The sequence below is a fragment of the Meriones unguiculatus genome, chromosome 4 (assembly GCF_030254825.1).
Source record: "Meriones unguiculatus strain TT.TT164.6M chromosome 4, Bangor_MerUng_6.1, whole genome shotgun sequence".
Lineage (NCBI taxonomy): Eukaryota > Metazoa > Chordata > Mammalia > Rodentia > Muridae > Meriones > Meriones unguiculatus.
In genome coordinates this window covers 99,409,861-99,480,295 of record NC_083352.1, presented here as the reverse complement: position 1 = coordinate 99,480,295, position 70,435 = coordinate 99,409,861, and the positions used below count along the sequence as shown (strand labels likewise).

Below are 70,435 nucleotides of genomic sequence, written 5' to 3'. Positions count from 1 at the left end.
GAAGATGGGCTCTATGACAAAGGAACATAGGAAAACAACGCTTTGTTTGTGCCTGGTTGAACTCTTAGCTAGAGTCACCAGCCAGTCCACTTTACACATGACAAAAAATTCCTGGGAGGCCACATCTTGCTGCTAAAACCAGAACAGTCCCAGACAAACAGGCCATTGGTCACCCTGTTACAAGACCCAAACACCAGCATTCTTGAATACAACAGCTTTCATTTGAAGGCAGACTTAGACACTGAGCCAACATTGCACAGGAGACAAGCAGTGCTATAACCTGACTGGCCCCCAGCTCCACCAGGGCACAGGTTACAGAGCTGCAAGTAGGACCAGGGGACTATGAAGCCAGCCGCACAGGAGGGAGAGCGCGGTGTTCTTTCCATACAGTGTGCTGTTCTCCCCAGGCTGTCCCGGACAGTTAGCATGAGCACACCAAGCACACTGAGCTTCCGAAGCCAAGGACCCCTTCCCAAAGGAGTGCTGGGGCCCTCTGGGCAGCGGCCTGTTCATTCTTGCCACTCATCCCCAGGCTCCACCCACAATAGCCTCATTTCAGATTCTGAGACTGAAGAGCCCACAGGTCTGTTTTGAATGAATGGAACAGAGAAGCCCAGAATTTAACCCATTCCTTGCTAGCTTGCCTCCCACCATTAACCATTTCCTGCCCCCTCCCCACCCCCGGCCTGTGGCATGACCCAACAACAGCCGCTAAGCTCTCTCCCATTTTTGCAAAAAAACATTTCTGCTTTATGACTGCATGTACTCTCGTTTCTCTCCCGTTATCTTAATGAATTAACTGGGTGCCCATTGCTCCCCGGCCCCCCACAGTTTATGAGCTGTACAGCAATCACTGCGATCTTAGTCAGCCCCACACAGTTGTTGTACCGGTTCCTATTACAGTAATTGGCATGAACTTTATTCTTTTGCAGAGAGATTCTTTGGCCCGCTGAGACTGCATAACCATCTGCCATAAATTGAGACTAGTACGGCTTATTTTGGTGAATGCAAAATTGGATCCCATTCTTTACTCTGTGGCTTGATTCAACTTCCAGATGGTTAATCCACATGAAGTAATGGGAATGCACCACGGCTCTGCTTAGCTGAAGATGGAGACGTAATATTTATTTGCTGATGTGGAGGCCTCCAAACGCTGCCCTGTTGGGATGTCAATATATAACACAGCAGCACAGAAATGTCAGCTTGTTCTGCAGGAACGACAGGCTCCCCTGAGTTGCCATGGGGGACCCCTGGGTGTACCACCCCCCCTCCTGTCCTTGACCTAATCTCAAGAGGTTTCGTTCTCTCCTGGGCTGTTTCTTATCAGCTAGGTCTGCCCACGTAGTTGGCTTCACATCTGCTTTGACTTTAGTGCCTGTGACATTTTCATTAATACTTCTCCAAGGTTGAGCCTTTATTCCAAATACCCTGCAGCTCACAGAAGCCGAAGCTCAGCTGTGCCCAGCTGGGGGCTGCTGGAAAACTTGGCCCTGAAATACCAGCAAGTCTGTTGTCCCCACCCAGACGAGCTGATCAACACTTTTTAATTGTTACTGATCACGCTCAGCTGCTATGCTGGAGGATGCAGAGGCAGATCTTGGGGTGGAGGGGAATTGCTTTCACTCTGGGGAATATTGACTACCTCTGGGCCTAGAGGTATCCTGTCCCCTAGACTCCTCCTGCGCCTCAGCATGTGGTGCAAGGACGTCCAAAGCCTGCCCCTCACCAGCTGGGAGTGCTAACGCTGCAGGGCCTGCACCAGGTAGGCCCACCAGCCCAGTTTACCTAGGGCTGATCTAGTTTAGCCCCACCTCAGAGCTGGACAAACAGTTGCCTCCCCTATGGCATCTGCAGAGCTCTGGGGCCCGCTGTGGAGGCCCTGTGTTGGGGTATATTCTCTGGGTGATCCTTACCGGCCCTTGAGTTTGGGAACGACAGCAGTAAGTCTCCATCGTCTGCCACCTCACTGTGTGCCTTTGGGTGTAGAGAATATTGTGCGTGGATCTAGCCCAGGAGGCCATCAGCTAAGTCTGTATTTCCTCCTGCCTCGGTTCTCATCCCTGCCTGCCTACCTTCTGTCAAAAGACTGGTGGAAGAACTGGACGCAAGCAGGTAAGTACTCATGATTAGGAATGAGGCCTTCACCCACTCTCCATCTTCACTCTCAAAGTGCTTGGGTAGATGTGACTAGAAATTAGATCAAGGAGATTCTATTCACATGGGAACGAGGTGTGACTTAAAGGAGCTAGTAAAAGCCAACAGTGGTGGCGCACACCTATAATCCACTGGGTGCAGAGACAGGTTGATCTCTGAGTTCCAGGCCAGCCTTGTCTATAGAGTGAGTTCCAGGCCAGCCAGATCAACATAGTGAGGCCCTTTCTCAAATAACCAAAAGAAGAAGCGGGGGGTCGGCGGGGGGGTTAAAAAAAAAAACTTGAAAGTTTCCAGATGGAACAAATAAGTTCGCTGATCTCAGAGGCTCCACAGCAATGGATCCTGGTGGGCAAGAAAGCAAGAGGCCGGCCCCTGTACCCGTCACACATGAAGCTGTGTGCAGTCTGCAGTCACTTCAGGCTGCAGCCTTTGCCATGCCTGCTCAGGCTGCCTGTATCGTGCAGATGGAAAGACTTTAAAGTGAGTCCCTGAAATGCAGTGTTGGCAAGAGAATGGCAACCAATGAGGAGCTGCCAAAAGGAACCCAGGGTGCATCCAGCAGGATCAGAGCCCCTGGCTGGAGTGTACTGGCTCCAGTGGCAGGCGGCGTGTTTGTTCAGGTGGGCTTACTAAAGCTCCAGGGATGCGGTAGAGGGAGGTAAAGGTGCAGCCAAGTCGGACAGACTCTGGCTCAATCCGGCTCCCTGGCTGAGACACACCTTTTGCACTAGCATTGGATGCAGCAGGGCATTCTGTGGTCTCTCCACCCTCAGAAAACTCTGAAGACCCTGCCATTTCTCATTGCCTGGCCAGGGTTCCTTCCTTCCCTGAGAGGAACCTCCTGACTCTAAAGTAGACAGGTCACATGCCTTTGCTCAATGCTGTTCCCAAAAACAGGGCCATTAGCAGATTCCTTGGTACCTCCCCAGGCTGATCTGCTCATCCTGCCCCATTCTATTTGAGCTATAGTGCCTCCTGCCAGCTACTTTGTGACCTGCCATGCAGGTCCCTTTAGCAATGGCTGATCCTGTTCTCTAGAATGAGCACATCCCCTCAAGACTCCCTCCATTGACTAATTGGGTCCAATGGCCCCTCTTCATGGGTCTTCCTGAATCACCTTTTGGGCTCTCTTGCAACTAGTCATAGCTCTTCTCATCACTTCCTACAGGGTGGGTGTACAGAAAGGGAGAGGGAGTCATTTCCCACCAGACCAGAAGTTCCAGTAGGTCCCTGCCTTCCTGTCTGTGAAGTATGGGATGAGCAGCCACTGTCTTCAGTCTTAGGATGGACTGGCAGCTCTCAGGTATATGCAGTAGTGCTGGGATTGCATATAACGGAGCTGGGCTGTCCAAATGTAATAATGGCCATCCGTGTTGCTCTGCCCAGAGCAGCCATTCTGGAGCATTCTGTGTAATTGGAGCACAATTAAGCATCTGGCAGTGTTTCCCTGGGCCGAGATCCGATTCTGAGCTTACTCGACATGGGCTCTGGTTTCTTTTTGCTAGAACAACAAGTCTGGATGCCCCCTCCCCCACCCCAAGGCAGACCTTGTGGTCTGGACTGCAGGGGAATACTGGAAAATGAGAATGAGGCTCACACTAAAGGAATTTAATCTCCAGACAGTGGGCTGAATATTCAGGGACAATTTCTTGGACTTTGCATATATGTCTCTCTCTCTAATACATGTATATACATATATACAGGAAGCTGCCCAGCCTGGGCTGCTAGAACAGAACAAGACAGTGTACCATCCAAGGTGCACCTCATCTCCCTTTCTTCCCAGCCAGCACCTACTGGCCTCACTTGTTCTTCCAGAAGTACTAGGCCCTGTGTAGAGCTTTTTCCACGGCCATGATCTCCATCTTCCCCCAAATAAAAGCAAGTGGGCAGTCACCTACGTGCAAGAATGAAGCTCGAAGTTAGAAGGTGAGCTGCAGGAGATGATGTCATTCCTGTTCTTGAGAGCCATATACCAAGGGGGTGGTGCCTGTCACCCTGGACTACATGTGTACATAGAGCATGGCAGTGGTGTGGAAGGATGAGTCCTCGGTGTGTGGCAGGGAGGGAACAGGCTAGAGTAGAGAGCTGTCACGTGATGAGGACTCTGACCCATAGACGAGGGTCCTTGAGGAAATCAGTTCAGGTGTGGTTCCTGATGGCAGAAACATCGAGGGTCCTGTTAGCCATAGCCTGCCTCCCAATGGATCCTAAAAACTATATGGCAGGAGCCACATAGAGAGGTGGTCGAAGAGTTAAGAGAGCTACCCTCCCATAGGACCCAAGTTCCAAAGGACCTGAGTTCAGTTTTCAAACCAGGCAGCTCATAACTGCCTGGAACTCCAGCTGGCCTCCAAGGGCACCCACATACACAGACAAACATATAAAATAAAATCTTAAACCCCCTCCACACACAACAAAAAGCAACACTTGGATTCTCAGGACTTCTGCACTCAGTAAACAGGCATACAGGTATATGTAGTGTTCCATACTGGAAGTATATGGGGCCAAAGGTGCATCTGGATTCAGATTTTTCAATGCTGGGATGTTTGCATAGCCAACATCCTTAATCTGGAAATCTCAAGTCCAAAACACTGTGAACCTACAACTCTTTCTATCCAGAGCAATGTTGTTTGTGTCTCCTAGATACCTAAGTATTTGCAGAGTTTGGATCAACATAAGTATGTTCAGCGAGTGGGTTTTCAAATTAAAGGTATTTGGCCAAGAAAAGATGAAATATGCGTTCTAGCATATTTTCCTCTCTCCCGAGACTGTAGAACATCCTCTAGTTTGTGTGGAGCTCCCTGTACTGGGTTTTTTGTGTTCTCCAGTTCTGGCATTCCTCTCCCAGGCTCTCTCCATCCACGGGCAGCCCCTTTGAGTCCTTCCTGATCTCTCCGCCAGTGCTGCTGCATGAGGTGGAGATGCTGAGTGGCTCCTCTATGAGGCTTAAGAGGAGCCATTGTTGTCCCTACAGAAGCAGATCATCAGGGAAGAAGCAGGGCCAGTGTAGGGGCACAGGGGTCCCCAAAGAAAGAGATGCTTTGTAGCAGGAACTTCACAAACATCTTGAACCCCACAGGTTTCTGTGCAGAGGGAGGCCTGCAGAAGGAGGGACAGAAGCAGGCTTGGAAGAGCCTAGAGAAGCCCGGAAGGCAGCATTCCATTGCAGAGGAGCTCCCTGCCTGTCTGTAGCCCTGCAGGATCCAGTCAAGAGGGCTGGGGGAGGAGAGCCCCAGCTGGGCGTCCACAGGCTGAGACAATTAGAGGATAATTGGGGCTGAATCATCTTGGTGGAGGCCCAGGAGGGTGCTGGGTGGGTGTGGGCCCTGTGGTGACTGCACCAGACCAGCACTGGCTGAGTTCATTCTGTGCCTCACTCTCCTGTACCCTGGCACTCACAGCACAAGTTAAGTACCTGGCCTTGGCACCAGGGTGACCTGCTAAAGATAGCACAGGCCTCAAGGAATGCCCTCATCTAGGATTGGGGGGCGGGCCTCAGAGGTAAGCACTGGCCCGGCATATGTGAGCCACTGGTTCCATCCCCAGTGGTGTGGAGGTAAGGAAAACAGTGTCTTAACTCAGGGCAGTGTCATGGCCTATCAGGGAACAGTCCCACAGCACAGCCTATCTGCTTAAAGACATGCTCTCAGTATCTCTGAAGTCGAGACTGATAATGTCTTGGCTGTGGTGTGCTGTCATGGTAAGAGAAAAATAGTAGACAACCGTTTATGCAAAGCTTAACACAAGTCATCTATCTTCAACAACCACATGTGGTTGGATGGAGAACACAGTTGTTTCAGGAGTGAGGCCTATGCCCAGCAGGTGGGAACTCCTGGTGCCGCTTTCTGACACAGGCACACAGAGTTTGAAGCGGCAGCATTACACTTTAAGTTTGGTACCTGAAGCATACAAAGTGCCCCTTCGCTGTGGGAGTTTGGGTGGGTAGAAGGAATCCGTGAGTAGGCAGACAAACACCCAGTCATCATTGCCCCACCCACATCCCTGCCACTCCGGCAGCCACCTAGACACAGCTCGTATGCTCTCCAGCTGTCTAACAGCAACCACCCTACCCCATTCCAGGAGCTACCATCGAACACAGAGAGATGGACGTTGCTGGACAAATGACCCAGCTCCCTGGTCCTCCATTAGAGTATCTGGGTGTAACCCTCAAATCTCCCAGGGTCCCTAGCACTCCTGCCCCTGAGGACCTGGGCAGCCTCTCTACACAGCTTTCCTGTCACTTCTAGGGGCTTCCTGGTATGATGATGATCCTGCCCCTAATCTCGGCCAGAGGATCTGATGTGATGGAACAGTGAAACCGTCCTCTACACCAAAGAAGTGGGTGATGACAGAGACGGGCAGGATCATGAGAGACTGTTCCCACTCCAAACAACCCCATGCAGTCTTTCCATGCCAGTTGGCAGCCTGGCATCAGGGGCTGGTGGATCAGTTGAGCCTATGGTTCTGTTGAAGCCATAAATCCGAGTGATGGTGCAAACACACCACGCACATTGTGTGACAGCCATGAGCCAGGGTACGGGCTCAGAGAAGCTGCAGGACGCAACAAGGCTTTGAGTCGGTCTACAGGAGCCCTGGTTCGAGTCCAAGTCTCCAGGGTTGTTGGTCACATTGCTTTTCTGAGCCTCATCTTTCTCCCTGAATGGAACCCTATGTCACAGGTCACAGAGGACTAACTAGCACAGTGAGTTCATCACGCAAAGCTGGGCCCAGAATAACCCCCTGCAGTGGCCTGGTAGGCTCAGACTCTACAGTCTCACACTCGGTTCCCTTTTACTGCAAGTGGAGGGGATACCCTCCTCCAAAAGGCCACATGCACAAGCTCTCCTGGGTAGGAACTCAGCCTCAGTGTGCAAGCGGTCTCCTGGCCAACCTTAGCAGCCCCCAAAAGAGACAGGTTCTTATTCAGATTCTGGGTCCTGGCCCCTTCCCACCTTAGCTTGTAGGATGGCTGAGATTAGGTGCACACTGCTGTACCTGATTCTGTCAAAAATTGTTTTATTCCCAAAACCCTTTGAGGGCTATCCTGCTGCACAGGCTGCCTGGACTGTGTTCCCTTGTCTAGCCTTTTCCCTACCAGTGAGCATCCACGAAGGCCCTCTCAGCCTTGTTCTCTGAGGCCACCATGCCACCAAGGACTCCATCAGGTGGGTCCCGCCTCTCTCTTTCCAAGGGTAGAAGTTTCCCTGTTTTCGTTAAGACATTCTTCCTGGTCATGGGCAGTTTGACATACAGTCAGAGCTCTATCCCCAATCCATGTTTGCTGAGAAAATTCTAGATGGGGCTTCTGAAGCAGAGATTGAGACTGTTTCAGCCTCATCTGAAGGGCAGGGCATATGGTGAGAGCCTTGGTGCTCAGCCCAGCCCTGCCTCAGTTGTGCAGTTCCCAGCCTATGCAGAACGGTGAGGACAGTACCCCAAAGCAGTCAGGAATGGTAACAATGTCCTTGCCCATTAAAAGCTGCCACTTCTGCTTTGCTCAGAGGGTACTCTATCTGGTAAGAAAGCAGCTGGGTTCCCTGGAGCCCAGAGCCTGCGGATATGTTGTTACAAGACCTTTGCCTTTTGCAAAGTTGTTACTGTAATGTATGTGTAGGAGTGCTGTGCTCCTACAGGTACGGGTATCCCATGCTTGCTAATATGTATATATGTGTACCATGTGATTGCCTGCTGCCTAAGGAGATCAGAAGAGGGCATGTCATTCCTGGAACTGGAATTATGGATAGTTGGAGGGTGCTATGTGGGTGCTGGGAACTGAACCCTGTCCTCTGCAAGAGAAGGCAGCCCTCTTAACCACTGGGCATCTCCGCATCCCTGGTTTCTATTTCCTATCAGCTGGTGGAAGTGTTTGTCTCTAGCTTCTTCCAAAGCCACAGTCACCTTGCAAGTGCTACATAAACATGCCTGTGCCTCCCCAGTTCTCTCAGGATGAAGTTCCCATTTCTTCATTTCGATTGATTGATTTATTATGTATACAGTGTTCTGCCTGCATATATACCTGAACGCCAGAAAAGGGCACCAGATCTCACTATAGATGGTTATGAGCCACCATGTGGTTGCTGGGAATTGAACTCAGGTCCCCTGGAAGAGCAAGCAGTGCTCTTAGCCTCTGAGCCATTTCTCCAGCCTCTGAAGTTCCCACTTCTAATCTGGCGTCCAAACCCTCTAGGCTCTTAACTAATGATAAGGGTATTTAATTTCACTACCATACTCCTGCCATACTTTGGTGTCCTTTCTGCCCAGCCTACATTTGAGACTCTGTTCCCATTGGAATAGGCCATCCCCAACAATTTAAGTCTGGGTTTGTGACACTGAAGTCACTTGTTCAGAGAACCCTCAGGAATGTGTCCTACACTCAAGCACTTCAGAGGAAGAGCCTCATTCTCTGGGATGCAGCTAAAGAAGCTCAGATTTGAACAAGGTACACACCTGTTATGCAAGTGCTTATGAGGCTGAAGCAGGAAGGTCATGAGTTTGAGAGTAGCCTGGACTATGTAAAAAGGCCTATGCAAAACACACAAAAATACAGTAGAAGGCAACATATCTTCCTTCTCTCCTGTCCCCACACATCATCAAACCTGTTGCCCACTGTGTACAATGGGCATGTAAAGCCTACTTGGAGAAGCAGCAGGGACCCCATGGTCATAAGCCAATCAGACACTGCTCACTACTACCATGACAGAGCATTGTTCTTCTCTTATAGATTAACCTTCTCCATTTGCCCTGGGCTAAAGGGTTTCTGGAAGGTAAGGCCCAAGGCTGGGACTGTCAGGCCCAGCAGGATGAGTTGGCAGCCCTCCAGCTATTTGCAGTGCATCATCCTGCACTATTTGTTCTGGAACAAGTATCTTACCAGACCAGAAGTTGGAAAATGCCAAGTGTGTCCAAAGTCCTTCCCAGGGGCTGCCGGCTCTGCACAGCGGCACAAGCTGGCGTTGACTACCTGAGGGTTTGGCTGTTCTCTTTTCGGGGAGTGAGAACGATGGCAGTCCTCACCCCTTCAAAGGCCACACCGGGCCGCTCTTCTGACCACCCCTCTCTTGGCACGTGATGGCCAGGCTCTGTCTTAGACCTTCCAGACTGCATGTCACTCTGCTTTCCCCCCTCCTGCATTACGTTTCTAGTTTTGTTTTGAGCCAAGCAGCTCCTTACCCCAACTCTCTGCCTCCTTTCAAAACCCAAGGCTGTGTTCAACCTCCAATTCCAAACCACACTTATATAACCCATGGTGGTGCTGAGGGAGTGAGGTTGGCCGAGAGGTGGGCCCCTTGAGCTCCCAGCACAGGGGACATTCTGTGCTATAGAAATGGTTCTGGTGTGTGTGTGTGTGCTCATGAGCATTTTGCCTCTTGAAAAAAAAAAAACCAAAAAACAAAAACAAAAACAAAAAAATCCCAAAAAGCAGCTCCTTCTGCTCAAGATGTTAAAAAGAAGGGAAAAGGCCTGGAATAATTTCAGCATTGGGCCCAGATCAAGAATGGCAAAGGCTGGGAATATTTTCCGAAGTCAGGCTGTGAGAGGAGTCACCCTTACGGGAAACTGCAGCCTGACCCTATGTAGCTTCAGGGGTGTGTGCTGGCCACGTCCTCCACCATAGGGACAACCAGCTCTGATGCTTCTCACTCACTGAACTCTTGTTCTTACTCCATGCCCGAGCCACTTCTCTCCCATCTTGGCTCCATCTTGCAAATGTGTTATGTTATGATGAAAATTCATTTTCTTAAGAGGCAAGTCTGGTTCCAAGAAGCAATGATGTCTGAGGTGTCTTGCTGGTTCTGGGAGATCAGGGACTGAGCTAACTCCACGTGTCCATTGCCACATGGTGCTGTGTGCAAGTGTAGACTCTGTGTGGCTCATCCTGCTGCACAGCCAGCCAAGACTCTGCTTTCAGTTTCTCACCAGCCGACTGAAAACAGGAGGGTAGCACCTTTAGTAATACAGTGTCTGGGTGTTTGGGCCTGGGACAACTATTCCTAGAACCGAGTTTTTATTGAGGATCCTTAAAGACCTTGATCAACTCCCAAGGGTAGCATAATTCAGAACTGGCCTTCACCAGACAGCCCAAAGTCCCCAAAGGACTGTCAGCACCTATTATGTATTTGAGGGACTTTGACCTCCCTCTTAGAACAATTTCCAAAGTGGCTTCTGAGGCAGATCTGGGTGGAGCCCAGGCTCATCCATTCAGTTTGCTCAGCTGGAGCTCTAGTCCAGAGAAATGACTTCATAACAGGGCTGTACACATTACAGGGAGCTATAAGGAGGGTTTTTTGGCAGCCTCCCAACCAGAGGTCCAGGATGGCAGAGGCTGGGTGTGTCCTGGTCACTACAGGGTCCACAGCATGGTAGCTGGGACTGAGTAGACCCCCAAATGTATCTCTTGAATCACCAAATGAGCGGAGCTAGTCAAGTTTACAGTGGACAAGATAAAGGCCCCCAGATGTCACACCTTTATCCATAAAGCCTACAAGCTTTTCTCCCTGTGGCAAGAGACAATTTTGCAGCTAGAGTGAGAGCTAAGGGGCCTGAGATGGTGAGGTTGTCCTGCACTGTCCTGGAGATCCAATATAGATAACATCTTAACATGAAGAAACTAGAAACCAGGCTTGGTGAGGCACATGGATAATCCCAGCCCCAGACAGGCTGAGGCAGGAGAGTCATACATGTCAGGTCAGCCTGGGCAAGAGGGAAAGATCCCATCTTAAAAACAAACAAACAAACAAACAAACAAAGGGAATGATTAGTCAAGAGAACATTCCAATGTAAAAGAAGACAGCTTTTGCAAGACATGAGGCTGGTGGCCGTCTGGGAGCTACCCCAGCCAAGGAACATGGCGGCCTCTGGAAGCTGGAAGAGGCAGGAGGCAGCTTCTTCCCTGAGTCTAGGAAGAAATGCAGTCCTACTGCCCCCTTTGGTCACCAGTGTTCACATCTGACTTCTGACCCCTAGCACTGTGGAAAAAAAAAATCTAGTCTGTGTTGTTTAAAGTTAAAAGTCTGTGGCTGTTTGTTATAGCAGCAGTGAGTATTGAAGGTTGCAGAAGGGATTTCTAGAACAGCACCCAAAAAGGCCTGGCATGAGAAAGGACACGGCCTTGCCTTGGTGTGCTGACGGGCTGCTGCTGTCTCTGCTCCTGTCCTTCTGATCCAGATCTGGGGCAAACACAGCTTGGAAAGCTCCCGTCTTCCTGACTAGACTTTCACAAGGTCAGGCAAGGACGAGGCCCATCACGTGTGAAGCTTGTCTTTTTCCAGAGGATTTGTAAAAACCACCAGAGGAAGGGTTCTTGTCGGGGGGGGGGGGGGAAATTAGCTGTCAGAGCTCGGCTGCCTGCTGTCCTCCAAGCCTCACACAGAGCTCGCCGGCAGAGCTTGCCCCTCTAGAACTGTAACCTCACTGACCTGTCACACCACACTCCGTGACAGCCTTACCCCTCAGAGCTGTGAGAATGGCCAAACCGGGGGCAAATGTCTCTTGGGGTGAACCAGTACAAGGGTTGGGCCGTGGCTGGAACCTGTGTCTTCTGGTGGCCTTTCCAGACACCTCTCGGTGAAATTTTCTCCTTTGTGATACATAGAAAGGAAAGCTGTGTTAACGCTGAGCTCCCAGCTGCTGAGCCACCATCTGTATCCACCGACCGAACAGTTGCTTCCTGTCTCTCTGGCCTGCCCGGCCCCTGTGCTGGCCAGCGCTCCGGGCCTTCCTGACTCTGGCTTTGTCTGCTCTCCCCAGCACTTCTGAATAGAACCAGGCAAGGAACAACCTGTCCTTCTCTCACACGGTGTCTCGCTCGGCGTTGAGTGCTTGGCACACTGTATCAGCGCGCCATGCCTTTCCATGGCTAAAGGCTATTCCATTGCGTGAATAGACCACGTTTTGTTTATTCACCATCTGCTAATGGAAGTGTGGGCTTTTGTGAAGAGTCACCGGGGCAGTTGAGTGTGGGTTTTATTGGAACACCTGCTTTTCTTTTCGAGGGGAGGTTTGGGAAGCTTCCTGATGAGTCAGAGTCAGTTTCCCAAAACCAAGGTCAAGTAGGTTTCCAACTCTGAACACAGTGACTGAGGTCCTGAGGGTTAGGGAAGCACTCGTCTGTCGCATCTTCAACTCCATGGCAGAGAGGATGGCAGCTGGGAGTGATGTGGGATGGCCATGGGGGTGTTGGACAGGTGTATGTGGTCATCAGATCAAGAGCAGGGCCATCAGAGGCAGTGTGAGGCTCAGACAGGCCTGTGTGGCAGCCGCTTTCTACCCGTGAGGTAGAGCTTTTCCTGAGCCTGGTGCTGGGCCGTGGCCAGAGCTCCCAGCGCACCTGGGCACCTGCTGTGGCAAGCAGAAGGCTTCTGGGACCCTAGAGAGTTCCCAGCCAGGACAGCCTGGCACTCTGCTCCTGCCAGCACTTTCCTCAAACACGTTCTGAAGATTTTGCAGGTGAATGTTCTGTACTGCTAATATTCATAGGGTTTTAAAAAATAGTTTTGAAACACAGAGGCCTTTGTCAGCTGGGCCAGCAGCCTGGTGGGGATCTTACTGTAACCCTGATCAGTGGCCGTCGGCGGCGCTGGTGATGGCAATGGCACTGGAGGCTGGCCCTTTGTGGAAAAGGCCACCAGCTCTGTGACAAACTTGTCCTCAGGCCAGCAAGTCCAGCCTCACCCTTCATTCCTCCAAGTGGAGCAGGTGAGGAGCTTGGTCTGCTTAATTGCCCGTGGCCCACCCTGCTAGAGTCTGAACTTGGATTTGAACCCGAGTCTGTGCTCTTCCTGGACTGAGTACTCGGCCAAGGAGAGCTGAGTGCATGCAGACATCACCCCCTCTTACTAGGGATAAAGGCCTCCACACAGTCAGTCACCCCAACTATTGAGCCAAAGATGGGGAAAGAAGAAATTTTCTAGAAAATGAAAGCGGTGAGGCTCAGGCTGCAAGGACATCCTTGGTTAACTCTGTAGGTGACATAACATCACGACCACGGCAGAGGGACCGGTAGGGATGTGGGGCAGGCGTGGGTGGGGTCGCAGGCGGAGGGAGTGACAGTAACCAGAATTCATCATACACGAATATGAAGTTGTCAAAAATCGCATCTAATAAAAATCAAATAGTGAGTTAAAAACTAAGAGCAGTGTTTCACAGGATCTCCATAGCTTCCTCCAACTTTTACATTTTTTTTCCCCATGACGTTCCGCTAGAGAAAGCGTGGCATGAATATCCTGTCTGGGGCTGAGTGCTCAGCCGATGCTTGTTCTCAGCACAGTCTTATTCTTTTTTATTCTTTAAAATTTTTAATAAGAAGAATTACAAGTTGGGGAGGTTGGGGGGGCGCATGCATTTAATCCCAGCACTTGAGAGGCAGAGGCAGGCAGATCTCTGTGAGTCTGAGGCCAGCCTGGTCTACAGAGTGAGTTCCAGGATCTAGCCAGGGCTACACACAGAAAAACCCTGTCTCAAAAAATAAAACAACAACCAAAAAGAATAAGACAAAAAGAGAAAGAAAAGGAAAGGGAAAAAAGGGATTATTATGGGATGGCACGCACATACTACAGTTTTCTTGAGGAAGTCAGAGAACAGCATGTAAAAGTCAGCTCTTTCCTTCCACCCTGTGGGACCCAGGTATTGAACTCAGGTCATGAAGCTTGGCAGCAAACACACTTCCCCACTGAGCCATCACGTGGGCCCCAGTTTTCTTCCCTTTAAGCTGCATCATTTGTCTCGTTCTCTGTGACAATGAAACTCTGACCTGAATAGACAGCACTAGGGCATGACTGAACTTCAGGACTAACCTCCATGTTTGTATTCAGTTACTACAAGATGCTGTTAGGAATTCCGTAAAATTATCACAAAGTAATTCTATTTGTTGTTGTTTTTAATAATTTTTTTAGACATGTATCCTACATGAGCTGAGCCCGCGATCAAGTTTGAACTAAAGCCAGACATGTATGGTGCCGAGGCCTCCCGTTAACAAGCAGCCAGCTACTCTTCGGTTGAGTGCGGGTGGGCGTATTAAAAATTGTGCGAGCTGAAGGGCAGACCCAAAATAACAGGAATGAAGTGTTTTGTGACATTATTAGAGAAATGCATTTGAACACCGAATTGAATGGCACAAGCCGAATCTGGGCAAAGTGGCCTGACATTTTTTTACTGTAGATTTTATGTAGTGTTTCTTGAAGAAGCCGGTTCTCCTGGGAAACATTCTAGGGCATTTAAACAAATCAGCGTGTGCTGAATTGAATGGTGTCTCCCTGATACTCCTGTAACCTATGAGTATGGCTTTATTTTGGAGATAGGTCTTTCCAGATGGAGTCACATCAAAACTTGGCCACAGGTGAAGAGGTGGCTCAATGGGTAGAGCGCTTTCCTAATGTGCTTGAAGCCCTGGGTTCCATGGCCAGCACTGCCTAAACCAGGTATGGTGGTGCACACCTGTGATCCCATCACCTCAGAGATAATGGGATCAGGAGGGGTGGGGGTCAGGAGTTCAGGGCCATCCTCAGCTACTGAGTTTATGGCCAGCTTGGGCTAGTATGAGACCCTATCTTAAAAAAACAAAATCCTTGTGTTGGATCGAGTACCCTTATGAGGACAACTCCAACAGAGGCACAAAGAGACAGTCACAGGGTGAAGAAGGAGGACCTGGGGCTGTGTGTCCATCAACCTGGAATCCAGGGCTCACCAAGAGGTCCATGCAGGCTCAGTTAAAGTCTGAAAACAGCTTGCCGTCTGCAGGCCTTATGCCTTGCCTCTTGCCCTGGCCTCAGTTTTTCTACCTCAGGGCCTCAGTAGGCCCGGGTTTGCATAGCGGTATCTGGCGATGTTGGGCTGCCTAGAACTCAGGTCGGGAGGCTAGTTCAAAGTGGAGGTCAGCTACAGGAATGTCTGGCAGTGTCACGAATCAAACAGGCATCTTAACCATTTTTTTTTTTTAAAGCATCCAGCGTTGGACATAGACCCTGAAAAGACAGAAGAGCAGAGATGAGGCCGAAAGGAGGAGGGCCTGGAGAGGTCTTCAGGCCTCACAGACAACCCTGGAAGGCCTGATTATCCTCTTCCATGGATGTCGCTGGGAAGCGTGGGTTCTTTTGTGTGACCCGGTTTGAACACGCTTAGATCTTGGTTTCTGTCTAAGTAGGGACCGGGGAAGGGGAGGGGGTGCTCAGGACATGGAAATGGGTGGGTAGCATTTGTTTGTGTGTGTGCCCGTGTGTACTCCTATGCATGTAAAGCTACCCTGCAAATGTCAGAGTGGAGAAACGTTCCAGGCTTCTTTCCATCTATCTGAGGCTTCCCCAGGGTTGGGGTGGTGGCTGTAGCTGTGGCAGGAGGAACCCAGGGCCTGGAGCACCCCTCCTCTACAGTCCTCTCCTTTGGAGCGTCTCTGTGTCCCTGCCCCCTGCCCCCACTTTCTCCTGGCTCCCTGTGATTTAAGAGGCATTTTCCTTTAGGGTGATATAGATTCTGAGACGCAGCATCCATCTCCGGCTTGGTGAGGCCGCCTGAGTTATAGCAGATTGCTTTCTGTGAGGGGGAAGGGGCGGAGGCCGCTGCTTGCTTTCTGCTCCCTGAGCCTGGAACATTTGAGCAAACATTCCTGGCTGCTTTAGAAGTTACCAGACCCAGATGAGCTCATCGCAGCCAGAGGTGGGGGCAGCTGGCGCCTGGAGCCCGCCCAGAGCTCCCCAGGTGGCCCGGTGGCAAATGGTGGAGGCGGCTGGGCCGCAGCTGAGAAGAAGCCAGCCAAGGCAGGGTGGGCCCAGCACAGCTGGGTCTGCCTGAGCCGGGTGGGTTCTTTGCTTAGGGACCTTCCTCAGAGCTGAGAAGGCACCAGCCAGGAGCTTCTGCAGCATAGCCAGGGTCTGGAGAAGCCACTCTGAGCAGCCTGGCCCAAGCCCTTCCTAGGGCTGTCCCAGGGAGCTACCCACTGTGCAGGGCCTCAGGGCCTCAGGGCCTCCCTCCAATGCAGTAGCTGCCGTTTATTGAGTGTTAACTATGTGCAAAGTGCCTGGGCCCCATTCACCCTCCTGATGTTCTTGAGAGCTCTTACTTGCCCCACTTGACAGATAGGGAAACTGAGGCCAGGTGAGGTGTGGTAACTATGAGTGGCCAATACGGAAGCCATACGCTCTTCTCACTGAATACAAAACTGCATTCAGAGAATGGGTGGTCTTATTGCCACAGCAAATTCAGGACAATCCCTGGAAGATTCGGGGAGTGAGCCTTCCCCCCAGCTCCCTGGTCTGCTTCTGAAAGCCAGCAGGCTCCTTCCTACCCTGTCCTATCCTGGCAGCCTGACAAGACAAGGGGTAGTCCCGAACCTCCCCGTGGAGATTTTTTTTTCTGCCTATGCTCTTGGGTTTGTCCTGGATCTTGCATACACTAGGCCAGTGTTCTGCCACTGAGATGGGTCTCAGCTCCTGTGGGGGGAGGTACATCCCGCAGTGGGGCGCTGACTCTATGTTCCCTCTTGTAAAGTGGGCATACAAACAACCCTTGGTGCACCTGGTGTGCGATTTAGGACTGAACTCTGGAAGGCCCTCATGGAGAGGAACATCACTTCCTTCCAGCTTGGTCCCAACAGGATGCCCAAAGCCACCACCATTTCCACACCTTCAGGAATCCCACAGAGGGAGCCACTAGGTTCTCCATACTGCTGGAGTATCACAGAAGTGCCATGGCCAGCCCTAGCACCTCACTCCACGATGGAAGGAAGTCAGCGATTCCGCAGAGCAGGGGTCCTATCTGCTCAGCACCCACTGCTGCCACCAGCGCTGCCCAGGGGCCTGTCACAGACCACAGGACAACTAGCTGGAGAGCCACTGAGATGAGTCAGGTGAGCTCCCTGGGGTCTGGGGGACTTCTCTCTGCAGCTGCATCAGCTTCAGCATCGGAATGACCGAACAGCCTTGATGCCTGCAGCTCGGAGGAGGCAGACAGGGGGACAAAGGAGGATCAGAGACAGGCATGATTTGAAAGGCTTTGTGAAGGCTATTTAGAAGCCCACTTGCCACTGGGTTCTAGTGGCCACCTGGTGGGCATAGAAGATGAGGGAGCCATGACCATGTTAGGTAGGTGTGTTGTCTTCTCCCTCACCGTGGGTCACGTGACACTCTGTGCTCAAGCTCTGCCTTATTTTTTATTGTTGATTGGGAGCTCTAAGGAGGCTAGGCTGGGCCCCGGAGTTTCATTTCCAGCCTGTAGGGCTGGCAGGAGTTATTTTGGGACAAGAGCCGGGTGCATCTCACTCAGCTTACGGAATGGAAAATGGAAGCTCCTGGCTGGAAACTGTCTGGGAAAGAGGCAACCATACAGGAGATACAGGCAAGGCTTTGGGATCTGAGGGTCTGGGGGCCTCAGGCATCCGTGAGGCCTGGAGCAGGTAGCCACGCCTCCCAGGGCTCCCGTGCTGAAGGCATGGGATGCTTTCAAGATTCAGGGGAATCCAGAAGTGTCTGTGTGCTTAGAGAAGGGGCCCATCCAGGCGGTGGTGCAGGCTTGTGATCTTTGTACTCCAGGAGGCAGAGGCAAGAGGTTCATTGGAGGTCATTGCCAGGTTGGTCTATCTAGTGAGTTCCAAGTCAGGCCTATGTTGCAAGACTCTTTCAAAACAAAACAAAACAAAACAAAACACCAAACAACAACAACAACACTAAATAAAAATAAAACAAACAAGACCAAAACAAAAACAAAAAACAAACAAACAAAAAAGGACTAGCTAGCTCTGGGTGCTACTGGGATTTCCTGAACAGTGCCTCTCCTCAGGAACCCCAGGCCTCTGTGTGCCCAGGACAGCACTACCCCAGTGCCAGCAATATGAGCGTCAATGCCAAGCATCGATCAGCTGGGCAGCTGGGATGTGGGCACAGGAACCCCAGCACAGCCAGAGCCCTGAAGCAGTTACGGAGCCCCACGCCCCTAGTGGCTGCACAGTTGAGCGGCCTATGTTGACAAGGAGGCTTCTGCGGCACAGGATCCTCCAGGCTCCAACAGCCGTCCTCCCGAGTGCCATCCGAGGGGACGGTCAGCAGCTTCCCATGCTGAAGCACTGAGGTCAGGCTGCCGGGAAGGAAAGAATGGAACGTCCCTCTCCAGGCTGAGGGCCATTCAGGCCATTCCCTGAAGACAACAGCTCGGGCTCCGAGGAGAGGGGTGAAGTGGAGCGGAGCCTTGGCCCTGGTACCAGCCGTGTAGCTGCTAGTTCTGGCTTGTTTGCTTTGAGAGCTCAGCCACATTGCTTCACCCACCTGTGCTTCAGTTTCCTCCTCTAAAAAGTGGAGAACGATGGATCCTGCTTCCAAAGGTAGCTACTGGATACCTGCCTGCTACCCACTCCTGTAAGTCACCTGCCTACCTAAACTAGCCATCTATAGCTACCTATGAATTACCCATTCACACTATCCATCCACCTGGCCATCCATCCATCCATCCATCCATCCATCCATCCATCCATCCATTCGTCTATCTATCTATCTATCTATCTATCTATCTATCTATCTATCTATCTACCTACCTATTTATCTCTTTACTTATCTTACATCATCCACCCATTCATCAGCATCCATCCAGTTATCTATTTATGTATCTATCTACCTATCCATCATCTATCTATCTATCTATCATATATCTATCATATATCTATTCATCTTGATTATTTCTTCATCTGTTCATCATCCATTCATTCAATCCATCTTTCTTTTTCTTTCTCAATTATCTGTCTGTCCATCTATCTATCCAATGAGCCATGTTCTTTCTCGAACATTTCCTCCTCCCCGAAACCTTTATAGACATATGTAAGGCTGCTGCCGATTCAGGGCAGTGACAGTGGCTCTGAACCTTATGGCTGTCATACCCAAGCTGCTCTGACAAGGGACAGGTGGGTGGACCTGGTGCCCATGGAGTGAGTCCTGTGCCACAAGAGGGAACTCTAGTCTGTGCAAATAGAATGGGATGTTCTGAGCTAGCTGCTTAGGGACAAACACATCCTTTCTCCGAGGCCTAATTTCCAAGGAAACCAGGTGAGGATGACTTTTGAGACCACCTTGCAGGGAAAAGAAAGGAATAGTTCTCAGATCTCCAGGGATTTACTTCTGAGTTTTCATGGTATTCACAAGGTCCACTTCCCCCGGAGAGCCTCCTGATCCCAGCCCTGTTCTCGGTGCTATCCCGAAACTTCCCACATCCTTCTAACCTGGTTTTTGTACCTGGAAAGGTCCTTTGGCCTTATCTGGTTTTCATACTCATATTCTACCTTCAAAACCCACCTTTGGGATTCCTTTTTCTATTTCGTTATCCTCTCATTGCAGCTATTTTAAGCCCTAATTAATGGAATTCTTCTCATGTTAAATAATGGGACTCCTTTGATCTGATTTAAAGGTTTAAATTGTTTTCAAACTTCTTCTGAGTTTCCAGATGAAACCTTGGCATCTAATGGGCATCCAGTGGACAGCTAGAAGAGACACCCTCAAAAGATATCAGGTCTCATGTGTAGAGAGGTGGGAATCACTGTTGCTTAGCAACCAGCAGCCTGTGGCTACACAGAAGGTCTTAAACCTTCCACCTGCTAGTCAGCCCTTCTCTCTCCTCTCCTGCCCACTCTGGGGCTGGCTGGAGGTTTATGTCCAGGGTGCCATCTAGACTGTTCCATGGGCACTAGCGTGGAGAAGGGATTAAGGCGCCTGTTGTGATGTCAACTTTGATAGCTGGGCTACTGAGCAAGGCTGATTTGGACCATCATTTTCCCTGCCTTCTTGCATTCAGATGCTGGAGACATACCAATGAGGCGACTGTAGTGACAGGGAGCGGAACTTAATCATGGGCTACAAGTGAGGTCTGTTGGCTTTGCAAACACCATCAATCACCCTTACGCTTACACAAACTGGCTTCCATGCTCCTTCCCAACAAAGAGGGAAGCAGCTCAGAGTAGGTGACATTGTGCCCAAAGTAACACAGCTCATGAAGGTGAAAGTAAGATTTCAATCCATAGGTCCAAAACTACTCTGGCACCGCCGAGGACTCTGGCAAGTGTCCAGGCTCCAAAAATGCATGGGAGACCTGGGGAAGGGAAAGCATTTGCTGGGGAAGGGCTTGCTATTCTCTTGCCTCTCAGGACAGCCATGCACGGCTATGAGTATGGTAGCATAGGCCCAGAAGTAGCCCCAGCTGCTGTCTGTGGACTGGAATTTGGGATCCGCTATTACATGGCTCTAGGCAAATCTTTGACCAAGAGAGGCGTCTGTCGAATGGGTCAGGCCTAGACCTTGAAGATGAACCATGGAGATGAAATAGAACCTTAGAGGGGATGGCCAGATGAGAGGCTGCCTCAGTCATCAGTGCTGATGTGTCTGTCCACTGTGGGTGCTGGTGGGTCCCCTTTGTGTTTGTGTGGGCCTGATGGGCAAACGTGAGCGCCGTGTCTCCTGCTCGTGGGGTTGAGGGCTTTGAGTGTGTGCTTTGTTGCATGTGGATTCAGAAGGCCTTCTTCAGCCCCACTCGCAGGCTGTCCTGAGCACCTAGGGGGCCACTCCAGGCAGCTCCTCACACAGAGCACCCTTGGCAGCCCCAGGGCCCCAGCCCATCTGTGTCCCTTCCTTCCTTTGCTGGTGCCAACATGCTCGGTAGTGGTGGTAGCGGTGGGGTACAGGAAGGGGGAGAGGAAGGAGAAGGCCCGGGTGGATGCCCCAGGCTCTGCAGCTCCTGGCTTGGCGCCGGCAGGGACTCTGATTTTGTCTGAGCACTAGGGGGCAATGTGTCTGTTTGAAAGAAACTTAGAAGCCAGCTCTAGAGGTTTGTGCACACACAGGCGCCTACAGGGGTGCCCACACCACACCACGGAGGTACACACTGTGGTGCATATAGGGCCCAGGCAGGACATGCCAGCAGGACGACAGACATACCAGACACACGAGGCAGAGGTGAGGGCACCCAAGAGGCAAAGGCAACTGCACAGAGATACATAGGTGCACACCCAGAGAGATGGGTGGTGGTGGCTAGCGCGCGCGCACACACACACACACACACACACACACACACACACACACCACAGCAGTCTCCAAAGATGCATGCACCTGCCATATATAGAAACATACAGATGCCGGCTGGCCTCCCGGGACAAAGACACAAATGTAAGCACAGTCCATTTATAGTGTTAAGGAAGGGAACACCCCCCTTGTTCTGCATAGTCTTTCAGACACTCACCCCAAAGTCCTGACTGTGGGAAAGACTCTGGGAAAAACAGCCTACCTCTCCTCCCTTCAGTGCAAACAGAAAATCTAGTCAGATGTGGGGACCCCCAACCCAAGGAGCATGAAGTGACACCCCAACGCCTCAAACCAATACTCCCCAGACAGCAAGCCTGTGAACCCTTCTTCCCAGCTCCTGACGTCCCCCGTAGTGCTGCAAGCAGGGGTGCCCCACCATGTCCCCTCCAGACATGACACACAGGGCATTTCATCCCTGCCTCCTGAGAAGGTCACTGTCCCCAAGACAGTGGCACATGGCCAGGTATCTCAGCTTTGCTACCTGGGGCCTCCTCCTGCCATCAATCCTGGAACTCTCTCCCTTTTTGTTGGGAGGTCCAAAGGTCCCTAGCTCTGGGCCTGGAGGGTCAGTGGGGTACCTAACTGGGTCCTCATTCCTTTGTGCCTACCAAGCTTCTGTCTTCTCTCTGGCTCTCCTTCCCTGTCACTTTGCTAAGTAATAATTTCCATGTCCAATTCCATTTCTTTTCTAGTTCTGAAACCTCTAAGCTATCAGCAAGAGGATAGTTCGCATGAAAACTAATTACACAAAATCAATATTTAATCACAGACCAACAACCTGATCCTGCAGAAAAATCCTTTTAAAACTCCACCACCCTGCACAAATACTTCTTCCCAATGCTTATTTATGGGCCCGGTTTTTTGGTGGGGGTAATTTTCATTTTTAATTTCAAAAGGAGAAAAAAAAAGTCTGTAGACTGCAGGAAAGGCCTGAGCTTCTTGCAGCTTCCTGAGCTTTGAGTGTGTGTGAGGGTGGGGGTGGGGTGGGCGAGCGGGGGTGGGGGGTGGGGGGTGGAGGCTGGGAGTGAGGGTGTGTGTGTGTGTGTGTGTGTGTGTGTGTGTGTGTTTGATTTCTTCAGAAGTCCCTTGGGGCTTACTGCCCCTCTTCCTAAATCGAGCCCATTTTCCAACGTTACTTTGCTCAGAAGCTCCGGGGAGCAATGAATCCGCCGCGAATGACACGGTAACTTTTAACTCATGCCCACGACAGTGGAGTGCTTAATCTGAGGTTTTTAAATAAAAAGGGCTCCGGGTTGGTTTTATTATAACGTTTATTTCATTTCAGATTTCATGCGTAATTTAGCAAACGCTAGACAGACTTGGGCGATAAACACTTTCTTTTGTGGGGGGAAAAGGCATTTTTATACACCATGCTTAATTTTATTTAGATTTAATAGCGATATCAGGGCACTTCAACGAAAGTTTTTTTTTTTTTTCTCCCTTTCTTCTTTTCCCCCTCCTCTTTTAAGAATGCTGGCCTGCCAGCAAAATTGCCTCGCTTTATTTCATGGCAAGGAAAATTAAAAGCCTTTCCGCCCCTCCTCCCCTACTTACACTTTGAGAGGAAAACACGCACTCGCATGCTGGCGCTTGGGTGCGCGCGCATCCACAGAATAAACACCTCCACCTCCCATCACCTCCAACTTCCAACTTTTAATTGCAAGATAGATTTCAGCCTCCGTGAGGAGCAGAAAGATCTAAACATTTTAAGTAAGATTACTGGGATAAATATTTCATATGAAACAGGGCAGATATTAAATTACTCCTATTGATTTTAGTATCACAATCCAATTCCGTTCATTGACCTCTTCAGTTTAATTGATCTCTTAAGGAGGCCAACTCTGCGCCCTCGGGGCCTGGGCTGAGCGCCTGGGGCCGCAGCAAGGTGTCGCCCCTCTACCCCCCACCCCGTGCGCCCTTTGCGCGTCGCTCTTCTCGGGGTTCCGCATTGTCTCGCCTCGCTGCTCCCGCGCGGGGCTCACCCGAAGCGTTCCCATAAAGAGGCCAAGTGTGCGTGGCTTCTTCCCGGTGGAGCCAGCGGCAGAGAACCGGAAGCCGCGGACGGTGGGATATTAGGGAAAGGAGCGAGCCAGTCCGGGGTCCCGGAGACAAGCTTACTTCGTGTTTCCCACCGGCGATCACCTCCTGAACTTCCCGGGGCCGACTCCCTGGGGCGCCGCCTCGGGCCGAAGCACCAGGCGACACTTAGCGACTTTCCCTGGCGAGTCCCGGGGCTCTGCCAGGCGACCCCATTGTCTGCGCGCCCCGCACGGCTCACCGCCCACCTCCCCGCCCCCTGCCCACCCCGGCAGGTCGCGCTGGCTCCAGTTGGGGGTGGGGAGTTGGGAACAGAGTGAATGGGAAGGGGGCGGACAAAGCCTGGCTCCCGCCGTCGTCCTCGGCTCGCGCCCTCCCCAGCCGGGGGTACCCAGGGCGAATACCCATCGCGGGAGCGCCGGACCCGGAGTGGCGCGGGTCGGTGGCCAGGCCTGCGCAGCCGGGACCCGGGACCACCTTAAGAGCGAGCCCCGCCCCCGAGGCCGCTCGGGCGGCGCTGATTGGTGCAGAGGTAATGGCTGGAATGGATTGCTGAAACGCAAAACTTGTTGCTGCTTCTCCCGGCGCCGGCGAGAGGCAGACGCGGAGCGGGATCCCGGACCTCGCAGCGCCCCGCCCGCTCCGCGCGCCCCGCTCTCCCCGGCGGCCCCTTCCTGGGTCCGAGAGGAGCCGCGGAGCGCGGAGGCGGGAACCGCAGCTTCGGAGCCGCCGGCCCCGCGCCTCTCCTCCCGCGCGCGGCCCGGCACGCCCGCGAACTCGCGCGGAGACCGGCGGACGAGCCCGAGCCGCGGAGCCGCGCCGTCTCCCGCAGCCTGCGCTCCCGCCCCGGCGCCCGCGTCTCCTGCTGCGGGGCCGGCACCGGCGATGAGGAGCGGAGCAGCCCGTCTGCCGAGCCGCTGAAGCCTTCGCCGCCGATCGCGCGCCGCCGACCGACCGGAGGTGCGGGAGCCGGTGCGGCCCAGGCGCGGGGACTTGGGGCGAGGGAAGGACCAGAGGGGCTCCCCTACGGCCCCAGCCGCCTCGCCGTGGACTCCAGAAGGTGATCATTCCGCTCTCCCGCCCCTCTCCCTCCCCCCCCCACCTAACTTTTTTGTCTCAGCTCGTCGTTGGCCGCCGGGTTTCCTCTCCGCGTGACCCACCCGCGGTCGTGCCATCCACCCGGGGCATGGGCCCCCCGACCAGGCTACAGGAGGCGCCGCGGCCTCACAAGACGTGAGAGGCCGGCTTGGGTCGGTCCCGAGGTTCCGGAGAGCTCCCAGCCAGCGCCCGCGCGCCCGGGTGGCGGTGAGCGCTGCGCCCTGCGCTGCAGAACGTCCCGGGGCGCCGGAGCCGCGGCTGAAGCGAGTGGCTGGCCCGGGGCGCGCGGCGGGGCAGGCTGTCATGCCCTATTGATCCCCCCGGTCCCCCGCCAAGTATGTTTGGGCTGGACCAGTTCGAGCCCCAGATCAACAGCCGGCACGCTGCTCAGGGCGAGGGGAACTTTAACGAAGCCGGACTGAGCATGAACGCCCACTTCAAGGCTCCCGCTTTCCACGCCGGGCCCCCTCCTGGCCCCGTGGACCCCGCCATAAGCGCCCTGGGAGAACCCCCGATCTTGGGTTTGAACATGGAGCCCTACGGCTTCCACGCGCGCGGCCACTCGGAGCTGCACGCGGGGGGGCTGCAGGCGCAGCCCGTGCACGGCTTCTTCGGTGGTCAGCAGCCTCACCACGGCCACCCCGGAGGCCCCCACCCGCACCAGCAGCACCCCCACTTCGGGGGCAACTTCGGCGGCCCGGACCCGGGCGCCTCGTGTCTGCACGGGGGCCGGCTGCTGGGCTACGGGGGTGCGGCGGGCGGCCTGGGCAGCCAGCCGCCCTTCGCGGAGAGTTACGAGCACATGGCGGAGAGCCAGGGGCCGGAGGGCTTCGGCCCGCAGCGCCCGGGAAACCTCCCGGACTTCCATGGTTCGGGCACCTCGGGCCATGCCGTGCCTGCCCCGTGCCTGCCGCTGGACCAGAGCCCGAACCGGGCGGCCTCTTTCCACGGCCTGTCCGCCTCTAGCGGCCCGGATTCGCACAGCCTGGAACCCCGGAGGGTGACGAACCAAGGAGCCGTAGACTCGATGGAATACAATTACCCGGGCGAGCCGCCCTCGGGACATTTTGACATGTTTTCTCCCTCTGACTCCGAGGGCCAGCTGCCTCATTATGCTGCGGGTCGCCAGGTGCCCGGGGGCGCTTTCCCCGGCGCCCCGGCCATGCCCAGAGCCGCGGGCATGGTGGGTCTGTCCAAAATGCATGGCCAGCCGCCGCCGCCGCAGCCGCAGCAGCAGCCGCAGCACGGAGTGTTCTTCGAGAGGTTTGGCGGGGCCCGGAAGATGCCCGTGGGTCTGGAGCCCGCGGTGGGCTCCCGGCACCCGCTGATGCAGCCTCCCCAGCAGGCCCCACCGCCCCCGCAGCAGCAGCCCCCGCAGCAGCCGCCGCCGCCGCCCGGGCTTCTGGTCCGACAGAATTCTTGTCCTCCCGCGCTCCCGCGGCCCCAGCAGGGAGAGGCTGGCACCCCCAGTGGCGGCCTGCAGGACGGGGGGCCCATGCTGCCCAGCCAGCACGCGCAGTTCGAGTACCCCATCCACCGGCTGGAGAACCGGAGCATGCACCCGTATTCGGAGCCCGTTTTCAGCATGCAGCACCCCCCTCCGCAGCAGGCGCCCAACCAGAGGCTGCAGCACTTCGATGCTCCCCCCTACATGAACGTGGCCAAGAGGCCGCGCTTTGACTTCCCGGGCGGCGGAGGCGTGGACCGCTGCGCCTCGTGGAATGGCAGCATGCACAACGGCGCCCTGGACAACCAGCTCTCTCCCTCTGCCTACCCAGGCCTCCCAGGCGAGTTCACACCGCCCGTGCCGGACAGCTTTCCCTCGGGACCGCCCTTGCAGCACCCGGGCCCAGACCACCAGTCCCTGCAGCAGCAGCAGCAGCAGCAACAGCAGCAGCAGCAGCAACAGCAGCAGCAGCAACAGCAGCAGCAGCAGCAGCGCCAGAATGCAGCCCTCATGATCAAACAGATGGCGTCCCGGAACCAGCAGCAGCGCTTGCGCCAGCCCAACCTGGCCCAGCTAGGCCATCCTGGGGACGTGGGCCAGGGCGGCCTGGTCCACGGAGGTTCGGTGAGCGGCCTGGCCCAGACGAACTTTGAGCGCGAAGGCGGCAGCGCGGGCGCGGGGCGCCTGGGTGGCTTCGAGCAGCAGCCCCACCTGGCGCAGGAGAGCGCGTGGTTCCCCGGCCCACACCCGCCCGGAGACCTGCTGCCCCGGAGGATGGGCGGCGCGGGGCTGCCGGCCGACTGCGGCCCGCACGACCCGGGCCTGGCGCCTCCCCCCGCCCCGGGGGGCTCGGGGGTGCTGTTCCGAGGCTCCCTGCAGGAGCCTCTGAGGATGCCGGGGGAAGGCCATGTGCCCGCGCTGGCCTCGCCCGGGCTGCAGTTTGGAAGCAGCCTGGCCGGTCTGGGCCAGTTGCAGTCGCCCGGGGCCGGCGTGGGACTGCCCAGCGCTTCCTCGGAGCGGCGGCCTCCGCCCCCGGACTTCCCCGCGTCGGCCCTCGGGGGCCAGTCGGGCTTTCCGTTCGGCTCGGGGAGCCGGCAGGCCACGCCGCATAGCGCTCCGGGCGTGAACTCGCCCCCGGGCGCGGGCGCGGCCAGCGGCGGCTCCGGGGCCGGCGGCGCCGCTTACCCGCCGCAGGCGGATTTCCAGCCCAGCCAGCGCAGCTCGGCCAGTAAGCTGGGCGCGCTGTCGCTGGGGTCCTTCAACAAGCCCAGCTCCAAGGACAACCTGTTCGGCCAGAGCTGCCTGGCTGCACTCTCCACCGCTTGCCAGAACATGATCGCCAGCCTGGGCGCCCCCAACCTCAACGTGACTTTCAACAAGAAGAACCCACCCGAGGGGAAGAGGAAACTGAGCCAGAACGAGCCCGACAGCGCGGCCGCAGCCGGGAACCCGGGCTCGGATTACTTCCCGGGAGGGACTACTCCAGGGGCCCCTGGACCCGGAGGCCCTTCCGGGACAGGCGGCGGTGGCCCCAAAGCCGCGGGACCGCCCAACCCTCCCATCCAGGGGGACGGGACCAGTCTCTCCCCCAATTATACCCTGGAGTCAACCTCGGGGAACGACGGCAAGCCCGTCCCCGGGGGCGGTGGCCGGGGAAGGGGACGCAGAAAAAGGGACAGTGGTCACGTGAGCCCCGGGACCTTCTTTGACAAGTACTCCGCGGCTCCTGACAGCGGGGGAGCACCAGGGGTGAGCCCGGGACAGCAGCAGGCTCCCAGCTCGGCCACTGGGGGAAGCTCCGTGAACGAGGCCCGCGGGCCCACGCCCCATGAGAAGGCCCTCACGTCACCGTCGTGGGGCAAGGGAGCCGAGCTGCTCCTCGGGGACCAGCCGGACCTCATGGCGTCCCTGGACAGCACAGCCAAATCGGGCGGCAGTTCCCCGCACGTGGGGGAGTTCGCCTCTGACGAGGTGAGCACGAGTTATGCGAATGAGGACGAAGTGTCCTCCAGTTCTGACAACACCACGGGCCTGGCCAAAGCCAGCCGAAGTCCCCTGGTGACCAGCTCACCCAAACTCCCTCCTCGAGGGGTGGGTGCTGGGGACCACGCACCGAAGGCTCCCGCGCTCGGCCTGGGCATCCTGTCTACCTCTACCTCGACCCCTGACAGCTATGGTGGTGGGGGCACCGGCCATCCCGGCACACCGGGTCTGGAGCAGGTCCGGACCCCAACAAGCAGCAGCGGTGCGCCGCCTCCCGAGGAGATTCATCCCCTGGAGATCCTCCAGGCCCAGATTCAGCTGCAGAGACAGCAGTTCAGCATCTCGGAGGACCAGCCCCTGGGGCTCAAAGGTGGCAAAAAAGCCGAGTGTGCTGTAGGGGCCTCCGGAGCGCAGAACGGTGACAGCGAGCTGGGAAGCTGCTGCTCCGAGGCCGTCAAGAGCGCCATGAGCACCATCGACCTGGACTCGCTGATGGCAGAGCACAGCACCACCTGGTACATGCCGCCTGACAAGGCCCTGGTGGATGGTGGAGATGACGACAAGACGCTGGCGCCCTGGGAGAAGGCCAAGTCCCAGAACCCCAACAACAAAGAAGGTATATGTACCCGCCTTCCTTGCTTTCTGGTGCCAGCCCTAGCCTAGGCTGGCCTTCATCTCCACTCAGACTCTGGCTGCGCCCTGCTGGGCTGTCAGGTAGATTTTGGCTTTCCTGGTGGCAAGAACTTTGGAGAGTCGGCTGTAGTCTGTAGTCATGCCTTCTGCCTCCCTGGTGCTAGCTGAGTTTTTCAGGGTTCAGGCCTTGGGGAAGCTGGGCTCCTCCCGTCTCACACGGAGACCCTTGCTGCCCTCAGCATTTAGCCCCACTGCTTAGGTGTTCTGCCCCCCACCCCTCTCTGGCAGGACACCTGGAAGGCTGAAAAGCTCTCGGCCTCTCCTCCCAGGCCTTCAGCTGGAGTTGGCTTAGGTGGCAATACTTTTGCATCAAGGTCCCCTGGCCCTGGTGTGGGCAGTGTCCCTCAGAGGCTAGGCCTCGTTGGACATTTGCTTTTAGAGAATAGCTCCTTGGGCGTTTAAGATGCGGAGTTTCACAGGAAAAGCGAAACACCTGGGTACCTGCACAGGGTCTAGGCACCCCCTCCCCCTGAAGTCTCAGGTGTATCTGCTTGACACTGGGTCGGGTTCTGCCTAGCAGGACCACACCACTCCTTCAGGACATCATTTGTGTTTGGGGATATGACTATGTATTCCTAAGGCACAAAGGAGCTTCGTTTGTCAATATCTCACTTGGTGTTGGTGACAGATGTCCAGTCCCAGGTCTCATTTGCATTCAGAACACCCCTCCCTTCCCTAGCAGGCCTGGAGGCCTTTAAGGTGGCAGGGACAGGGGCAGTCTAACAGCTTTTAAAGCCAAAGATGAATAGGCTGCAGTGAGTTTACATTTCATTTTAACCAGGGCTTTTTATTTTAAAACAAAAGCATAGCTCGTAGCATTTTTTTTTTTTAATTGGTAACATTGTTTTGCCTCCTTTTTCCACTTCATTTCTAAATCCTAGTTAGCTTCTCCAGATTTTGCTGGACAGAATATTAGCATGGTGCCCGCGGCTGACATTTAAAGCCTATCTTTCAGAACTGCACCTGGGATCACTGCTTCCTCTTCAGTTTTCTGCTCTCTGTTGGACCCTCTTACAGTCTGTTGTGCCTTAAGGATGGCTTTGGGGAGGGTAGGTTTTAAGAGGATAAGGTGGTCCCCTTTAGGGAAAAGGAAGGGCGGTGGTTGGAGGATTCGGAACTCTGTCTGGGGAGCCTTCCTGGGGTTTCTGGTTCACGAGTGTGGCCTGGCTGCTCTTCTCTTTGTTCGTCCTTGCTGCCCAGCCTGGGATGCCCAGACGCGCGCTCTCATTTGAGGCCGGGTGTTTAGCATGCACGGCAGACAGCAGCCCCACATCAGCATTCTGAAGATCACTCCCGGGCAAGGCCAGGAACTGGTTAGTTTGGGGCCCTCAGCGCCCCCTCCCTGGCTCTTAAAATGGAGCCGGACACCGTATCCTGCCGCCCCCTTGTTTTCTTGTGTAAGACGTCTCGATCCAGCCCGATCGATAGTCAGTTAGCACAGAATTCAGCCTTGTCACTTCTCCTGGCCCAGCCTGCCCCCCTCCTCCAGTAATTAAGAACTTATTGGCCAAAATGGGATGAGAAAAGTTTTTTTAAAAATTAGAGAATTAATTAAAAAAAAAAATCTGGTTAGTATTTCCCCTTCCAGTCTTTGGAAAGACCTTATGGGTGGAGAAGTGTTGGGAGGTTTTCATGAGATTTAAAAAATGAAATGTGTCTTCCCGGCTCATTCTCAATGTCTGCGAGTGCTGAAATGCCATGGTGGAAACGTTTTTCATGTTGTTTCCGTGTCCCAGTAACACACACCTAGGGAAGCCTGTGCCAGTAGCTTTTGGGTTGATTCCCCTTGTAAACTGGAGGAAGACAGAGAGACTTCCTTCCAGCCCAGAAGGCTGGCCGCCACCCAAGCCCTTGGGGATACCCACTTGACCTCCTTTGTTCCTCACCCTGGTAGAGGGAGGCTAGCACCCTAGACAGCTCGAGGAATTGAGGTGTTAGAGTGCTGCTGCATGGGCTGCGAGCTGGGCCTGAATAAGGTCTCTCCGCCTCTGCCTCCCTACCCGGTAGTAAATAAGGATGATTAAACTTTTCATTACGATAACACCCCACAGTTCCATCCGTCCAGGTTGGAAATAAATACCACACACGGCTTTCTGTCAGCCTCTGAGAGCCCTGGCTGAAAAACCAGCCAAGAGAGCCACTTTGAAATAAGTCAGAAAAAATAAATAATTAAATAAATAAAAGCAAAGAAAAATGGTCCTTCTCTTAAAAGTCCCGCAGCACGGTTTGCTGGAGTAGGGGATACCCAATGGGGCCGCTGGGCCTTCACCTTCCTCCACCCTCCCAGGCAAAGGCCGTGTTTCTATGATGATTATTTTATTTTGTCTCTCTGTAAAACGTGCCGGTACTAATGTGATTAAATATTAACCCCGTTTCTGAAATTCCCTGCTCCGATGACAAAACCCTAGACCAGTGTTTTACAAAGTAGCCCACGCCGGAGGGAAAGACCCCGGGACCTCACAAGTGTGGAGGCGCGGGGATGCCCCCTGCTTGTTCTCGGGGCGTAGACCGCCCCTGAGAGAGGAGGAAAACTTCCCGTCAAGTCCAGACCAGAAGGTCTGGTGATGAGCAGAGCGAGCCTCTCTAGATGAGTCGGCCCTCACTCCTCAGCTTACCAGACAACTTTTGATGAGGAAACTGCGCTTCCATGTACCAGGCTTTTTGCACAGAGTTAGAGTGGAGGGCGGGGTGAGTTTGAGCCAACCTGAGTTTGAGGCGATGCAGGATTGTGTAATGTCAGCAAGGATAACACGGATTTACCATAGCTGGACTGACCTCCACCTAGGGCATAGATTGTAGACTTGGGGAATTTCAACGCACAAAGGCAAGAAAGCTGATGGTCAGAAGACAGACAACGGGTACTGACTTGGAAAAATCCGTTTTCCCTTTTCCTTCACCCACATGCTTTTCAGAACGGGAATTAGTCATGTTCTGCGCGGAGTCTGTTCTTACCAAACTTCTTCCCGTTGGTGGCTCTGCGTCTTAAACCCAGCAGCCAGAGGGTCTTCCGCACACAGAGAAGCTGGGACTGCCTCTGTCTGCACTGTGCCCCCGAACTGTCCTGTCCCCTGCTCTTGGGAGTCGTGTGTTTTTACAGAGACTCCTGAAGAAATGTTTAGAATTTCATGCCTCCCCATGTTCCTGCAGGAACACAGGCAGGGCTGAGAAATACTAGGCGGGCAGAAATGGAACCCTAGATTATGTTGGGTGGAGGGGGACTTGAGGACCAGAGGCTCGCCCGCCCTGGCTGCATCCTGGCTGGTGGGGCCATCTGTCCATCCTTCCTGTACTAGAGAGAGAATTTTGAAGTCCTGCCGGGACTTTTCCCGGGAAAGTAAGCTGCCGTTGCTGTCGCCTTTCCCTCAAAGCATCACCCAGCACGGTTTGTTTGCCTTCGTGTGACTTCTGTGCGGCAGGAAGATGTAACCCCGAGCTCCTCAGGTGCTAACCGAGGGTACCGTAAACTGATAGGGGCCCCCTTTGTGCAGCCGGCACTCCGGCTGCCCACTCCCTGGCTACGGAGGGCACATAACTACTGCTCTTCCACGCTTGTTTAATATTTCATGGCTGTAATAAACCTGTCTCCCTTGCCCGCCTCCCGACATAAAACCCCAAGTAGCACACATCTGCAATTATACATTTCTACTAAATATTAATAAAGGACAACGTTCTTTTTTTTTTTAAGGGGCTGACGCTCAGTAGGGTTGAACTTGCTATAGGCTCTGCTCCTGTGTTTTTCTGTTCTTTTAAAATTTATTTATTTATTTATTTCAAGTACTAGTGCATTTCAATATGCACCATTTACTTATAGTTACACACAACTTGGGCTGACGGAAAGGCATTCCTCATGATAGCCTTCTCACATATAAACTCATTTAGATTTCTTGCAAGGCCCCTTTAGGCCGGAAGTGAGAGGCTGTCGAAATGCACTCCTGTTTTATTGAGGGCTCTAGGAAAAGAGCGTGGGTGGCTTAATCTCATTTCTCTTTCTAGCAATGAAATTCTATGATTCCTGATATGATTTTGTTTGCCTGACAGAGGTATTTAAATTTCTACAAAGAATCTTAATAGGTCCTGAGACTACAGCTGCCTTCACCAACAAGCTACCCGATCTGCTCTCCGGATATAAAATATGCATCTTTAATACACAGTGCTAGAGGACCAGGCGGAACGAGAGGAGCGGAATTCTCCTCTGGGTGGGAGGGCTGGCTGGAGGGGATCAGGGGCTCCTCCGCACTTTGGAATCCAGCAAATCACTAGTGGCCCGTTTCTCTCCACTCGAGTGACAATAACATTGGATTGTGTTCCTTGCCCAGGGAGCAATCTGCTTTGCCAAAACCATTTAGGAGATAAATACTGTCAGTTAGGAATACTGTATTTACCTCTGTTTGGCTAATTTTAGAGATGAAAAGCCTGCAGCTTTGTATAATGGGATCAAATGTCTGGGGACACACAGGCAACAGGAGGGACCGCCAGCTCCTCCCTTGCCCGGGGGTCCTCAGCTAGCGTGTTTTCCTGTAACCAGCATGCCTGTCTTCTAGCCTATTTGGCTAATTCTGTTTGTTCTTTGCCCAGGAGGAGCTGGAGTAGCCCAGCCTCCCCACCTTCACTGAAGTCAGGGTCTGTCTAGTGAGGGTAGGTTTGTTAGGATGCATCTATTTTTAGATGTGTCTTGGGGAGATAGATTTGAGTGTGGGATTTGATTGCTCACGGCAGACACATTGATAGATTCCCTCAGCGTGTGATGGCCAGGACCGGCATTTGGAGTTTCCCGGCCTCCCCATACACACTGAGGCCAGAGTAAGTAGTCTGGGGCCTCTAGTGGGATTCAAGTCTTATGTCAGGTCTTGGGGTGACAAGAAAGGGCAGACACACTCCTTTGTGTGACTCTTCCCCATACTCTGACACACACACACACACACACACACACACACACACACACACACACACACACGTCAAGGTACACACAGCCAAGCCTGCGTCCCTCACTCAGATCTGTACCTTCTTGTCTGCTGTCCTCAGTCTGCCTTCCCGAAAGTAAGCTACTCCTCACCCCAGTGGCCACAGACAGGCTCTGGTTCTGTAAAGGGATGGGACAGGCACAAGTCCCAAAACTGGTGGTTTTGAAGATCCTGACGACAAAGTCCGTGCCTTGCATGAAGGCCGCCGGTCTGAGGGTATCTTCGGATTGGAGCCTCAGCTGTGGACACGGGCATTCTGTGCTGGGTTGTTTGTATGGGCACGTGGTGTGGAAGGGTCTTCCCGGCTAAGTTCAGCCAGGTCTGGTTTCCTGTGAGGAGAGAAACCCATGAATGAGTGATATCCCCTCCAGTTGTGGGCATCGGGCGCTGCTGGTTGTTTATGGAAATTCCACCCCCTTATTGTAATTTTTTTTTTTGGTACCAATGATGTGTCAGAGCTTTGAAATTAGTCATGGCTCAGCCCGCAGGGACCCTCTGTGTCCAAAGGCACAGCACTCCTTTTACGTCTCAACACTGAGCTGCTTGGGGGGGGGGGGGTGTGAAGCCCAGCACGAGGTTCCAAGCTCAAGCAACTGCTGGGATCCTGGCACATCTGCCTAGACGGGTTACCAGCCCAAGGTGGCTGGCATTTCCTGCCATCTTCCGAGGGACAACTGCATGCCAGTCCCATTTGGGGACAACTGGTTGTTCTGTTGGGTGTAGTGTAAAGACACCTCGTAGGGGTGCCCTTCCTAGGGGCTAGACGGCGCAGGGCTGCGCCCACATGTGGACAGTAGAGTTGAGTTCAGTTTTCTTGGGTGGGGAACCGGTTCGAAAGCTGTCCTTTATTTGGGGTGACCAGAGGGGGCTGAGGCCTGCTGTGTTCTCTCCCCTGCATTTTAATCGGCAGGCTTGAGGTGTGGAAGGCCGGCAAAGTGCTGAGGACAGTAATGTTGACCGACAGGGGCACCGGGTCCGGGAGGCAACTGCCTGAGTTTCAAGTCTCCATTCATTTCAGCTTGGGCCTTGCAACCTCACTGTAGACAGCCCTGAGCCTCCGGAGTGAGGCCCCACCTAGCCACAGCATTCAAGGCTGAGGAAGCCGGGTGGTCGGCATGAGCACTTTTCCCTTGTGAAGCCAGATCAGAGAGAACTTTATAGTGATCGTCTGCGAATCCTTCCACGATTTATACATCATCAGAGGGACCCAAATGCCCTTTAAACAGAAGGCAATTGAGGTCCTAGCACATTCCTACTCGCTTGCTGGCTCTTTCCGAATGTCCCACAAGAGACATCTTCCATGAAATGAACTGCTCTGAAAAAGGAGGGTAAAAACACACCCGGCCGGTTTAGCCCAGCGCAGCCCACATCCTTAGCGGCAGAAGCCGACACTCGGCAGTCTTGCCCTCAAAGTGCTGAGGTTCAAGATGCCTGCCCTGCCTCATTCCCCCTAGCTTGTGGATCATCCGTGGGACCGGAATTCTCCATCCTTCTTTTTATTTTTTTGACCTCTCTGTGGAGAGTTCAGGGTCTTCACAAAACACCCGTGCCCAGGATTCAGATGGCTGTCAGCCTCTGGTTTAGGGTCTGTAGTCTGGTCTACCGGGGCTGGTGCTTGCTCTGGGTAAGCTGACGTGGATTGGAAAAGCATGCTGGGGACATTGCCTTAGAGGGTCTTTGGAGAGCTCGCTGCTCTAAAGGCACTCGTAGGAGAACTGTGCTTCAGGGCCTCTCCCAAGCTCCCCCCACCCCCACCCCAAGATAGCAAATGCTTTGAAGGGACTGGCTCCGAGGCACTCTGGAGCCTCTTGCCCTGTCCCCCTTTGCTGCATCCAGCCTGTGGCAAGCAAGTGGTCCATGCCTGTGTTTGAGCTCCAAGATTTAAAATGACTTTTTCCTCTGCAGCGCTGATATGTACTTAAAGAGTCTTTGGGCAGGGAGGTTTCCTTTGACCCTAAGGCTTGGGAAAGACACTTTCCTGGGGCTGATGGACTCTGGCTTTTCTTATGCCTTGGGCTTTGCAAGGAGTGACTGGGGCCATGAGTCTGTTGTGAAGCTGGGGACCTCAGCATGCTTTGTCTAGCTTTCTTGGTTGTGTTTGGGAGCTCCTAGAACGTGAGGTGATAGTTAATGAATTCCTCCATGCATGTGTTCATGTGACCCCCTCCCCTCCAAATACACGCACTGTACACACACACACACACACACACACACACACACACACACTTCTCTAGTCATTCAGGACACGGGGCATAGGACCCTTCCTCGTTACCATGACGTCCTCGGATCTGGGAACACAGCATTGTTAAATGATTGACAATGACCACCAGGAATACGATACTTCTGAAGGTGGCCGGGTGAGGCAGCAGAGACCCCAGTCAGCCTTGGGAGGAAGCGAGGCTAGGCTGAGAATTTATTGAGAAGTTGGTGGGTGCTCTCCTGTTTGAAAACTCCTAACTCTTTTATGGGCTCTGTGTGCTCTGCCTTCCTTTCTCGGGAGCCAGAAGGCAGAGAGAGAGAGAGAAAGAGAGAGAGAGAGAGAGAGAGAGAGAGAGAGAGAGAGAGAGAGAGAGAGGAGAGAAACAGCTTTCCCCAGTTTGGAAGACTGGGGTACATCTTATCTTCTTACAATGGGAGGAGTGGCTGTCACAGAGATGATGGACAGGCCGAAGTGCACCCTGAATCCAATGTCATTTACTGCATCTCAAGATTTAGGTGTGGAAAATAATTTCTAACAGTGGGAGCTATTTCCACCTCCCAGACAAGGCAAGGGTGTGGAAATTGCTTGGAGTCTGACATACCCATCACAGACGACAATCCACAGGGCCGTAGGTGTAGGGGGACGTAGAAATGGAAGCCCTTGCTTGGAAGGTCTGCTACCAGTCAGGAATCATTTTCGTGTGGTTAGCAGCCGAACCAATACAGGCGGTAGCAACCTCAGACAGGGCTAAGGTGGGTCGAGGCGCAGAAATACCCATCCAGACAAGTCCTGCAGATGCAGCGAGATTACAGGACGTGCTGGGGTTCGTCCCTAACCCAGGGACAATGGGGTGGGGAGTGTCTTTCCCCTGGGGAGCTGTGGGCTGGTCTAACCTTCCCCACTCCACGTGGCAGGTCCATTACAGTTGAAGGAACCAGCACACCCTCATTGTCCTCCCACTCGGTAGATATTTTTATCCTTTTTCTGAATGGTGAGGCAAAAGGGAACTCAAGTTAGTGACAGATTTAACAGAAGGGAGATTTCCTGACTTGGGGTAAGCCAGATATAGAAAGGAGCCACGGCAGTCCTTAAAGGAAGGACTGAAGCCGGTCCTTTAAGGGACCAGAAACCCTCATGCCCTGGTGAAAGGCCTGGCTGGTTGAAACAAGTGGCCTTTTCATCTCTGCAGCCAACGGTTGCGTAGCTTGCTAGTGGCTGAGGAGAGAAAGGTCTGGCTTTGGGAGTGATTGCAGGATTAATATGCTCAGACTATTTCTAAGTGATCCAGGCTGGACATTTTGTGTGTGTGTGTGTGTGTGTGTGTGTGTGTGTGTGTGTGTGCCCCTGTCCATCTGAGCTAAGGCCTGGCCTGGGAACTCTTACTAGGAAATGAAAAGATGATGTTCACCTCTTGAAGCTCAGACAAAGTTTTGGCCCCATTTGGAGCGAGGTATAGTCAGGTTTTGCTGAATTGGCTATTCTTCTGGGCCTCTGGGACAGGGCTGTTGAATTTCCTTGTGTATTTCATTGTTTTGGCTCAGTTTAGTTAATAAGCATTTCTTGTACTAATGAAGGCACCCAATCACTGGTCACAGAAGAAATGCCCCCACACCCCATCCCTATACAGGAAGAGGAGACAAGGGGCCTTCAGCCATACCCTGTCAGAGATAACCTAGTTAGTTGCTTAGCTGTCCCCACCACCCAGGGCCTTGGAGGCAGCCGTAAGGCAGGGCGTCTCTTGATGCCCCCATCCTGGAACCCTGAGTATCAATTCCTAAAAGACTGGGAGGCAGATGTCATGACCCCAAGCCTGAGGCACCTCAGTGTGCTTCGGGGCTCCCTGCATCATGTCGCAGAGACGTGGGGGCTGGTTTTCCTTCTTTGGAAGGAAGGGAAACGATGCTGAGGCCTCACAAGCCGGAAAAAGGAAGGAGATGGCAGGCTGGCCCAGAACCTTTTTGAACATCGGGTCTCCACAGGACACACAAGTCATGTTGACGGTGTGTCCACTGCTCCTCTCTTTGTCCGTGGGCTCCTCACACCTGCCTGTCTCCTGAGATGGTGTTCGAAAGACTCCACATCCTAAAGCTGCTACCACCATAAAGCCAGGTTAGGCGATGACAATTTTTGAGCAGCCATCTTCCTGAGAGCCCCCGGGTCCCCAACTGCTTTGACTCTCACGTGTTGTTTTCTTCCAAGGCCCCATCTTTGCACAGCCAGGCCCAGCCTGGGTGTTTTGGCGCCGTGCCAACCTTCGGTGAACTTGAGGCTCGGAGGAAACGGGCGTTTGGAATGATGAGAACACGATTTCTTTTTTATGTGGGTCTGTTAAAGTCTAATGGACATTGGTGTCTGGCTTTAAATTTGGAGAGGGTCTTTATCTAACCCTTAAAACCAGAGTCATTTCCTATAATTACGACCCCCAGCTTCCTTGTGCGGGGTGCTCCGGCAGGGTGGGGGCACACCTGTTACCTTTCCTAACTGTGATTATGACATTTCGAGCTCCTGGTTGGTAGTAAGAATTTATGGGCTGGGTCGTGCCAGAAGACAGCAGCCAGAGGCGCGGTGGCGAGGGAGCCCCACGCCCAGCTCCTGCCACAGCCTCGCTTTTCTTTAATGAATTAATTTAGTTTCCCATACTTGGTATTCAGTAGTTATTTTGGGAATCCAAGGGAGAAAGCTGGAAGATTTGGAAAAAAAAAAAAAAAAAGACACTTAAAGAAAGAAAGAAAAAGTGCTGCTTTTGAAGTGTGAGCTGACTTGACATGAAATGCTGGGGGGACTTGTGGAGACTGTGGGGACAGACCCATACCACGAGGCCAGAGGCGACCGCACTTCTCCCAGTGGAGAGCTTCCCCTTATTCTGGGTAGCAGAGTCAGAGCAGCCGGGAACCTCTGTGCAGCATCAGTAGTGCTGTTTATACGGCCTTGCCTTCCAAATCTAGAGAAATGTGGTTTAATGGGAAATAGCAGTCCTACCATCTTGCTGTTTGCTCAGTGTTTAAAAATAGTTTGTTTTGATGTTCTAAATTTCATCTTATCCTTATTTGCTTGTTTGATGGAGACGTGTTTGCCGTAGTGTGTTGGGCTTGGTGTGTGTGTTGGTGGTTGGATGGTTAGAACCATACAGCCAAAAAGCATTGGCGATTTGGCATGGCAGCTGGTAAGAGGGACATTGCTTTTGGCTTAAACTGTCTCCTCTCTTCCTCAGCCCTCTCTCCCCTGCTCAGTAATGTTTCGTTTCTTCCTTTAAAAAAAAGGATGGGGCCCCCGTTTTCTGAGTCTCCCTCTGAGTAGCATTTCAGGGGTTACAGTAAATGTGTTTGAGGGCGATCTCGGCTCTCAGGCTGGGTGTCCCAGCACTAATGGTTAGCAAGGCCTATTACAGAGAAGCGGAGTACATTGTAAATGGCTTATGCAGAAAAACCATTTAGATAAAAATGCAATTTTCCCTTCTGCATGGAGTACTGAGAATTAATAGCACATTCCTTCTAAATGGGTATTTTCATATTATATTTTCCCCCTAATGAAATTCTTTTCCCAAACAGGAGCAACTTTCATTTTGAACTTGGGGGTAGAGCGGACGTGTTCGGTAGCAGGCAGATAGAGTGCCCCAGCCCTCCTTGCCAGCCCTGCCCTTTGGGGGAGCCCGGGAGCTGACCATGCATGTGTAGGCTGAGACGGGCAGAAGGCTGTGGCAGCCCTGTGTGGGTGTCCTTCCTTTTTCCTGTTGTAGGCTTGGGGTGCTTTTGACGCATAGAGAAATTAGCGCCTGGGCCATGGCCTGGCCCTTGAAAGTGACCTCACCTTCCCAGCCTGGGGAGTTCCCATGATTCTCTTTGATTGTGTCTGCCTGCCTGCAGGCCAACTCCTTCATAGGTGACAGCTGGGGACTGCTTTGTCCTGGATACCCAGCGAGGGGCTGCTCTGGGGGCCATATCCAGCAGTGTCTGCCTGAATGGCTGATCCGGGCAGCAGATCAGGTCCAGGCTAGACAACTCACAGCAGAGTGTTGCAAGCTTGTCACCGGCTTCCCTGGGATTGGTTCGTTGCCTTGCCTTGCTCAGGTGATTAGGTAGGGAGGCACTGCTTACTGCAGAACATCCCAGAACACACTTCCACGCTGCTTTCCCAAGTGAAAGCGGTTAGAGCAGAAGTCCTAAGGTGGGAGACACTTAACGCTCGTCTTTCATGTTCCTGTCCTAAAACATTTCCCAGCTGAGAGAACTGCCCAGAGAGGTCAGGCAACTCAGAGAAGATCACACAGCGTAGCTTCCAGTGAGGGATGCACTTCAACTGAGCCTGGCCTGTGACCTTTTTCTTTCTCACTGGGGAGCGAGGCTCTCGTTCAGCTAAGTTTTCTGCAGACCGGGACCGAAGTCAGATGTCAAACCAGAAATTCCCAGAACTTTCTAGATTGTCCCAGGACACACATCCCCCAGGAACATTCAGCATTTGCTGCCCTCAGCCTTGCAGATAACGGTCCTCTGGAGGCTGTGTGGAACTCATCCTCCAGGTGAGGGACTGTGCCTCAGGCTTGTCTCTGGCTTTTCCGAGCCGATGTGGTCTCAGATACCCACTTGCTCATTTGCTTTCTGGCATCTTTGACATGGATAAAAAAGGGAATGTCCAACCTCTCCCCCCTCCCCCCACTGTAGAAGTTCTGTGAAGATGAATAGTGTGAAGGTGCGGGGCAGATGATGGAATGATGCTATAGAGAAGCCAGGCCTCCTGGGTTCAGACCCCAGCTGGTCTAGAGCAGGTTACTCAGTCTCTCTGTGCTCTTGTTTTCTTGTTGGTGAGGAGGCTAACAACAGTTCTACCTCAATGGGCCGGCACTCTGGAGCCCTCTGCACAGCACCAGCCTTTACTGGCTAGCCGGCTCTGCTAGCTGCTTCACATAGAAGACCTGTGGAGATGGAAGACATACACAAAGCATTGCTTTTACTGTTTGTCTGATCTGATTGGGGAAACTCAGGCATGTTGCAGTGTCATGGGCAGGGGGTGGGGACCACTATCCCTGATTCAGCCTCACCATCAGGCTGGAGGGTGGGAGAATGAGCCGCATACAGACCCTCTTGCTGGAGGCTGTTGGACAGACCTTAGGCAGGCACTGGCGGGCTGGCGGAGCTGTCCGGCACTGTCAAGCACTGCTGGGTAGCAGGCAGCTGGGAGCATGGAGGTGTTTTTCTTCCTCCTGACAGCAATACCTGGCTGGGAAGCAGTCCCTGGTGTGCGTAACGGTCACCCCTCCTGTTGGAGGAATTCATGAGTTACCCCGACCCTAGCCTCCCAGTTCTGGGCGAGGAGCCAGAGCCAGCCATAAACAGTCTGGGAGCTGACAGTACACCCGCAGAACCCCGGTGTCTAGCACCTCAGGTGGGGGCCTCAGCAACCTGAAGAACTGGGCCCAACAGAGAGAGTGATCTGGGGGCAGAGTGTTGACAGGCGGCGAAGTCTCCGCTGCTGCTGAGATTAAGGTAGCAGGAGCTGGAAGGCCTGGGTTGGATCCCCCTGTGCTGTGTGACTTTGGGCAAGTGCTCCCCCTTCCTGAGCACTGGTTTCTTCTGGGTAGGGGTTTCTTCTCAAGGGTGGGTATTGGCTGAGCAGGAAGGAGGTGGCCCAGAGTTCGGCGCGCTGAATTCAGAGAGAAGGGATGGTTCTCTGACCCTCAGCTTAGTGCTGTCTGAACTTCACTTTTCATGGCTGCCAACTGGGCTGTGGTGGTGGCCCATCGCCCCTGGTGATGCCCCCCAGGGGAATTTTGACAGCATTAGATACCGCTCTGGTTGTCACACTGAGGCAGGTTCCTCTTGGAGTCTACTGGATAGAGAGGCCTGGCAGGCTCTATCCCACTATGCCTGAGGTGTGGCCCTCAACAGCCTCAGCAGCGCAGCCAGCTCCACCCATCAGTAGAGCCCAGGAAGTGAGAAATGCCTGGACGGCAGTGAGTGGCTTGGGTTCAGAATAAACATCACAGCATCCAGTGGGCCCTCATCATGAGTGGGGTCACGTGGAGCCACTCCTAAGCCCCACTCTGTGCAGGTTACCTTCCCTAAGAAGGCCACAGACTACAAAAAAAAAAGACAGCGTCATGGGATGGGCCAGCCTGGAAATGCGGCAGGACACATACACGGTTTTAGCCTGGGCCGCAGGGAGATGGAGACGCAGTGCTGAGTTCTGGGTGTTGGGAAAGAGTGGACCGTGGCATTCTGAACTCAAAGCTGCTGGTGCCAGTGGTGAAAATGCTGATGTTTCGGCCATAGACTTTCTGGATCTGTAACATGGACTCCCGTGGCTTGAAGCCAGCCACGTCCAACTGGGCAGATTCAAGAGTAGTATAGCAGGGTCCAGAGGGCTTGAGAGCATAGTTGAGGCTATGTGATGGGAGCTGCGGAGGTCTGGGCTCTGGAAGGTGAGAGCCCAGTTAAGTTTACTTTGAATCCAAGGTGTCCAGAATATTGTCCTCCTTCCAGTTGGGATGAAGGATGTCCCTGCCACCCTGGGAGGAGGAGCTGGGGCACCACGGAGGGGCCCAGCTTGCCTCACCTGGGGAGTCTGTGGTCCTCTGTTGAGGGCAATCTAGGATTGATGTGCTGGTCCAGGGTGCCTGCTTCCTCCGTCCCTCAGCCATTGTTCTTGAGGCCTACAGAGGTCACCAGCAGGAAGGCACAGGCCCCACCCAGGTGGCTGCCCTGGCCTCCGCCTTCTGGAAGCCTTTCTCTTGCTTTCCTCCCAGCCCTATTCATGGCAAAGGAATGCAAGCACCTAGGCCTAAGCCTCAGTTTGCAGAGAGGGAAGGCTTAGCGATAGGACCTGAGCTGCCCAAGGTCATTTTGTCTTGGGGGGGATGGTATGCAGGCTTTTCTGAGCCACGGTTAGGAAGGGCTCAGGAATTTGTATGTACTGGAGGTAACAACTCTCCCATTCTCCCAGCCCTGGGACAGGCGATGGGGCTGGACTTAGAGCCCTGGGCGACAGTGTCACTAGGGGGTGTGGCTGGGATGAAGCCAGCCTTATCTCCTCATTGGGCCTCTGGGATCCAAGACACGGACCCTGGCCTCTGCTAATGAGAAGGGAGCTTTTTGTGTGTGCAGGGGCACATGGCCATCCTGGCAGGGCTGCTTCCTGTGGATTTCAGGTGGGCCCAGGGCCTGTCAGAGATAATACTGCGTGCGCGGCAACCCCAGCACCCTGCTGTCTCTGACCCCTGAAGCTCAGATGGCCTCCACCAGAGAGCTGGGTCAGAGATCAAGGTCATCTGTCTCTGCCTGGAAGGTGATCTCCATTTCAGCCCACCCACCTCTTCCTTATCTACCCTCACCCCTCACGCCTTCTCCTGTGCTATGCCACCTCCCACCTTCAGCCACCATCTTTAAGACCAGGATGGCTATCAGAATGGCTGTGGTGGGATTTCCTGTCTCACTTAGAGCCTGCTGGTCATCAGCATTGGCGTGTATGTCTCAGAACTAGAGGAGGAAGACAGTGCTAGAACCAAAGCCACTGGAGAGAGCCTTCAGTTCCCCCAGCCTCTGTTTCCTCAGCTACCTTTTGGGTTACATGGGTGTGGTGAGGCTGGAGAGTTCTCACCTCGATGCCTGGCATGGCTCAGATGTTCCAGGCCCTGGCAGAAGCATGATTTCCATCACTGATGGGTAAAAGCAGGGACCTGTGGGGCAGTGAGGGATGCCGCAGCTAGAGGGAAGCCAGTGTCCTTGCACAGGGATCTTGGGCAGGACCAAGGGGGAAATCAGTCTGTAGTTTGGGGTAGTGGTGATCCCAGGGGCTGGGCTGCGGGGCTTGCCAGGCTGGCAGTGTGTTTTCAAGTGCAGGCCAGTATGAAGATGCATCTGATGAGGCAGAAAAACTATTTTTTTAAATTTAATTTTAAAATTTTGTTGTTCACTTATTATTTGTGTGTATATGTGTGTACACACTTCACAGCGAATTACCTGGAAGTCAGAGGACAACTTTCAGGAGTCAGCTCTTTCCTTCTGCTACGCGTCCTGGGGATTGGCCTCAGGTCATCAGGCTTGGCAGCAAGTGGCTTTACCCACTGAGCCATTTTGCTGGCCCCAATCCATTAGTTTAAAACTCCTTGCACCGTGTAGCTGCCTCTTCGATCTCTGCTCTCGCAGGCTTTGGAAAATCTGCCCCTTGCTAACACGAGGAGCCTGTTGTAGAAAGTCCCTGGGAGACCGCTAAGAACATCTCACAGAATGAGAATGTTGCCTGCGTGTGGGCACGGGCCGTGAACAGGCCAGCCTGTTGGCTTTTAATCAGAGGGCATCCCTGCTGCTCTGTCACCTGCCGTGGTCTCCGAGGCAGGAGAGGAGAAGCACCCTACAGGTCATCCCTCTTTTGAGACATAGCCCAGGCTTGCTCCCCCACCCCAGACCTCTCCTCGTTCTCCCCTCTCTCCTGCAGGAGCCATACCAGCATGCTCCTTTACACCCCCACAACCAGTCTGCGCCCCAGACGACCAGGCGTGTGTCATTTTGACTGTTGTGATGGCTTGGAAGAGAGCAGGGCTGTTAGGGAGCCTGGAGCAGTGTCAAGAAGGAAGAGCTGAGCCACAGTGATACACACCGCAGGGACTGAGGCACCCCCACACCTTCCTCTAGGCCGGAGGTTCTCAACTTGGGGGACCCCCCTGAGGGTCCAATGACCCTTTTACAGGGGTTGACTAAGGCCATCAGAAAACACCTTTTCATCACAGTTTGTAACAGTAGCAAAGTTACAGTTATGAAGTAGTAATAGTTTAACGGCTGAGGGTCACCACAGCGCGAGGAACCGTGTTAAAGGGACACAGCGTCAGGAAGGTTGAAGACCACTGCTCTAGGTGGTGTCTCCTGCCTGCCCTGAAGCTGGCCAGCCTGCCTCTGGATTTCAGACTTCCCTGTGCATTCTCTCTGTTATTATTATCATTCAACTTGGTCAGGGTGAAAGTCTGTATGACCAGGCCTGCCTGCCTGCATTTGAAGACAATTAAACAAAGACCCACTCTTTAATGGGGAGGGGTGTGTGAGTGTGTGTGTGTGTGTGTGTGTGTGTGTGTGTGTGTGTGTGTGTGTAGGTCCCTGCAGAAATCACGTTTGGTCAATTCCTCATCCTCTTTGGCTCTAACTAGAGATGGCCTCAAGTAGAGTGAGCACCCCCGCATGGGACAGTTAAGTTTCTCCCTCAGAGCAGGCACCTTGCTCTTTAGATGGGGTGTTCCCTGCTCAGGAAGACACTGGCAAAGGACCCTGTCAGGGTTAATTCGTCAAAAGCACACCAGCTCCAGCTGATACCAGATCTTTCTTGAGTTTGCTGGGCGGAGGCAATTGAGCTCTGCTGGAGGAAATCTATAGATGCTCTTCCTTCTGTACCCCTCTTTTCTTCTTCCCCATAAACTTGGGTCTACTCCGTGATTCTTTCTCTTCCCCTTTCTGAATGGAATGCCAGCGTCCCTGGGGTGGATCTGCAGGGCACAGGCCAGCCTAGGTGCACTGGAAGAGAGCTCAGCCCTGCACGGAACGGATGGACACAGGGTCCCCCACGTCAGTATCTGCCCTTCGGCACTGAGCTGAGTCTAAGCTGTTTTGCAGTGGGAGCAACCGGCGCGCAGCAGCTGGCTTTAGCAGAGGATTCCCCCACGTGCTGTGCTGTGCGCTGCTGGCCGCCATTCAGACTTGGTTGCATTCATGTAGGGCCGGCATGGCCACATTCACTGCTTCAAACCATCAGGCCACAGGCAAGGCTCGGGGGAAGTCCAGGCCTCACTGGGAGCTATGCTGTGTCTCGACTTACAGATAGGGAAACCGAGGTCTTGGCAAGGTGGTACTGGGCTCAGCGGAGCGGAAGTGGGTGCGGCTCCCCCGGGTCTCAATCCTTATAACCTCTCTTTGGCCCCCTCTTGCATAGAATGAGAGAGGGCTGGGCTCACAGGTGAACACCATAGCTGTTCTGTGACCCTGGAACTAGCCTGCCAGTGGCTTGGGTCAGTTTCTGAAGAGCCCGTTGGCCTATATGTAATTACGGATGCTGTCTCCAGGCCTCAACTTCCCCATCTGAGCCTTGGGAAGATGTCAGTGTTGGGGCTCAAAGGAAGAAGGCCCTGTTAGAATTAGCCCCACTATGGCTAGCCAGAAGCATGAGGGGCACCGTGCGAGCAAGTGAGGCTGGAGGTAGGGAGCTCTGACAGCCTAGCCTTTGGGCTGGCCCCTGAACTGGGGCTGTGTGGCTGTTTTTCAGTGTAGGAAGAAATGTCAGCTTCCTAGATAGTAGTGCATTTGTGATGGGAGCCGGGGGGGGGGGTGGTCTCTACCCTAAGCTGGGCCTCAGTTTCCCCGTATGCAATGGAGAACTTGTAGTAAGACTTCCAGGTGAAAACACCCTGACATGAGTGCTACCCTCAGGTGGGCTGGCTGGCTGGAAGGGCTTGTTTCCAGACAACAGAGTGCAGTTTTGGCTGAGTGTGCAGGAAGCCATGTTTATCAGTTCAAGGCCTGCAGAGAGGATTGTCAATAGAAGGACCAAAATGGTGTTTGCAAGCCTGGCGCTCTGCCACTCTGCAGTGAAGCCCCATGTCAATCACTTGTTCCCTTCTGACTCAGCTTCCCTTCCTGGGAAATGAGGCCCATGGATTTCCTACTGCCCAGGGAGCTAGGAGGACTGGGTGAAGCATGGCATGAAAGATGCCATCCTGGGATCTCCCATGTCGGTCTCTGGTCTGGTATCGCCTGGGAAGATCTGGAGCAGCAGAAACAACCCCGTTCTCCCTTGGCTGGCTATGGCTTCTCTCCCTCTCTCCCTTTCTCCCTCCCTCCTCACTCTGAAATCAAGCTCAGCACGTTTCCCTGGGAACTGCTTAATATTCTACTGTGGTAAAATGAACTCATTGGAGCTGAATGAGCCCCAGCAGCCTTTCAGAGTGGCTCTAGACCCCCCCTTGGGCCTTGGGGAAGGCTGGCAGCAGCCATAGCTCTGGGACAAGGGTCCTCTTTTCTTCCTAGTTCCCCAGGGAGCCCGTTTCCCCAATGGAGCTCCTGGAGGGCCAGAAGGGGTCTGCAGCTTGGGTTGGGCGGCCTGTTTGGGGGCTTGTCTGGGCTACCTGGCTCTGTGTGTGAGGCCTCCTGGGGCAGGCTGAGAAAGCTAGGCCTTCTGCAGTCTCATGACTTTCCCCAGTCCAGTCTTAAGTTGGGCCCAGGGTAGGCAGGAAGCCCGAACCTACAAGCTATATGACTGGTAAAGATGGTAAACTTGGTGCTGGTGGTGATGGTGGTGATGGTGGTGATGCTTCTGGTGGTGGTGGTGATTATGGCAGTGATGCTGGTGATGCTGGTGGTGCTGGTGGTAATGATGATGGTGCCTGGTGATGCTAGTGGTGATATGGAAGTGGTACTAGTTACTATTGTGATGGGAACCATGGTGATGATGGCAGCAAAAACCGTACCATTTGTGACTTCCCCAGAATCACTGGGGATCTCTGCTATCCTGATTCCTATTTGACACATGAGAGGGCTGAGGCCTCCCAAAGTCAGCTAGTTCAGAGTCGTACAGCCAGGAGATGGTAAGGAACAGTAGCCGCCAGAGCCCAGCTCTGGCCACCAGGTCCCAGCTCTGTTCTCGACACCATCACAGGGCTGTGTTGAGGTCGAGTGGGAGTACTGTGCACAGTCCCACAGTGGCACTGCTGGAGTGCAGTCACTGTCACTGCTTGATGACTTAACAGCTGTGGATTCTCTTTTCTTACACCCAGTTGCACCTGCATGTCATGCTTTGCCCCGAGCTCCCTCAAAAGGCGTATGTTAGGGACTGTCCTGAGTATACAGGAGGCACAATGAAACTGACTGTATCGCACCTGGCAGGTGGCAGCTAGTGTGACATCTGCTATTATTATTTTTGACATCATAGCAAACGTTACTATCACTGCCACCATCATCATCACCATCATCACCATCACCATTACCAGCATCACCATCACTGCCATCATTATCACTACCATCCTCACCATCACCATTATCATCACCATCATCATCACCACCACCATCATCATCATCACCATCACTACCACCATCATCATCACCACCACCACCACCATCATCACCACCACCATCATCACCATCACTACCACCATCATCACCATCATCACCATCACTACCACCATCATCAGCACCACCACCACCATCATCACCATCACTACCACCATCATCACCATCATTACCACCACTACCACACCCTTCAGCCCCTGCATCTTTAAGACCCTGCTGAGTGGATTTCAGCTGCTCAGGGCTTTCACAGGGGAGGGGTGCCAGGGGTAGTAGGAGGCAGATGTGAGGTTGTTTGTCTCTAGAGCCTGGACTCCGTGCGTGGCCCAGGCTGGTCTCAGCCTCTTGACTGCTGGGATTACAGGCATGCTGCACCACACCTCGTTGATGATATGTGCACCTACCAGCTGACTTTGGCTTGGTTATTTTACTGCTCTGGTTTCTCCTTTGCTGTGATGGGGCTGGGTGAGATCACAGACTCAGCACCATGGATCAGTCTAGATTGACCAGTCTTGGCTGCTTGTAACAGTGTGTGGATGAAGTCTGAAGCTGGGCCGGGGTCCGTAGGCACCACTGCTGTGGTTTGTGGGGATGTCTGGTAACCCTGAAAAATTCCCATGGGGCCTCTTGGCCTCAGGTTGGCTTAGGGGAAGGATCTTCATGTTAGGAAATGGTAGTACTTCTTTGTAGGAAAAACACTTGTCACACTAGCCCTTGACACAGATTGGATGGACTTGGCAGGTCATTCTGGACTAGTGGAAATGTCCTCTGCTGCCACGTGTAGTCTCGACTGGCCTCATGCATTTGTAGGACAGCCTGGCGTGGCTGGCTGTAAAGGATTGGGCTGATTCTCATTTCTAAATTTCGTTTAATTTGGAACTGTCAGAGCCATTGGTGTGTGTGCATGTGGGGTAACCTCAGGACACCCCAATTCTGGCCTCTAGAGCTTCTTAATCCCAGCATCATTTGTTAGTGTTACTGCAAGAACTCAGGTGGGTCCTGAGGGGAGGAGAGTCTGTTGCTTGGCAACAGAGATAGACAGTTCTGGCCATGCTCCTCTGCGTTTGTTTCCCGAGCGGTGGCTGCCTGCTTGGAGCCTGCTGTTCTCTTCTGGGTCTTGGCCTCTTCTGGGGATGAGAGCTGCTTTCCAGAGAGCTGAGCTGCACAGGGGCCTGGATCTGGTGCTCAGTGTCAGAGACTGTGTGTAGGCGCTTATCCCCCAGGGCCCCAGGAAACAGCCTGGTGGTTCCAGGTGTACAGGGGGCCCCAGCAGGGAAGGCGGGGAGTTAGGGTGGCGGGAAAGCTATGGCTCTCTTCCAGCTTCTCTTTCGATCACCTGCCTCTGGTGTGGGATGGTGCTGGAAGGTACCGGGAAGGACTTGGCCAGGTCTCAAGTCAGTGGCTTCTGTGATGTGTGGTGGCGAGCGACTTGCGCTGTCTCTCTGAATGGGAGTCTGCTGCCTGTAAAACAGAGCTCTCGCCCTGCAGTGGTGTGTGCAAGATGCTTAGGAAGCAGGGGTGTGGTGACCATTCCTGGGGAAGTCAGTGAAGTGTTTGCCCTCTACCCAGCTGATCTCTCTCTCATTCCTATTTTCATTCTCTCCTCTCCTCTCCCTGTCCTTCAGAATCATTGTCCCCCACCCCCGCCTCAGTTCTTCTCCCCCTGTCCAGAGATGGCTGCAGAGCTTGGGAACTGATTCTCCTGAAGTCAATTTAACTGGCACTCAGAGATCATCATCCTGCCACAGCCAGGCAGGCTGGGCACAGGGCCTTCCAGGGCGGAAGGACGTGGCTACCACCTTTCAGCCCGTGCCCAGGTCTACCTTGCACGAAAGGCACCTCTAGCCACTCTTCTCTCTCCCTGAATCTAAAGCCCTCGGGGAACAGTCTAGGATCCAGGTTCTGAAGTAAGGCTGTTGATGTGTCCGGATTCCGGAAAGGGTATGTGTGGGTTTCCCCTATCTGGGACCCTGGTGGGGCACAGTGGCCCTTCAAGAGGTTCTGTGTCTCCTGCCACCAGCAGTCCCCTGCAAGTTCCTATTCATGTTATCCTGGAGTCCCTGCATGGTGGCAAGGCTTCCTCACTGTGAGGCCTTGTCAGGAATTGGCAAATGACAAGACCTACTGTGCGCAATATCGGGGAGCCAGCCCAGGGAGCAGAAGTCAGGGCCCTTGGTATATAGAAATCACACTGTTGGGTTGTACAGACGAGTATGAGAAATTAGGGGACCCTGTTACCGTACAGATGACACCAGGTGTGACAAGGGGCATAGAGCAATCTTGCAGGGAGGGTCATGTAGGGAAATAAGCCAGGGACAACAATAGCCCAGCAAGCTGAAGGTGGGAGTAGGGCTGCCTGTCCTGGTGACAGTGGACTGTGAAGGCCTACAGAGGGTCTTTAATGGATCTAATAGCAACTTCTGCAATGGCTTAAAAGGCCTGGCCTTGGGCTGGAGAGATGGCTCAGCAATCAAGAGCATTAGTTGTTCTTCCACAGGACATGAGTTCAAATCCTAGCACCCACATGGCTGCTCACAGGTGTCTGTAACTCCAGTTCCAGGGGCTCTGACACCCTCACACACATACAAGCAGGCAGAGAATACTTATATACATAAAATAAAAATAAAATTAAAAAAAAGGTCTGGCCTTGGGTTTCTGATGTACGGCACCTACCAGCCCTGTCTCCTGGGGTCTTTTTCCATCTTCTTTGGAAGATCCCAGTGACAAGGAACTCTGACCTCTGCCCTAGGAGGAGAAGTTCTGGGCTCTATCTAATCCATCCTTTGTGGTATCCTAGAGACTTAAACCAAACAGAAAATCCCTCCCGAGGTGGAGTATGGGTGTTACCAAATGTGTCTTGTTGGGGGAAATCTGGCAGATGAGGCTGCGCTGACTCAGCCGCTGGCCCCCACCCCTGCACCTGCCTCTTCCCTAGGAGGCCTCTGCTCCCCTAGGAGTCCACACCCCACCTACCCGGGTTATGCCAGAAACTGCACTTGAGTGTTACAGGCCCAGTGGGAATCCTTCAAGCCTTCTCCCACCCCCAAGGGAGAGATTAAGGAACATTTCCCAGAAGTCCACAGGGCGGTTTGGGGGTGGGAAACACCCACCAGGGGCTTCTGCAGGTCATGGAGTCATGGTTCTGTCAGCTGACTTTCACCATCCAATCACAAGAGGGATAGCAGCTAAGAGCTGGCAAGCCCTGTCCCTGAGGTTGTGTAGGTAGCTTCTGGCAGAGCTGGCACCTGATTTTCTCTAATGGCAGAGGAGAGTCTGTTGGGAGCAAACCGGGCACTCTTCTTTCCAGAGAGTCAGAGGTGGGCTATCACAGAAGGAGCTGGGCATGAGTTTCCTCTACATAAGCATCCAAAGATGTCTGTCCCCACTGCTGGGATGCTTCTTTTTAAGTCCAGGCTGTTTAACACGGATTCTGGATTCACACAGACGTGTGTTCGAAACTAGCCTGTCATTTTCAGTCACATGGCCTTGGTCCTCAGGCTGTCAGGGAGGTGAGCTGGGGATGTGGCTGTGGCTCAGTTGACAGAATGCCAGCCTGGCATGATCCGTAATACAACATAAAACAGGCCTGGTCACCTACACCTATAATCCCAAGCCTGCAGAGGTGGAGGCAAGGCTACCCTGGGCTAGCCTCAGCTGTGTGAGACCCTGTCTCAAAGAGAGATCAGCCTTGAGAGAAGTGTTGCTGGTCTGGGCTATTGTCTACGCATCTACTCCCAGGCTGTCTGTCTGGCCATCACTGTCCTTGCAGTTCAGGGCGTGGCTTCCAGGATGTGTCTCGGGCTTGAAGTGGCAGGCTTGCTCTGTCTCAGAGAACCCGTTTCTCCTCTTTTGTGGAAAATCCTGGGCCGATTTTTTTTTTTTTTTTTTAGAGCAACTCCAGTTCATTGATTTTTTTCCAACCTCCAACCAACCTAGTTGGAGGTTGGAAGGTGTTCACAGTCGGCTAAGAAGAACGATGGGGGCCACAGAGACCAATAAGAATATTTTAGATCCCCAAAGTCTCATGTAATATCCTCACATGTCTAGAGCATGTATTGAGCATCCACTAGGTGCCTGGTGATGTCCTCCCTGTACAAACTTGAGCCTCAGGTTTGAAGGTTGACAAACTTTCTCTGTACAGGTGCCAGTTAATATTTGTGGTGTGTGGGTTATACCACGCAGTGGTTCGTTTTGCCTGGGTCATGGAGTGCCCAGATCTTTTGGTAACTATTGTTTGTCCGGAAAGCCCAGACAGATGCCACGATGACATGAAAAAAGCTGCAACCAAGGCCACATGCTAGTGAAACTTTACTTAGTGTGAGCCAAGGTCAGTTAGCCTGGGGTAAATGTCTCTGTGACTAGCCTGGGATAAGTGTCTCTGTGATTAGGTTAGGAGACACGGCAGAGCCCTCAGAGGCTTTTAAGGAATAGACTGGGGTGCTGTTAGCCACAGTTGCTCCCTGTCACTGCACACACAGGGAAATGGAGACTCAGCGGCAGGACCTGCCTCACCCTACCCATGGCACATCTTAGGGTCCTGGGCCTCTGTCTGCCTCCCTGTAACTTCATCGAGGACTTGCTGATGTGAGGTGTAGGCCGTGATGACTGCAGGGGGGAGGCAGAGGTGCAGGGAGGTGGGGCAGGCTGCTGAGGAGCCGTCCTGGGCCTGGGGACCTGAGCTACAGATGCGACTTGGAAGCTGCCCAGGGTTCCTGGCTAGCTCAGTTAGGCAAGAGTTCTTCCAGAGTGTCATTCAGGTGTCGTGACTGTGGCTTTGATCTCCAGTTTGCTCAGGGTTGAAGGACACCAGGGATTGTGTGTGTTTCCACGTCAAGAGTCCTGTGCCAAGACTGGGGTAAGGAAGCCGAGAACTCTTACCCACCTTGATGTATTGCCTATGCCCTGCCCTTGCTCTGAAGACTCCCTGGCTCCCCATTGCTTTCAGGAGTACGAAGCTCCTTCCTGGATACCCCATGACAGAGCCCATTGACCCTTGAGCTTGCTCTCCTCAGACCCCCACCCCAAGCGTAAGTTAGAGTGCAGGGTTCCAGACGTTCAGGGCCAAGTGAAGCTCTTCACTCTTCAGAAAGAGGCCCTCAGTGGCTTCAGATGTCCCTCTTCCTCTCCTGAGAAATTCTGTGTTCATCCTTAAATCTGCCTACATACCTCCCCGAGCACAGCACACAGCACAGCTCACAGCACAGCACACAGCACAGCTCATAGCACATAGCACACAGCACAGCTCACAGCACATAGCACATAGCACAACACGCACACAGCATAGGCTTTCACTGTTTACCAGCTTGTGCCAACATCTCTTCTCTGGCTAGGAGCTCTGAGGACAGGGCACAGGTTGGCATGGCCTCTCAGAGCCTTGAACCCAGCTCACTGTGTAGTGCACATTGTATTGTGCCCTGAAGATCTCCACGGGACCATGATGGGGGTCACTTGTTAAAAAAGCTTAGTGTCCCTTCAGGGCCCAGCAGGAGCAAGCAATCGTGCCTTTCAGAGTAGGAGGTAGAGACATGGGGAGCTGACCTGTGTCTGCCTCAGCCCCACAGCCTGGCACTTATGCATAGGTTACCCAGACCTTTGTATGGCTTGTGAACGACTACCCACATAGACCCTCTTTTTGGAAAACATCTCAACTATAGGAACTTACGTGGTGGCAGACAGTTACCATCGCCACTGTCCCCCTGAAGAAACACCCCACAAAGAGGAACAGGCACCTCCAGGGACAACCTGGAGCTACAGCCCCTTGAAAATGTATTTTCTGCAGTTGGAGCCGTGAGGCTGAGGCTAAAGAAATGGGTGTGCTTGTTTGTCTTGATCGACAGAGTATTGTCAGACCAGGGAGGCACAGCGCAGCGAGTACAGCAACTTGATGTGCAAACACCAGGGCGTGAGTTCAGGGCTCAGCACCAGCGGGAGAGCTGGGCGTGAATACACAAGACTGCCGCTCCTCGGGAGGACGGGTGTGGCTTGTTGCCAGCCGGCTTAGCTCCACGTCCATTAGGAGACCCTGCCTCAAGGGAATAAGGCAGAGAGTAATGACATGGGGCCCGGGCATCCTCTCCTGGCCTCCCTAAGCATGCTCACAGGAGTACACACCTGTAGGTATCCCCCGACACCCCCCCAACACAGTGCCAAACTCCAACCCCATACACATACCCCACCACATACATACCTCTCCATACACCACACACACCTGCACACACAAACACACACCTCTCTCTATACTACACACATACATAGACACACACATACACGCACACATGGGCACGCGTGCACACGCACGCATCACCCACTCTCCACACACTGACTGTTGAAGTGACCACATCCTGGCAGAGCATGTGAGGTGCTTAGAGCCCCGAAAGGTGCCAGGTGTGAAGTCACCCAGCACTCGGTCTCCTGTCATTGCACTAAGAGGCAGAACAGCCAAGGGCAGCATCATTGCAGCTGGAGTCAGGACTCGCCCGGGACATACAAGGCTGTCCTCTGGGGACCATGCTCTCTGTGTCCTGCATCCTAGGCGCGGAACTGAGGCTTGAGGGTGGGAACTTTTGGTTAGAGGAGCTAGCGAGGTCTCTGAGTGTCAGGACATATTTTACGCCAGAATCTCCCAGGGGAAGGCTCACCACATCTGTACTAGCCTGGAGAAACGATGCCCACCCTGCAGAGAGTGGCCCCTGTGCCCCCATGTCCCCTCTCTCATCATACTCCCCTCCCATTTTTGCCCTTTCCTGCCGTCAGCCGGCCCATCTGAGTGACAGCTGGCCTTGTCCCAAGGCGATGTGAATGGGTTGCTCAGCTTCCCCACAATGCCATCCTTACTTTTCTGGGCTCTCAAAGCTGGGCTCATGGACTCCTGGTCCTCAGTGAGGCTTTTACCCAGCCTGACCCCATGCTGGGGCCAAAGGGCTTGCAGGACCCTCTTCAGGACCTGTGACAAAGGGTGCAGTTGCCTGAGGCAATGTTCCGAATCATGTTCCCAGGGGTGCTTCATGTCTACCTTGGGTAACTCTTAACTCAGTGTGTGAGCCTGGACATTTCTTTCCAGAGAGCAAGGAGGGCATTGACCAGAGGAGAGTGACAGAAATAGAGAAAGGAGGGGGGACTGTGAGGGAAGGCACTGGGGCCGTAGTCCTGCCACCCAGGCAGGGACATTTTATCTCTACAAATTACTCCACACCAGACAATGTGGGTGTGGCCAGCTCTACCGCTCATCAGCTGTGTGACTGCAGTGCTGGAAGTTTGGACTCAGTTTCCAAGGCTGTGAAATGGGCTGTAGATTTGGCCCTTGCGCCCTGGCTGTTGAGGTGACCCGAGCTCAGCAGAGCCAGTGACTCTTGTCACAGTTATAGCCTGTGACTGGCAGTACAGAGGCATGACTAACTTCCCTCCTGTTTTTCTGTTGTCACATGACCCTGGAGTTTCACATCACAGACGGAGAGCTGAGCCGGAGGAACACGGGGGTGGGAAGGTAGCTGAGATCAGGTGCTGCCTACCTTGGTCCCTGTGAGATGCCATGCAGTGTCACCAGCTGGCTACTGTCCCTGAATCCTTAGGTCAAGGCTTCAGTGGGGGCCCCAGTCCTGCCCCAACCTCTGCCTGTAAGATGGACTCCCAAGGTACGGAAGGACTGTGGGTCAGCCAGTGCCTTAGTTACTCATCCTGTGGCTGTGGTAAGAAGCAGCTGAAAGAAGGGAGGCTTTACTCGGGCCCACAGTTCAAGGATTATGGTCTGTCGTGGTGGTCGGGAAGGCATGGTGGCAGGAGAATAAGGCGACTGTCACAATCCCACTGCAGCCAGGAAGATGAAGGTGGCACTCAGCTTGCTTTTTCCTTCTAGTTTGGTCTAGGACCCAGCCCATTCAATGGTGCCGCCTGCATTTAGGGCAGGTCTTTCTTCCATAGTTAACTCAGTCTGGCTAAGCCTTCACAGGTGGCCTGGAGGCTTCCATCCTAGGCGGCTCCAGAAGAGCCAGCCAAGTTGACAGTCAGCTGTAACCACAGCTAGCATGGGGTGCACGTCGTGACCCTGGCACTCAGGATGCTGAGGCAGAACTGTATGCTTAGGTCAGCCTGGGCTACACAGAAGGACTGTGTAGCCCTCCATCCTGTAAAAGCCAAGGCTGGACACCCACCTGCCATGGTCATCAGAGACGACCAAACAGGCCCATCGAGGGGGAGGGATTTGCACCAGGCCATACAATGGGCAGTGTATCGTGAAGACCTTGAACAGGTTCCTAATAGGCATTTTTCTGTGTGCCAGGAGGGAGAGGGCAAGAGGGCTGACACGGCCAGCCAAGGCCTTCTGCCATCCACATCTGGCTGAGGCTTGTTCTTTTTGCCCCTGAACCCAGAGGGTTGAGCTGTGGGCCTGTCTTTTTCCAGAGCTCAACAAAGACAGTAGAATCTGGGTCCTCCAGCTGTAGAGGTAGTCCTTTTTGCTTACAGGGTCCCCTACAGCCCAGTTTCAACTTCAGTGTGTAGCCTGGACGTGAATTGGTGGTTCTCATGGCTTAGCCTCTAAGTGTTGGGATGATAGGTGTGTTCCACCATGTCCAGAAGCAGGCTCATGGAGACATGCCTTAGCACCGTGGTAAAGAGAGTTGAGGGCTGAGGAGACAGATCAGTTGGTAGAGGGATTGGAACGTAGGTATAGGGACCCACGTTTGCCCACGTTTGCGTCTCCAGCACCCATGTCAACCCCAGACATAGTAGCATGTATTTGTAACCACCACACTTGGGAAGTAAAGACAAGAGCATCTTGGGGCTCACTGGTCAGTCAAGTGTAGTCAAACCCATGAGTTGCAGGCTCAGTGAGACATCCTGTCACAAAAACTAAAAATGACAGAGGCACATGCACTGTTGATGGCCCTTGCACAGGACCGAAGCCTTGAACAGTGTGGCCTTTCCTGAGCTCCCTCTGAGGGAGCAGGCCCAAGCAGCTGGTGTCATTGGCTACAGAGTGGGGGTCATCATCCATCTCAGGCGAGTGACTGTCTCTGCTGTCAGGGGCTCATCCACCTGAGCCCTGTGTCTCCAGGTGTTTGATCCTTGGCAGCCTCGGGGGAGGATCCCGGTCATACAACTGCCTACCACCCTGTGCCTGCAAGCAGGGCTTGGAAGGTTACGTACCTTGGGTTGGGGACCGCCCATGGGTTTGACAGCTGGGCAGGATGGTGAGAATCAACAGGGGTGCAGAGGGAGGGTGCTACAGACCGAATGTGGAAGGAGGAGGGGTGTGGCCATGGCAGGGACAGGGCTTTGTGTAAGGATTGTACAATGTAGGGAAGACGCAGAAATGACGCTAGAGGCCAAGTGGCAAGTGTGACCAGGCGGTTGTGTAAAGTCAGGGCTCAATCCTGGGGACTGGGGAGCTATGGAAGATTTAAGTAGGAGAGGGGTCTGTCCAGCCCTGTGCACACAGTAGAATCAGAGAGAGCCAGAGCAGCTGTAGGCTGGAGCCGGTGTAGCTGGTCTCAAGAAAAGGAAGTGGTCCAGCCCTGGTCCAGCCCTGCCCCAGCCAAGGGCAGAAGTCACAGAAGACTCCTGGGTCCAAATAAAGGAAATTCAAAGTATATTTCCCTTTGTGGAAATCGGGCGAGGTGAATGTGGGGGTGGCATTAGCTGTTGCTCAGGCCCACACTCCCTCTTACGTAAGCCACGAGTTAAAAATACCCTCTCTGCCTCACGCTGGCCGTAGAGAGCCCCCACAGAGATGAGAGCACCGTTGTTCTACGTCTGGTACCCCCAGATCCTGGGCTGTCGAGTGCCAAGTACAGGCTCCGGACTTTTGGGGGTGTGGGTGTCCCACAGACCCGCCCAGAGGTGGGTCCACCCACCTCCCCTCTGTGCCCACCCATGATATGGGGGGCATCAGCTGGACCCCAGCTGTCTGGTGGGCAGAGAACAGAAGGCCAGGCCAGAATCCCCATCGCAGGACTCAAGGCAGAATGGGTCTGAAGAGCCACTAAGGCAGGAGGAGGCCAACAAGGCTGCAGGCGTCTGAGCCCCATGGTGGATCCTGGCTGGGGCTTCAATGCAGAGCAGGGTGCACCTAGAGGAAGCCTCTGTGGACCTAGATGAAGAAAGGAATGACAGAGGAGGAAGCTGTGGAAGCAAAGGAGAGAGTGAGGGGGGTGGTGGGGAGAAGGGAAGAGGAAGGAAGGAAGGACGGAAAGAAGGAAGAAAAGTATGGAGGAGGGAGAGAAGACAGACAACAGGCAGACAGTTTGCTCCAGTAGCCACTTAAGCTGCCAAGTCCTTGGCATTCCAGGTTTCCCTGCTTTGCACAGCTGACTCCAGGATCTGAAGGCCCAGGGCTGGACACAGGCAAATATTGCAGAACACAGGTGCTGGCTGCCATTGTTGTTGGGCCCACAGGAGCAGCATGGAGACATGGCCTCCACTGGGCTCACTGCTTCCTCTGCTTCAGTGGCTGATGTCTCCATGTCTTGCTGTGGCTTGAAGTTGGGCAGACAGAAACCCACATGAGCCTTTTGGCTACAGTGGGTGAGCCAGGCTGGCTCTGACCTCAACTCTATGAAGCAAGCCATCAGCAATGATGACCCTGGTTATGGGCATTAGAAATCTATCTTGTCTCATAGGTGCTGTTCCAACTCTTCTGGCCTTTCTTGGTCAGCTGGCTCTTGGCCCTGGCTTCTGCCCCTGGGAGGCCATTGTTGGTGAGGTTCATGCAGGGCATGTTTAGAGAGGATGGTACCCCTCCCCTCTGGGCGGGGCCACTCAGACCTCACCTATATGCATGAGGCCTGCCCTTCTGCTTCATGGTCCCTTAGCTGCTGTGAGCCTGGCTCACTCTAAATGGCCCCTCCAGGAACAAATGAAAGAACAGGTGCTGCGGACAGTCAGCAGCCTAGGTGTGGGAGTTCCCTCACCTCTCAGGAACCCCAGGCTTAAAAGAGAAAGCCAGCCTGTGGCATCTACCGGGTACCCAGGGGTCCCAGGTCCCCCTCAGCCCCAGGGGCTTGGTGAAGGGACAGTGTTATCTGTCTCTGGATTGCTGGCATGGAGGCCTGGATATGCCCGCCACCTGAGGCTTGGGGACTCAGTGTCGTCCTGGCTGGGACAGGTTGGGACTGGAACAGCTTCTTTAAGATAAACTGATCACCTGTGAGTTGGCAGCCTGGGGGCCAGCATACGAGGGCATGATGGGTCCCCCTACTGTGATGAGTCAGCAAATGGTGTGAATACAGGCTTGCACAGTCAAGAGCTGAAGAACAACACTCTCTCCTAAAAGGCCTACTTGTGGACACTAGGCTGGGGTTGCCTGCTGGGACTGGGGAATTCTGTACCCATGATGTATGCCACCAGGCCAGACCCTCACCCTCTCTGAACCACAGGTGCTCCTTGCCAAAATGGAGGAAGGGCAGTGTATCATGGGCTTGTTGAGGGATGGAATTAGGCAGTCCTGGACTCTACCTCAGGGGCAGCAAGTGCCTGACTCTGAGATCCAGACACAGCTGAGCAAGTGGCAGGCCTGGGAATGGGAGCAGAGGGTGACCCGGGTGTGGATTTACCTGAGCCTGCTAATCCTCCATGCTTAAGAAATACCTATTTCCTGTCACCTTCTTGTGACCTGCAGAGCTGGACCTGGCTCATCGCTGCTTTGATGAGGGCCTCCATTTCTCTGGTCTCTCTGTAATGGGTGCAGGCATGACTACATGAGTCTCCTGAGAGTATGACCCGCCCGCCCCTCGTGGGGTATTGCACTCTGGAATAATAGAACATGGGGCAGGAAGCAGGGATCTGCTGGGAGTGAGGCATGTGTGGGCTCAGAGTAAGGGCTGTATTGCTACAAGCTGGGGCCCGTGTGCCCTCAGGGACCTGATCCTCTGAGGTTTACAGGGTATTGAAACTTATGCCTGAAACCTCAGTTGGTTTTACAAGATGACTGAAGACTCACGAGTTGAGGAGGAGGGAGATCACCCCACCAAGGCGTAGGAAATGAGGGCTTTCTTCACTAGCTTCTGGGCAGCTCCCTTATCACCTTCCCAGGGTCCTGCCCAGCAGCCCTTCCTAGGACCTCTCTATACCAGGCGGCCACAGGCCTGGAGACAGACAGCAGCGGAGAGCTGTGTTACACAGTGGTAGAACTGCCACCACGATGGATCAGAGTGGTGCTGCCTGGCGTCACTCGGGAGGATCCACGGGCCACCGTGCCAGGACACAATAGGTCCCAGATAAATGCTTGTTGATTGAACGAGCAAGGGCAGAAGCCAGTACAGGTTGCTCTCCCAACCTGCCAGGTCCGGAAGCCCTAATTCCTAGAGGCTTGCCTGGCCCAGGGGGTGGGGCTTAGCGCCAGAGCCTTCCTCCTCTGCAGGCTAGGGCTAGGCTCTTAATCCTAAGCACCTCTTCTGTAGTGATGATGAGTGGGTCACGGGGTTCAGTATCTGGGTGTGCCCCCTTAATCTGAGTTGGGCCCCCACCCCAGTTTCATCTTTATCTTTCATCTTTCATCTTTGAAGTCACCATATTCAAACCTAGTTTTCTGAGCCTTCCTGGCTGTAAGGCAGCCTCACATAGGGTATTGGATCTTCTGAAAAAAGAGAATTGGGAAAGTGTTATTCAAACACAGTAGGGCAGAGCCCAGCGTTGCTTGGCAGCATGCTGAAAATCTCCAATCTGTCCCATCTACCTCAAGCAGAGGAGGAGGGATTGGCCTAACTCCTACTGGCATGTTAGTGGTTGTTGAAAACCTTTCTCCCTTGGGGCATATCTGACACAGAGACAGCTGTGACCTGTGGTAGTTCTGGTTCTGTGTGGCCAATAGAGAGGTTCCCATGAAGGTGTGGAGGGAGCATGGACCACCCCAACCACTGGTCTTTTCAGTGATGGCTGGTGTGGTCTGGGAGCTCCAAAGCTGTCTACAACCCAGAGCACTACAAGACACTTTATAGTTTGTACAAATACCTGAACATAGTAATAGCCTTGATAACGGATGCATATGAAGCCCACGTGGCCTGGGTCATACCATTTTTCAGAGAATGGACTTGGATTCCATTGTAGGGCTAGAACTGGTGTCAGTTAGAGCTATATGTCTCCAGGCAAGTTTCTGCATCTCTCTGGGCTGCAGGTGTCTTGTCTGTAGAGTGCAGGGCTGGGGGGGTGAGGGGTGTAGTAGGTTCCTGTAGGCTCCTCCCTTGCCAGTCCACTCCACAAACCACCTCTTCTGAGCCCGCTCCCTGTGCCCTGGGAAGGGACAGAAACCCCTGGAGGGGAGGAAGCTACAGGGACGTGACCACAGAGCACTCTGACCTCTGCTTGCCACAACTGGTGTCTCACTGGTCCCCCCTGGCTCCTTCTCTACTCTGCCAGTAGAATTCTCCTTCATGTCCCCTGAGGCATGCCATTCCCCTCTCTGGACCTCAGTTTTCTTAGCTGTAATGTTAGGTAGCCACCCTTAGCTCCTGGACTGTGCTCTGCAGTCTGTCTATTTAAGGAAGTTTTGAGTGCATAGTAGGCCCACAGCAGGTGCCTGTCCAAAGGACTAGACAGCTTTCCCCAACTCCTTCAGGGTATCTGTGGAGTCCTCTGTACCTCTGATGTGCTTTTAGATGGCTTCTCACTCTCCTGGTGTCTGGTTAGTCTTCGTCCACCAGAGATGGGCAATTTGTGATGTCATCTCATCCCATCTCCTGCTTCCCAGGGGACAACAGACCTGGGTGTGATGTGGGTGTGGCCTGGTGGGCTTTTCTTACACAGTCTTCATAGCCCAAGCTTCTGAGACCATCCCCAGCCATGAAAGAGGGCCAGATACGACCTCTCATTATCTCCTTGGTTGTCACCCCTGCAGGATGTCCCACTGGCTACCTGTGTCTTCTAACTTGTGTCTTCTTTCTCCACAGCCCATGACCTCCCCACCAACAAGGCCTCAGCCACCCAGCCCGGCAGTCACCTGCAGTGCCTGACTGTCCACTGCACAGATGGTGACCCCAAGGCCCGCGCCTCCGTACCCACCTGGCGGTCACTGCACTCCGACATCTCCAACCGATTTGGGACATTTGTGGCTGCCCTGACTTGAGCCCATGGGAGTCCCCGCCCTACCCACCCATGAGGGCCTCTGTGGCTGAGCAGACTCTTACGTTTTTGTCTAGGTTGGTACCTGCTTAGTGGCACTCGGAATGGAAAGGGTTCATTTAAAGGGGCTGGGGAAGGTGATAAAAAGAACCTCAAAAATTATTTTAAAGAAACTGTGTGATACACCGTGACACCGGTATCAGTCCTCAGCCAACAGCAAACGCTGGCTCAAGCCTTTTTTCCTGCTAGAGAACCCCTATTTTCTGTACTCGGCGTGTTCTAGAAGGCCCTTGCCTCGTTTAAGCCCAGCCAGGGTGCACCTGTTACCCCTTTTCTTTTTTACTCTCTTCGATTCTTTTCACTCCCCGCTTCCCTTCCTCTACCCCATTTGCTTTGTTCATCACTTATGAAGATGAAGATCTTGGAGAATAGTGTTCTGGAATATTCCTGGGTGGAAGCCGCGGGGTTGTTGCGGTGTTAGCTCCTCCGTCACCAGTCAGGACAACAGAGGAACTGTGTTTCCTCTGTTCCCTGAGAACTTGGAGAGGCATTTTCCTCACTGGCCCTGAGCCTTCAACTAGCTTCCATCCCTCCCACTGGGAGCTGTCCCTCCAGACCCTTCTGGGTTGTGAGCTGGATGCTGTGAGGCCATGTTCAGCCACTTGAAGGAAGGAGCCTGCCAGGGTCATGAGCTCTCCTCTCCATTGTAACCCCTGTCTTCTCTGTGCTGAGCAGGGTGACCTTATGACCCTCAGAGGGGACAGGGAGGCGTGGTCAGTTGTGCCAGTGACTTCCTGGCCCTGCTCTCCCAGAATGGCAGCTGGGATGCCTCAGCTCTCCTACTTCCTCCTAGCCTACTCTAAGTGACTCTATCTCTGGGAGGAGGGATTGGGGCAGCCAGACTCTGGCTGAGACCCTGTCTTTGATCCTGTAGCTCCCTCAGGAGTCCAGGAGGGAAGAATGAAACGAATGGCTTCATGGTATCCATTCTGGGGCCTCATGTTCCCTTTGTGGGGTATCTCCTGCCCTTCTGATTTGGTTTCATGCTCATTCAAAAGCAGAGCCCTGCCCAATGGGTCCCCTGGGAGAGGCGTTTCCCCCTAAGCAGAGAGGAGCAGAGATTGAAGCGCTGATAAGGACAACACCTTAGGGTGTGGTCTATACCCTGCTAAGCTGTGACCCACTGCTGTGGGGCCATCCATCCGTCCCTCCCTGGGAGCGTCAGGCCAGAGCCAACCCTCCTGTTTCAGCTCAGTTTTTTGTTGTCAGTGTGTCTTCCCAATTGCTCCATTCTGAGGCCCCCAGCCCCAACTTGACAGACCCCCTTCCTTTTCTTAGCAAGAGGCCTGGAAGGCTTAGGGCTCTCCACACACCTCTATTGTTTGTGTCAAGGGACTTTCAGGTGTGGGAGCCACTTGCCAAAAGCCGACTCTCTCCCTCCTGTCCTCCTCCTCCTCTTGGCTGAGGTCTGAGCCCCCCAGGCCTGTACTTGTTGTCTGGGCAGTGAGATGGCCTCAAAGGGCAGAAACAGGTGGCATGGGCTGGTGAGCAGGAAGGGCCCTAAACAGTGAGGGGGATGGCTTCCCCTTCCACAGGAGCATCCGCCAGGCTTTGGTCCAGACTCCACATTTACCCTCAGAGTTTGCACCGCCTAGCTGTCTGAGAGTGCCAGCCTTTCCCTCCCCAAACACGAATGACTTCTCCTTACTGCTTAAGGCTGGAAAACGAGCGTCCTAATGTCCACCAACGAACTTCCCAGCACCAAGCCCACACACAGCCACCAGCGAGTGGCTCAGGTCACCCGGAAGTGTCCAGTGTCACCTTGTTCTCACTCCCCACGACCCCAGGGTGGAGCAGCTTTTAAAACAGCCTTAAGCAAAAGGACATCATGTTGTTAAGTTTGGTTTTAGTGGAAAGAATAAAAAATGGAAGAAAACCGCGCCCGAAGCGCAGGAGCCTGGGAACACTGTAATCAGTATACAGCCAACTCCAGTAGAGAGAAGGAAATCGCTATTGCACATGTAAAATATGAACCCTTAACCCTGCAGTGCTGTGCGCGAGCCTGTAAGCTTTTTTTGACTCTTAAAGAAAACCATTTCTGAAATGCTTGGTTGGAAGACAGTGACAATAGCTCATGAAACTGAGTGGTATTTTTCTTTCTTTTTTTAAAAAAAAATATGTAAAGTTGAGTCTTCCGTATTCACGCATACTGTATATACGTGTATATGTTTTGCTGAGCAGCTTAAATAACAATAAATACGACGTTAATGGTGTCTGGTGCATTTTTGTGGGCGGGGCTTGTCTCTCTCCCTAGTCTCCTGTGTGTGCACTCGGGCCTTCCTCAGTAGCTCTATCACTGGTAGAGTCCAGCTCTCACCCATTGGGCTACCTAGGTTGCTCTGATAATCCTGACCCCTCTATCTCCTGAGGGTGGGGTTGCAAGCAGCCATCACACCTGTCATATAAATGTCAGGCAGCCAAACTCCAGTCCCCATCCTTGTGCTGCGCCTTATACACGGAGCCATCTCCCCACCTGCCATGGGGTTTTTATGTTCCAAGAAATGCTGGAATTGGAGGCCCTCGGTTCCACCCCCCGCCCCTGTGTTCCAGGGGCATAGATAGCATCCAATTGGAAGGTCTTCCGCCATCTTCTGTAGCCCAGAATTCCAGGCGCAGCTCTACAATGTTACTGAGACACCCCCTTCTCCCCTTCACATCTTTAACGGTGTGTCCCCACAGTGTGAGCCATGAAACCCGGCAGCAGAAGCCGGGGAGGGCTTGTTAACATTGGCTCGCTGGCCGAAGTCAGGCCCGTCCTTGAACTCCAGAGTTATAACGTGCCCCGGTTTCTCTCAGCCTGCCGCAGTCATCAGTGTGCTCCCTGTCACATGGGCCTCTACTGCCCTCCCCTCCCTGGAAGTTCATTCCATCTAGCTGATCCCCAGGTAGCCATGGAACTGGCCAGCCAGGCCAGCCATACCTCTATCTCAGGAGCAAAGAATGCTGTTTCCCACAATGCTCTGAGGCAGTGACCGTCCCCAGGCCTCCTCAGAGGTGCGGAGTACCCACCATTGGCCCCACAGAGGTGAGATCTGTGGGAGTAGGGGAGCACAGCCAGGGTGCGGGCAGGTGTGAGACCCGAGTCCCCTCGCAAAGGACTAGTCACAAGGAAATCAGCATTGGTTTTGAACTCAGCCAGAGTATTTCTCTCGCTGTGTCGGTAACTGTCAGGTGCACACAAGCCAGAGGTGGGGTCCTCTGAAGCCTGTCTCAGAACAATGCTGTCTCCTTGAATTTCCATGGCCGCCTGCACCCGATGGGAACAGGGCTCAGCTTACAAAGCAGCTTTGAGTCCTGTTGCCACAGACACCGTGGTCTCCCTGCCCATAAATTATCCAGGTCTAGGAAGGGAACACGGGGAATAAAGTGACAGCTTAAAGTGAGGAGTCAAGTCGCAGTGGTGGTCTAAGGGTCTCAAGGAAGGCTTCCTCCGCCAAAGCATATCCAGACAGGGTTTTGAAGAATGAGTAAGAGTTTATCCTACTTCTCTTACCATATAGATGGACCTTGATTGTCTTTGCCTCTGCATTAGCTCAAGGACCCTCTGTCTTCTGCTTAAAAATCTTTCAACCTTTAAAGGGCCCCTCCCAGACTGTCACTGTTCTGTGATCATGGTCAGGACCCGAGGAAGGGCACAACTATAGAGAGTGTTTGTGTCTGGCTGGAGTGGGCTTGTGGGGCTGCGTTACACTAGGAATGGCCTCTGGGGTGGGGACCCCAGACATATGCAACAGGGAGGTGGGGGGGGGGTCACCTGCTCAGGGACTCGGCAGCAGGCCAGCAGGCAGGGGTTCCACTCATAGGTCAGGCCTCCTATTCTGGCAGGGGAGCCCCCAGCCCATGCCACCTCAGACTAGCTCCCTCTTCCACCCACCCCAACAGTCTAGGGGTGGAACAGGGACCCTGCTCCACTCCAGTCAGGACTAGGGTGAGGCTCTGAAGTGGCAGAGGGATGCAGAGTCTAGGACAGGTGGGTGTGTCACAGCCCAGGGCCCACCCTTTGTGCCTCAGTCTGCTTGTCTGTTATGTGGGGAGGAGGCACTCTGTCCTGGGTGATTTTTACTGTCAAGTTGACAATCTGGAGTCACCTGGGAAGACAGATGTTCAGTTCAAGGATTGCCTCTATCAGACTGGCACAGAGGTGTCTTTTTTTGATTGCTGGTTGATGGTGGGGACCTAGCCCACTCTGGGTGGTGCTACCCTAAGCTGGCAGGTTTATAAGAAAGCAGCTGAGCGTGAGCCAATGAGAAAGCTGGACACAAACCAGTAAGCAGCCTTCATCATGGCTCCTATTTTGAGTTCCTGTCCTGACTTTCCTCAAAGTCTGAGTGATAATGGCTCCTATTTTTTAATACTTGGTCCCAAGTTGATGGAACTGTCTGGGAAGGATGAGGAGGGGTGGTCTCGTTGGAGGAAACACATCACACTGGAGGTGGGCTTTGAGGTTTCAAAAGCCCAGGCCAGCCAGGCCCAGTCTCTCTCTCCTCCTTCTGTGCCCTCCCCCGCCTCTGCCTCTGCTCTCTGCCTGTGATTCTACTTTGCGCTCTCAGCTACTGCTCCAGTGCCATGCCTGCCTGCCCACTGCCATGCTTCCTGCCATGGTGGTCATGGTCTCTAACCCTCTGAAACTGCGAGCCCCAAAATTAAGTGCTTTCTTTTATGAGTTGCCTTGGTCATGGTGTTTTATTCCAGCAATAGAAAAGTAACTAAGACAGATGGCCCGTGACCTGGATGTCTGAGCCAGGCAAACCCTTTCCTCCCTAAGTTGCTTTTAGTTAGAGTGTCTTATCACACCAACAGCAGGGAGCACAGAGGAAAAGCTGACTGCCTCCTGGGAAGACCTGTCTCAGGGTCACAGGAAAAGCCCAGCCTGAGCAGTGCCAGGACTCACAGGTTCCTGTAAGTCTCTGCTCTGTGCTGGGACCAAGGCAGGGGGATGCAGAGCAGGCAGTGGGAAGCTGCTGCTTGCTCATCCTTGTGTTAGCTCTGAATGCTGGGATGCCCCCTGTTCAAGTTGAGACCCTTTGAAAGTTTAAAACGTGCTGAGCTTTCAAAGTTAGCCCAGGAAAAGAAGAGAAATTAAATACCTCACTAATTAAAATAGAGTTTTTTTTAATTAATAAAATTGAAATAACAATTTGAATATCCTAATAAAATAACTACACCTATTTTTTTTCTCAATTAAAATGTAGAGTGGTTTTCTTTCAGTGTGTGTCTGTCTGCTCCCCATGGTTATAACAAAATAGTCAAGCCTGGGAGTTTTCTAAAGCAAAGAGGTTTGGTTAGCTTATAGTTTTGGGAGCTAAAAGTTCAAACTGGCTCAGGTGCACCAGCTGTCACAGTGTGGCTAGTGCATGACAGTGGTGGTGGGGTGAACAGGAGGGGGGAGGAGGGAGGGAGGGAGAGACAGAAGAGGGGGAAAAGAGGGAGGAGGAAACGTAGAGAAAGAGAAGGGGACAGGAATCGGGAAGGGAGAGAGGGAAATAGGGAAGGAAGAAGGGAGGAATAGGGAGGCAGAGATGGAACAAGAGAGGAAAGACTGAATTTGCTTTGCTGTGGGACCTAACCCAGCCCCTGAAACCCCACCCAGTCTCAGGACAACCGACACAGGCTGAAGAAAAGAAGAGTCCGTTTCTGGGACTGGTTTCCTCAGGACCCTAAGTGCCTCTTAAGGACCTCACCTGTGCCAGTGTCATCCATCAGAGAAGGAAACACTGGGGGTTAGAAAGACTGCACCCCACACAGCACAGGCCCAGGCAGTGCCCGAAGCTGAACTCGTGGTCTTTCTGCGGATAGTCGCCTTTGAGAAAACAGCTTGCTGGGTTCTAGGCTACTTGGCTTTCTTGGTGGAGAAAGTACAACAGAGGGTTTGGGGCCTCTGCTGAGCGCCCCTGGGCAAATCACCTCACTTCTCTGAACTTTACTTCCTTTAGCTTCTCGAGTGTTCCTTTAACTGACTGCTCTGTACTTAGTAGGTGTTCACTAAGCAAGAAGTCTCCTGTTACACGCTCAGTCTTCACCCTGAACAGGGAAGGTGGGAGGGTTGGGGTGAGATTTGTTTCTGCTTGCTCCTGTGCAGGAGAGCGACTCAGGGTCCATACTCTCCATTCTCCATCTGGGAAATGAATACAACACTGGGGTACCTTGAATTAATGGTGCAAGTGGGGGTTGGAGTGAAGCAGGACAGGGGCCTGGGCACTTGAACAGGTGACCGCCCCAGCGTGTCTGAGGGTTCCATGGTGGGCACAGAGCAGAACTTCTTTTCTTGGAGGGATGGGTAGGTACACAGAGGATTTATGGCACCAGTTTTCTTCTTTAAGAGATTAGGAAAGGGATCCGGGGGCAGACAGGAGCAGGGTTACCTAATGAGGGGCTCTTCAGGGGGACTCTGTGTTGGGACACTGCAGCTGAGCCACAGAGGGCAGGCAGCAGCGACCAGCCTATGTCTCCACCCAGGGCTGAGTGGACCAGGATGAGCTGGGGTAAGAGCTGAATTCCACAACTGTAACCCTGCCTGTCTCAGTCCATTTTCTCTTACTAAAACTGATGGCCAATGGAGCAGTGACTCATTTCTTACAGCTCGCAAAGCTGGAAGTTTAATGTCAAGGGGGTCACACCCACGGGCAGAGGGCACGGCTGGGGAGACAAGGCAAGGTGTCAGTCTGCGTTTTTCCTCTTTCTGAAAAGCCACTGACGCAACTGCCAGGGTCTCCCACCTCATGTTCCCGTGTAACCTGGTTTCAGCCGCAGCCCCAGCAACACAAGGAGCCCAGAAAGGCCAGACACGCAGGGTGATGGACCAGGTGACAGACAGGGTGAGACAGGGTCTGGGGTCACAAGAGCCTTAGGAGTTGTCCTGAGAATACCAGGAGAGTATTTTCTTGTTGAGAGAGAACATCAGCAGTATTATATAAAAGCAGCAATTTGCTGGCTGTGAGGAGATGAGGTCAGGGGCCTGCCTTTCAGAAACCCCCAAAGAACCAGGGCTCTTTAGCAACCAGCCCCTACGTGTCCCGGCTAACCCACTTCCTGTCCCTGAGAACTCCCCTGCTCTGGTCTCAGAGAACCACGTGCAATGTGGCCTCTCATGCCTGGCTAGGTCTCATCCTGTCTCATGATGTGTCCCTTCCAGCAAGTGGGGCGCTGCTTTCCTCCTTTGCAAAGTTAAATGCTATTCCCTTGCATAGCTATACCAGAGAGTGTTTATCCACTCATCTGCTGGTAAATTTTGTAGCTATTTTTACCCTTTGGACCATGGTGAATCTTGTAATGACTATTTGTTAACTGATTTTTATTTCAGAATATGCTTCCAATTTTAAAAAAAGAAGTATATATTAGCGAATACATTTTTATCATTTCTTTTTTTATATCCTTTTTAAAAAGACTTATTTGTTTATATATATATATATATATATATATATATGAGTGATCTATTTGTATATATGCCTGCATGGACAGAAGAGGACATTATATCCCATCATAGATCAATGCAAGGGAATAGCATTTAACTTTGCAAAGAGGGCATCAGATCCCAGTATAGATGGTTATGAGCACCATGTGGTTGCTGGGAATTGAACTCAGGACCTCTGTAAAAGCAGCCACTTAACCACTGAGCCATCTCTCTAGCCCAGCAAATATATTTTTGACAAAGAACTAACTTTTCTCTATGGTGCTATGTCTTCTGAGGCTTGGAAGGAGTCACTTGATGATGATGATGATGATGATGATGATGATGATAATGATTATGATTATTTGGGCAGGATGGCCTTGAACCCACAGTCCTCTTTTGTCTCAGACTCCTGAGTACTGTGATTATTAGGTAAGCATGTATAACATGCTTGGAATTGATTTTTATTTTGTTTTCAGGACAGGATTCTATGTGTAGCCTTTGCTGTCCTGGACTCACTTGGTAGGCCAGCCTGGACTTGAACTCACAGAGATCTGCCTACTTCTGCTGGGATTACAGGTGTGCACCATCATGCCCAGCTTGGAATTGATTTTTGTTAATTTTTAAATTGTTATTATTTGTGAATGTGTATGGGGTGATTGACTGTATCATGGTGTGTTTGGGGAGGTCAGAGGACAACTTTGAAGTCATTTCTCTCCTTCCACCTTCACACAGATTCTGGGGATTGTAGTCCGGTTGCCAGGCTGGCATGGTAAACACCTTTATCCCTCCAAGTCAGCTTATCGGTCTGTTTGTTTGTTAAAAACAGTGGCGCCTGCGTCACATTTTAAATTTGAGCTGTGTCTGGGCATGAAGCTCAGAGGCAGAGCACATGCTTAGGTTCAATCCCAGCACTGCAAAGAAAAGCCAGAATCAAAAACTCAGGTATGAGTTACATAAAGCAAAGCACACAGATCCTAAGTGTGCAGTTTGCTGTCTTCACAAACACACCTGTGTAGCCCAGCCCTCCATCAGGATGAGTGCTCTAGAAAGTTCTCTCCTGACTATCCCCATCAATACTGCGGTCCCCATCACTGCAGAGAAGCTGAGTCTGTCCGGGGGCTTCAGTGGTATGGAGATGGACAAGAACAGCCTGGGCTCACCCAAGTCTGCCTTCTCCTCTGTATAATGCTTTGTACCCACAATAATTTATCCCTTTTTATTGCGTAGTATTTCACTGTATGGACATACCACAGTCTATCTGCCCAGTCACCTGTTGATCCATGTTTTC

General features: G+C 53.2%; 1 protein-coding gene across 1 annotated transcript; it reads left to right on the top strand.

Annotated features, from left to right (window-relative positions):
* Positions 1–23,722: 23,722 nt before the first annotated feature.
* Positions 23,723–63,970, top strand: Mn1 (MN1 proto-oncogene, transcriptional regulator). Its single transcript, XM_021650071.2, has 2 exons — positions 23,723–28,375; positions 61,526–63,970. Exons 1-2 carry the CDS (start codon positions 24,667–24,669, stop codon positions 61,699–61,701), a joined length of 3,885 nt encoding a protein of 1,294 aa, XP_021505746.1. The 5' UTR covers positions 23,723–24,666; the 3' UTR covers positions 61,702–63,970.
* The last annotated feature ends 6,465 nt before the right edge of the window (positions 63,971–70,435 follow it).

Coding starts and splice junctions, on each gene's coding strand:
- Mn1 (XM_021650071.2), top strand. CDS start 24,667: ATGTTTGGGCTGGACCAGTTCGAGCCCCAGATCAACAGCCGGCACGCT. Junction 28,376..61,525: donor GAACCCCAACAACAAAGAAG/GTATATGTACCC, acceptor CTTTCTCCACAG/CCCATGACCTCCCCACCAAC.